Here is a 72,089-nt window from a genome sequence, read left to right on the forward strand (position 1 = left end):
ATGTGGCCTTTGTGCTACAACGTGTATAAGACAGCCGCCTGTTACCAAAGGAGCTCGATTGGACAGAGCTATGTTACAGCAACATCTAGATGGTCTGATGAATATCGAGTATGATTCCGACTAGTGCTTGCCTACATGAGGGCAAAAGGAGCGTCTGAGGTTCCGTGACAATTGTAAGTGGTGTTTTCGACTTGCACGAATATGGTCGAGTCTGGTATCTATGAACCGCAAATGACAAGTTTAGTGGGTGTATGCAGTTTCGCTGTGTTAACCTAAACCGTTCGTCTGTTACGTGGGTTTTTCTATCTGTACCCACGGGTTCCATCTTAGATATGGCATCCATTTTGTCGCTTGCCCTCAAGTAGCCAGCGAACGGACGTTGTCCGCTTCGCGACCCTGGGATTCCCAAGATATCTGCGGAAGACACATGTTCTTTGAAAATGTCTTTATGACGAGGGGGATGATACTGTAAGGCAGATGGCCCCGCTCGAGGCTCATCTTGCCGTGCCGGTTTATTGTCTCAGCCGTGCATCTCATTAGGCACGTCCCTTTGATGCCTGTAGCTCGTGTTTCCCGATACCTCCTCTTTCACGCCCTTTCCAATTCCCCACTGTCTCCATCTTCCTCTGCACCTGTCCTTGTTCCTTCTTCGATCTGTTTTATTGTTGATTGGAATGTACTAATGGTGGAAAGATGGTTTTTTTTTTATTTTTTTTAGTCGGGAACCGCCAAATGTTTCCGCACTTATGTCTCGGACCTTGAATGTATCAAAGTGACCAAAGCGACCCCTCTCAGGGATAATTATGGGAACCGAGTTGTAAACCTTTGTGTACCATGTAAACCTATGGAAGAAACGTGTATAAAAGGAGCGACCCACTTGCAGCAATTTGAAGCAGTCTCCCCAAGTTGCACGTGTTGTACTTGCTGTGACTTCTGTGTTCCCTGCAGTAAATAAAGCTCGAATCTTTGACGCCGAAGGAAGTGTCCCGTGTCTCTGTCATTCGTACGCCGGAGCAGGTTACCCACGAAGGTTTCAGGTGTTGTCCCCTGGCACCGCTGGGTCTTAAATAACCCAGTCCTTCACTCCGTCTTAAGCAATTAGGTATTGGCGTATTAAATAGCCCGTCAAACACAAACGGCCGGTCCGAATTGACAGTACCTGTGGGAATAGTCAAAGTCAAGGGGAGTGGCCCGTCCCGTCCCTGGTCGTCCACGGATGGCCACAGATGGCCCGCCCTCTGCCCAGGCTCAGCCCGGCGCTGCCCGCGCGCGTCCCGCGCGCTTCCCATGGGGCGGGAGGTGTTTCCTGAAGTTATGGTGCCTCCGGGCGCGTCGCTGTCGTCACTGCCGCTGCGCCAGACCCCCGGGGCAGCTGGGTGTTGTAGTGACCCAGCTGCGTGTGGCTCCGGTGTGGGTCCAGCGAGGATTGTGGAGCTGTTTCCCTCACGGCGTTACAGGCTGCCAGGTGAGCGCGGGTGATGGCCGTTTCCCTCGCGGCTTAGATGCTGCCCCCGAGAGCGCCCGGCGCTCCCTGAAGTTATGGCGCCTACGGGCGCGTTGCTTTCGTCACTGCTGCTGCGCCAGACCCCCGGGGCAGCTGGGTGTTGTAGTGACCCAGCTGCGTGTGGCTCCGGTCTGGGTCCGGCGAGGATTGTGGAGCCGTTTCCCTCACGGCGTTACAGGCTGCCAGGTGAGCGCGGGTGATGGCCGTTTCCCTCACGGCTTAGATGCTGTTTATATAAGTGCATGTTTCTAGAGTAGGACACACAGCCCATGCCTACTTCTCTTGCCAGAAGCTTTTATTCCATTTTTGTATTGTATTGTATTGTATGTTGCTCTTATATAGCGCAACTGCCACCCTACGAGTATCCTGGCACTTTTTGGAAAAAAATCAACAACAAAAAAACCTAATCAGATGGAAACGGCATATAGAAAGCTGGGTAGTAGCGTCAAGGTCTCAGACTTTAGCAAAGAGCCAGGTCTTAAGGCTCTTTCTAAAACCTATCAGAGAGTTGGCTTGCCTGATGTTCTGAGGCAGCTCATTCCACAGCCGGGACGCTACTGTACAGAAAGCCCTGCCTCCCATCCTAGATCTCTTGAATCTGGTGGTTGTTGCCAGGCTTAGACTGGAAGAGCGAAGAGACCTGGTGGGCTTATACCATGTGAATCTTTCCTGCATAGGCAGGGGTCCCATGCTGTGTAGTGCTCTATAGACGATGCACAGAGATTTGAATGTGACTCTGTCTCTTACTGGCAACCAGTGAAGGTCTCTCAAAGCCATCGTAGTAGAGAAGCTGTGTGGTCTATTGAGTGCCAGCTTGGCCGCTAATGACTGGACTCTCTGCAGTCCCTGAAAAATGCATAAAGGGGCACCTGGATATAGGGAGTTACAGTAATCCAGTCTGGACAGGATTGTACTCCTTACCACCAGAGGTCTGGTCTCATCGGGTAGGAGAGGAAGAATCTGTCTAAGTGCTTTTAGCAAGCCAAAGAAGACACTAATTGTTTTGTTTGTTTGTGATACCATTTGCAGGTTTTCATCAAACAGAACTCCCAGATTGTGCACGGTCTTAACTGGAACGCAGAGATCGGCCCCCGTGGAGAACCTAAGCTCGCACGGTAGTTGCTGATTTTGCCCCATGCTCTATGGCAAGTTGCTCTGAGTCTCTAATGAGTTTCTTGAGCTTCTATTTATGGGATGTTCTGCTTTGAAATCATATCCGTGGAGCTGGTTCATTGCTGTAGCTTTACGCTTTCCCTGGCCACGGCGGGTAGTAGGTGCATTTGGTGATGCAGTGCACACAACGAAATTCGTTTTATTTATTTATATGTTTACTTACCTGTTAATGTCCGTAATCCATACATTACAACCTCCCACCCTGCCCCTCCCTACGTCACCGCCCTGCAGTTACACCTACCACTGGCCGTGGCTGGCTTTCTCTCACTCTCTCAATTTAGAACTCTTTATAGGCTCTGACTGGCTCCTTTCTCCCATAACCTTAGACTAGGAATTATTTCACTAATGGAGCGCGCTAAATGCATTTATTAATATTTGAATACTATTTGATTTTAACAAGATTCTAAAAATTAATTATTTATAAATGTGTTTGATGACTTAATAAAGATGATCTGCTAAAAGATTCCTAGTAATAAAAGTCTTCAAACATACCCCTAACTCTCTTTATTCACTCAATCTAACATTGATGCTTGTGATGATAATTTACTGGATGTATTGGTCTTCTTTTTTCTCTCAAAACAATGGCAAGGATCCACTTCGACCTGACAGAGCAGGAATTAGCCCAGATGATGGTAAACCAGAAACTTTCAAATAAGACTCATTCTTGCTCCAGCAGTTCCAATTCCTTATTTTAGGCAAAGAGGTGGGCACCTCAGGCCTCTGGGATGGCCTGTACATGTTCCCCCTGCAGTTGCACCAGTGAGGCCCAGTGCCACAAAGAACAGTATATCAGTTCACCTGGCAAACAAGCATTGAGTTAGACGTCCTGTATACTGTACCTTGTATATATAAACTCTCTCTTTTTCAATAAAAATCATTGGAATTAAACTTCTGTGCATTTTATGTGTTGCTCCTCAGTGATGAGCAACGCCCAAATGTCTTAGAGTGTTATCTGCTTATGGAGATGTGCTGTGTTCTCTATTACCTGTTGAGTTGCTTTGGTTTATACCTTCATGCTTTATATCTTCTGCTGCTCTCTCTCTGCCTCACCGTCTCTCATGTCCAAACTCCCCTCTCTCTAACCTTCCTCTCCATCTCACCTTCCTTGATCCTTACTGTCTGTCCTCTCTTTGCTTCATCCTCCTATGTCTGACCTTCCTCAGACAACCTCTTTACCTAAACCTCCTTCCTCTTTCCACCTCCCTCTCGTTTCTCTCTCCCTTTCTCCGCCTCACCTTTCTTCCTTTAACCCAGAACATTCCGTTTCTCCCATGACCTTCCCGCAAGAGGGTTTTTCTTGTTAAACAAAAGCAATGCTCTAACTAGTTTCGATTTCACTACCGAATCTTTATGAGGAACTCTACTTTTTGCATTGCCTCTTTTGTGATTATGAGCACCAGAGAATGAATAATTGCAATTAGAGTTCTTGCAGTGCTTTGTGTATTTAATTCAGGGCTCCTTTTGCTGATATTTTTCGACCCCTTTGGCTCACTGGTAGAATATGGCTTTGGCTGTGGCAGACTCATGCTTTGGTACCCTCCCCACTCCTGCTGCCATGATGTCCATGGCCCTCCAAGAGGCAGATATCTCACAGCAGAGCCTTAAGTCGGATGTCTCTGATGCTGCAGAAGGTTGCCAACAGCAGGCGTTAAAATGGTACGAGAGGCCCCTAAAATCGGTACTTACCTAATGTTAGCTTTGTTCCCATGGTTGAAGCTCGCCATATGATGTACCGCGATCTATTCTAAGTAAAGATCTTTCATGTTCACCTGCGAGCAGACATTGGACAGCTTCTGCCTCTATTTGACGTTATCGTCTGTGATATCTCCATGTTTGAAACATCATTGTCTGGTTTACTTTTTGCCACTAACTTGAATAGCAATAAATAAACATATGCATTCACTTAGCCTATGTTTTCAAAATAAAATCACGATTTCCTACTTGCAGTGCGGAAAAAATATCACTTTTCATTCGATTATAAATCGTCTAACTAGTGTAACATAGAGTTTATTCATTAGACCATAGGAGTGTTGTAAGCGAAGTGTGTTCTGTCTATACTGAAAACATTACATCACGGAAAACTGCTAAGCGCTACATTGTGCAGCTATTCGGAACTCACAGCCGCCAAGTATGGCACCCTCGGCCATGCAAGTCTTTTTTAGCAAAGCACTTTGCATCCTGGGACTTGTAGTGCTGTTTTTAGGATCTGGCGTATAGGTTCCAAACTCCTACCTTGCATGAGCTGTCGGCGAAAATTCAGTACTAGGCTGACGTGTCTCACGTGACATGGCGCCTCTTGGCAGCTGTGAGAACTGCACCCCCATTAAGGAGACGAACGTTCCACAATGATCCGTGTCAAGCGTTTTTCACATTAAGCACGTCCCTTCCTCCGTAAACGGAAAATTGGGGGAAGTGTAACTCCAGGGAGTCGTTTGTGCCACGCTTGTAAAACCAACGCATCATTAATTTCACGCTGCCTGGAGGTTAATGTTAAACATAAACTAAAAGTGGCTTTTCGGGCAGCTGTGTTTCAACAGACACTGTTATCCGTGGGGTCATAAGTTCAAATCCTGCCAAGGTTCATTGAACCGCTCAGCCTTCTAAGTGAGATAATATTAGCGCTAATTGCATTTGGGTAATAAATAACACGTGTAAATTGTTGCAGCAGTTTATCAACCTACCACCCATGTAATAATGAGTAAGTAAGTAAGTAGAGATGAGCAAAACAGCGTTGCAATGAATGAAAACTTTCCGCACCGTGTTGTAAAAGGTAAATTTTACATTCAGCCCAGATTCATCAGTCCTATGCAAATAATATACACATTAAAAAACCTAAAATAAAAATTGCAGTTTTATCCGTGCCTTTCTCTCCTGGAAACTGAATCTATAAAGTTGCACTATTTTGCTTGAAATACTTTTTCGGTGTGTGGCTTACTTAGCTGGAGGTTTTGGAAGTTTACTGAGTTTACTGCTTGTTGCACGAGGAGATGCTGACACAGACAGCAAGGAGCACACCAGAGTGCACATCTGGATTGCTTTTTAATCTTTCGACAACAGGTAGACCTTCAAGAAGCAAAACACATAGTTAATTATAGAGTTCCTTCAGAAACTTTGTAAATCGACTATGTCACATTAAAAAGAGAGACACCTAACCAAAGAAGAATGTTTAACAGTGGATTTAAAATACAGTGTTTAGGCGGTGTGAAATTCCTACACTGATGTCATCCAGAAAACTAGGGGAAGGTTAGCACCTTTGAACCTATGATGTAATGAGAGCACTGGCATATCTGATGAGACAGGTCTCTGCCACCATTAGGGGCTGAGTGGTGTCTTATACAATTGAAGAGATGAGGAAGTGTTTTTTTTTTCATCACTTTCAACAGTGGTAGAAGGTTGTTTGTCTCTGAAACTTTAAAAGACTGTACTGCTTTTGACTGGAAATGCATCAGCTTTTGTTGACATTTCTAAAATAATTGCTGAGTACAAGACAACACAGTAATACAACCAGAAGAAAATAAGAAAAAGAAAAACACAGCACAACAACCAAGTAACACAATTCAATAACACAATATAATAATGCAGCACAAAGCACAACAAATAACACAACACATCATCACTACCACGAAATTCAATACAGCAAATGTGCATGAACATTCTGCTTTCACAACACAGTGGAACTTCTTTAGGAATTTCACAATATCCTCCTATGTGCTTAAACAAATGAAAATTATAAAACATTAATATGTTTAAAATCTAACATTAAAAGAAATTATAAAATGTTTTGAAAAGTAAAGCACCAAACCGAATGTTCACTCCTAGTCATGCATTTGTGAGCAGACATAGACATGTCGGAAGGACCGGAGTACGTTTGACAATGGTTTGGAACTGGAACGATGGCCTCCTGTCGAAGGTTCCAGCCCAGGACTTAGGACAATCCTATTCTTCACCATGAGTGCATGCATTCCGAATGCATGCTCTCATGGTAAAGAGCAGAGGTGCAGTTCAACCCTGCACCCTGTGGCAGGCACCTCTAGGTGCCTGCCGCCAGCTGCAGGGATCAACAAGGGGCATCATGGGTGTCCCCATACCGCGATTCGGATGCCTTGCATCCATGGGGGCCCTGTTGGGGGCCCCCAAAGACAGTAACCAATGCCTTTTTGTGTTGGATAGACCGGTATAGAAAGGCAGTGGGAAGCCTCTATCGTAAACCCTTGGCCGGAAAGAGCCGGCCAAGGGATTACTGAAGGCCTTACGAATGGTGGACGGGCTCTCCGGGCCTGTCATATGCCATTCGGAACTTCTGTTTGGAACAATTTCTGATCGACGCCATCAAAATGGGTCGGTCGGATATTTTTCCAAACAGGAGATTACTTCTTTTTAATTAGCCGTTTTACTCACAGGAAATGATCTGTGTTTGAAAAGAAAAGTTTACTTTTGGTCAGTTGTTCAGTTCAGTTCTTAAACTTTATTACAGATCATAAAAGTATTAATTCATCAAATGGATCATAAAAACAGTCATTATAAGGAGAACTGCTTAGAAACCATAATCTAAAACATTTAAAAGATCCTTTCAGAGGGGGTAATCTCATAGGTAAATTCTGCCAGTACAAATATTAGTTGTTGACGAGTTGGCAGTGAGGCCCTGTCAAAAGTTTGACAGTTATGCCAATAAAATCAGATGCTGCCTGTTAGAAATGTGGTCTTTAGTTGGCAGAGGTTTTCACCCTGTTCAAGTATGGACCACCACCCCAGTCAGGGTGAGTCAAATACACACCCTACATAATCCTGTGCTCACTCTCTGGTAGCGTGGCACAGGGCAGTGAGGCACTATTTAAGAGACAATGTGTAAATTATTTGTGTAACACTTTAATGACAGTAACTCAATGAAAACACCACAAAAAGGCCCAACATAGGTTTAGAAGAGCAGAAAATGTTTATCTGATTAATACAAGATCAAAACAACAAAAATCTAAAAAGTAAAAGTCGAGATATTAATTTTTTAAGATTAAATGTGAAAACAGCGCTTAGGAGTCACTGGTGGTCGAAATGTTACTTGAGGTCGTGAGGGACCGGTGAAACTTCAAAATTCGGGCTGACAGCGATGGAGGGCAGACTGGCTAAAGTACCCATGCAGGGTCTGCTGAAAGAAGTACCTTGGATGGACAAAAGCATTAATGTTGAGGGCACGATGCAGCGGTCTTTTCCATGCAGTCGGGTGTCGGGTCACTACGTCTTCGTCAAGCTCCGCTGAAGTGAATGTAATGTATCATTGTTGAGCCGCGCAGAGTGTGGATTTGCTGTTTTTGGGTAGCCGTTGCGTCAGCGGCGAAGGGTGATGCATTGGTTCTGACCAGCGCAGTGATGACAATCTGTCAGTTTTTGAAGAAATCAGCTGCAGAACCCACTTCTGAGGCCCAACACCGGAGGGTGCACCTCAGGAAAGGTTAGGACTCACAGATGACAGAGTCCAGCAGCACCAGCAGGATTGCAGGAAGTCTTTCATGTCCCTGAGACTTCAGAAAACATAAGGCAAGCCAGCTAGCCATTGTTGTCACTCTGGGTTCAAGTGCGAGGGCCCAGTCCTGTCCTCAGCATGGCAGAGATCAGCAGGCAGCAGAGCAGCTCAGCAAAGCAGAGACGCAGTTCCTCAGAGCAGTCATTAATTGCAATGTGGCTGTCCTTACAGCACAGCAGTCTTTACTCCAGCAGCGTTCTTCCCAGGTCCAGTCATGCTCTCATTTGGTAGGGTCAGAGCCATAGTGCTTACACCCAAAAGTACCTCTGACGCAGGGTGTGACTTTAGAGGAATTCTCTGAAACACATAAGGATCCTTTTTAGCCCAGCCCATGCTCCAGACTACCAGTAGAAGGCACATCAGCCATTTGTGTGAAGGCAGGACACAACCTATTCAGATGCAAGTGTGAGCCACCTCTCCCTCTTCCTGCCCAGAAAGGCTATCAGTATTCAGATGAATCTCATATCACACCAAGCCCTTCATGTGATGTGGCTGTCTACATGGAATGCACAAATGGTAATGTTGAATCCAACTTTACCATAAAGGGGATTTATTACCACCATTCCAAAGATATGAAACATGAATGAGCTATTCCTTTCCAATCAGGAATTACAGCTTAAAAGGGGTTTTAAGGAATCCCCAATGCTAATCTATGGAATGAATAGGCCTTACAGCAGTGAAAAAAGAATTTAGCCGATAGTCACTACCAGGCCATGTAAAACATAAAAGTACATGTCCTGGCTTTTAGTTGCACAGCACCCTGACCTTAGGGCAGAGGTCTTCAAAGTTTAGGATGCCGAGACCCCCCTGTCAACATTTTCAGGAATAAGGACTCCTCCTGACAAAAATTTCTAAGCCTGTAGGCAGGGCTACTGGAATATGAGGCAGGTGTGGACCAAATTACCCGACAGGCTTGACCAAATTGTGTGGGAAGAAAATGTAAATAATGTATGTGATGCCCCATTTTTTGGATTAGCATTGCTTTGTTATTTTTACACACAGTAACACTGACAAACAATTTCACCCCATCAGCAGCCCCGGCCCGTGGAGGGAGTTTCCGTGGGGCGGAGAGGCGGGGCGGGGGGTGCTAAAAACTGGAGTATGGATAATTGAAGGTAAGTAAACAATTTATTAAATAAAACGAATTTCGTAGCGCACCCTGCATCACATTTTGCAATGCAGGGCGGGCTATGAAATTCGTTTTATTAATTACATTGTTTACACACCTTCAATTATCCATACTCCAGTTTTTAGCACCCCCCACCCTGGCCCTCCCCCGCCCCGCCTCTCCGCCCCACTGAAACTGCCTCCACGGGCCGTGGCTGCCTATCAGTACTAGTTTATAACCAAAATACAGCAATTAACATCAGAAAGATGTCTATGTAACCTTTGTGATGGGCCTTCCACCCCACAGGAATATGTGCTGCCACATTAGAAGCTCACCTGGCCCTGGCAGGGACCAGCAGGGGTCCCTTAAAACCCTGGCAGTCTTGTGCAGAGTTAAGCAGTTAACTATACCGCTCTCCTCTCACCTCTACTCCTCTCCTAATCCCGGATCCCTCTCTCAATTTGCAGGCCACTTCTATCACCCCATTTTTACAATTTCTGAACTCATCCCATTCAACCTCTCACTTCACTTTTAACCACCTTCTTCCATTCTGTCTTTTCACTACCCTCATCTCTAACAGTCTCACGCATTTATCTCATGGCCTCTCTGGCCCCGTCATCTCCTGTGCCCCTCAGCATTTCTCATTCATTTCAAGTCTTTCCTTTCAAATCTTTGTCTATTTGTATCTTACACCTTTTCAGTCCCCCCATTCAACTTCCACACCTTTGTTCTTCTACACCTTCTTGAACCAATGTCCCTCTCCCCTGTTACCTCAGCACCAGTGCCTAATTTGAGCAGGTGGTTTCCGGTGCTCGGCACTGGCGCCTAATTATGCAAACTAGTACTATGAGAGTCTACGACATGGTGGCTCTGTCTAATATGTGTAATTTAGATGTTAGAAGGCGACCTCAGGGGAGGGCAGGAAGTGTACCTGACCACCCCGGGACCCACCTCCCTAGGTACGAAGACGAGCACTGGAGGGAGACTTCTCAGGGGGAGAGTCTCGAATCTAGGATCGTACACACTACACAAGCACTACACGACAAAGAGACACCACACTGTAGCTTCTTAAGAACGTTTCTTTATCTCGTGATTCAAGGGATCTTTATGATCAGAGAAAGCTGGTAGTTACAAGTGGAGCAAGAGCTCAAAGAGTCTCAGTCAGGGTAGGGGTAGCGGGACAGTCTTGTAGGATCAATGTCAATATCGTTGCGTATCCGGCGCACAGCTCTCAATCCTCGAGCCGGGGGATACGGGGAGATATTTCAGGGTCCAGCCGGACCAGAAGAGTCAGGGAGCCGCGAGTCACTCAGCAGGGCTCAAGCAAGAGGTCGGAGGTCTTACGATCTTCAGGGGAGCCGCGAGTCACTCAGCAGGGCTCAGATGTTCCAAAGTTGCAGGGGAGCCGCGAGTCACTCAGCAGGGCTCAAGCACGATGTTGGAGGTCTTACGATCTTCAGGGGAGCCGTGAGTCACTCAGCAGGGCTCAGATGTTCCAAGGTTGCAGGGGAGCCGCGAGTCACTCAGCAGGGCTCAGGTGGTTCAAAGTTGCAAGGGAGCCGCGAGTTACTTAGCAGGGCTCAGGTGGTTCCAGCAGAAGTCCTTCTCTGCCAAACGAGCCACGACCACGTCAGCAGGGCTCTCGTTGTTCCAGAATCGAATCTGTCGATAGTCCCGGAGCAACCCCAGTTATAGGACTGCTCCTCTTTGATCTCCGGAGTCTGGTCGGCAGGGTACTTGGCACCTGGGGGCCACTTGTTGGGGTTTCCTGCCACGCGGCCCTTTGATCCATTCAGGTCGGGTTCGGGAGGAGTCCCAGACACATAGCAGGCGTGGAGCCCGCCCTCCGGGCGGCCGGAGGGGCGATCGAAACCCACTTCTCGAGGAGAGGTCGGAGGTGTGAAGGATACTGCTCCTCCCTTTCTCACTGGCGGGGAGCGCTCTGTCTTCCCACCAGGGTGGCGCCTCTCGGCCTAGGCTGCGCTGGCTCGGGCGGCCATCTTAGGTGCTGAAAAGTGGGCACACAGGGCCTACAGGCCGGGAAGATGGAGGCCCGGGCTGGGAAGTCCGGGAAGGGTCAGGACTAGCATGGAGGGAAGGGTTGGCTAGGACGGGGGACTCAGGGGTCTGTTGTGGTGTAAGGTCGGAAGGGTGTTGCTACGGGTCAGGGAGGACCACGCCACAAGGCCGGGTCTAATATGCGTCCCCCCCGGCTGAAAGTCGGGGAGAACTGCCCATCCTCTTGGGGGTTCTCTTCACTGAGGCGGAAGAACCTGGAGAGGCCGTCAGCGTTGGCGTGGTTGGTACCAGGGCGATGCTCTACAGTGAAATCCATTCCCTGGAGGGAGATCGACCATCGCAGCAGTTTGGGGTTTTCGCCCCACATCTGCATCAGCCACCGCAATGGTCGATGATCCGTCTGGACTCGGAAATGGGTTCCGAACAAGTAGGGCCGTAACTTCTTTAGGGCCCAGACTACGGCGAACGCTTCTCGCTCGATGGTGCTCCACCTCTGCTCTCTGGGGAGTAGCCTCCGGCTAATGAAGGCTACGGGCTGGTCTAGACCTTCCTCATTCAGTTGGGATAGTACGGCCCCAATGCCGTGCTCCGAGGCATCAGTCTGTACCACAAACTCCTTGGAGTAGTCAGGGGCTTGTAGCACAGGGGCAGTACACATGGCTCTCTTGAGGGCGTCCAACGCCTCTTGGCAGGCCGGGGTCCACTGCACTTTCTGGGGCTGCTTTTTGGACGTTAACTCTGTGAGGGGACCTACGCGGCTGCGATACCCTCAGATGAACCTCCGATAGTAACCAGTGAGGCCCAGGAAGGCCCAAACCTCTGTTTGGGTGGTGGGGGGTTCCCAGGCTTGGATGGCGTCGATTTTTGGCTGCAGAGCGGCGACATGCCCACTTCCGACCTGGTGCCCCAGGTAGATCACCGATACTTGCCTGATTTGGCATTTGCTGGCTTTCACTGTGAGGCCTGCCTGGCGCAGGGCCATCAACACTCTCCGGAGGTGCCGGAGGTGTTCGCTCCATTCTGAACTGAAAACCGCGATATCGTCCAGATATGTGGCACTGAACTCTTCCATCCCGGCCAAGACTTTGTTTACTAGTCTTTGAAAAGTGGCCGGGGCATTTTTCATCCCGAAGGGCATCACGCGAAGGCGATAATGCCCGTCCGGGGTGCAGAAGGAGTACCGCTCCTTGGCTCCCTCTGTGAGCGCAATTTGCCAGTATCCGCAGGTCAAGTCAAAGGTGCTGAGGAAATGAGCAGACCCGAGACGGTCAATGAGCTCATCTGCGCGGGGAATGGGGTGGGCGTCGGCTCGGGTGACTGCATTGAGCCCCCGGTAGTCCACGCAGAACCTCAGTTCAGGGGCGACACCAGGGGCAGCGGCTTTCGGGACCAGCACCACTGGGCTGGCCCAGTGGCTATCTGAGGGTTTGACCACCTCCAGGGACAACATCTTCGAGACCTCGGCCTGAATGCAGGACCGGACTCGATCGGGGACTCGGTAGGCTCTGTGTCGCACCGGCGGGCTGTCTCCGGTGTCCACGTCGTGAACACACCAGTCGGTGACCTTGGGGACGAGAGAGAACAGGTCTGAGAACTTCCCCAGGAGCTGACTGTAGTCTTCGCGTTGCTGGGGAGTGAGGGAGGGAGAGAGGTTCACTCCTTCCACAGAGCCATCTTTCTCTTTGGCGCACAGGAGGTCAGAGAGAGGCTCCGTTTCCTCTTCCGCCCCATCATCTGTGGCCAGTAGCAGGCTCAACTCCGTCCGCACGAAGTGAGGCTTGAGGCGGTTCACGTGCAGGACCCGCAGGGGATTCCTGGGGGACTGGACCTCCACCAAGTATGTGACTTGGCTTTTCCGCTCGATCACCTTGAAGGGCCCTGTCCACTTATCTTGAAGGGCGAACGGTTTTACTGGGGCCATGACCCATACCTGCTGACCCGGCTGGAACTCGACCAGAGTGGCATTCTGGTCGTACCAGCGCTTCATTTCTTCCTGGCTCGTCTCCAGGTTAGCTTCGGCGAGTTCTCGGAACTTCCTAGTCTGATTTCGGAGGGTCAGAATGTACCGGAACACCTCCTGAGGAGGGTCGCGGGGGCCGTCTCACAACCCTCTCGGACCAGGCTGAGGGGCCCCGGACAGGGTATCCGTACAGTAATTCGAACGGGCTGAACCCCAAGGATTTCTGGGGAACTTCCCGGTAGGCGTACAAGAGGCAGGGGAGCAGGATGTCCCACTTACGCTGGAGGGGCTCCTCTAGGCCCATGATCATCCCCTTTAGAGTCCGGATGAACCGCTCTACAAGGCCATTTCCTTGGGGGTGGTACGGAGTGGTGAACCGATAGGACACTCCACATTGCTGCCAAAGGGATGTCATGTACCGGGAGATAAAGTTTGTCCCGCGGTCGCTCATAACTTCTCAGGGAAATCCTACATGGGAAAAGATTCCCATCAGCGCCCTGCCCACCACGGGGGCCGTGACGGTGCGTAGGGGTATGGCTTCCGTGTATCGAGTGGCATGATCCACTAGGATTAGGATGAAGCGGTGACCTTGAGATGTTTTGGGGTCTAAAGGCCCCACAATGTCAATTCCGACCCGTTCAAAGGGGGTTCTGACGACGGGGAATGGTTGGAGGGGAGCCTTGCGCTTTCCTCCGCTTTTTCCACTAGCCTGGCACGTGGGACAGGACTTGCAGTGGGCCTCTACGTCCGTCTTCATCTTGGGCCAATAGAAGTGCGTAACCAGGCGGCTATATGTTTTGTCTTGGCCCAAGTGGCCTGCTAGGGGGACATCGTGGGCTAAACCCAGGAGGAAGTTGCGGAAGCATAGGGGTACCACCAGCACCCGGGCTGACCCTAGCTCAGCTGACTTTTGCTCGCTGTAGGGGAGGTCGTTCTCCCAGTACAGCCAGTGCGTACCCGATTGGTCGCCCGCCGCCTGGGCTTCGGCCTGTCGCCGGGGCCCGTCCAGGGAAGGACAGGTAGCTTGTTCTCGGCAGAACTCCTCTTGGGAGGGGCCCCCCTCGTGGCGCCACTGCGCCAATTCGGGCAGATCACCCTGCCCGGCGATCTGTGCGGGGTCTGGGTGTATGGCTTCGTCGTTAGTGTCCTCCTCTCCTTGGGGGACGAGGTCGGAGGCCTCGGCTGGATCGTCCCGGTCGCCATCCACAGGGGGAAGGCTGGGCGGGTCGTCCTCGATTTCTCTGTCGGGGGGCAGTCGGGCTGCATAGATCGGGTGGAGGCGCACACCCACTCGGGAAGACCCATCATCCCGAGGTGGGTGCGGCGCTCGACCTGCTTCCATGGAGAACTTTCCAGGTCATTCCCCATGAGGCAGTCAACAGGCTGGAAGGTCCGTACTGCTACTTTTAATTTTCCTGGTACTCCTTCCCATTCAAATGGTATCAGGGCTACCTTACACAAGCTCTCCGTGTTATCTGCTGAAATTACAGGGCACAAGACATTGGGGAGGATCTGGTCTTCTCATGCTAAATGGCTAAGGACACCTGTGATGCTGGCGCCGGTGTCACCGAGGGCCTCCACACGGTGGCCATTCACGATGACGGACTGGCGGTACTTCTCAGTGTTGGGGGGCAAGGTGTTCCCGGGGACCATCTCCTATCTCCCAGGGATACTAAGGCCATGGCAGCAGGTTCCCATTCCTCGGTGTCCTCAAACTCTTCCCCTAGGGCTACATTCGCTATCTGCCTAGCTGGGGGAGTGGTGGTAGGGATAAGTGGGGCCATGGGGCACAGGGGATCACTGGCGTAGTGACCGGGCTTTTGACACCTATAACATGTGATGGTTACCTTGTGTGGCCTACCCGGGGGACCGGTAGTGGCGGGTGGAGGTGTGGGGAAATTAGGTGGTGTGTTTCTCGAGGGGCTACGCTGGGGACCAGACTGGATGTCCCTGGGTACTCCTTGGTTTCCCCCTCCTCTCTGGCGGGGTGGTCCTTGATTGGTGCGGGGAGAATCCCCTATGGGGCCCCTGGAAACCCGGGTGTTCACCCAGCGATCCGCCTCGGCGGCCAGCTTCCTCGGATCTGCGAGCTTGCTGTCGAGCAGATGCTGGCGGAGTTCCACAAAACAATTTGTGGACAAATGTTCCCATAGCATGAGGTCAGTTAGTTCTTCCATGGTGGTCACTTTGCTGCCCTTGACCCACCCGTCGAAGGCTCTGCTAAAAAAGTTCACGTACTCTACCCAGGTGGTGCCAGGAATCTTTTTGCAGTCCCGGAACCGCTGGCGGTACATTTCTGGGGTGAGGCCATACCTCGTCAGGAGGGCCTCCTTCATGTGGCTATAGGAAGTCTGCTCGGAGGACGGTAGATCGAGCAGGGTGTCTCTCCCCTCGCTCAGAATCGACCCCACAATCCGGCACCCCAATCCTTCCGCGGGACTCGCTGGGAGGTCATGGCAACTTCGTAGGCCTTGAACCATTGCTGGATGTCGTCATTTTTGTAATACTCTTTGACCACATCCTTGGGGATGTGGACCTTCGGCTCGGCCGGGGGGACGGTCTCTCGGTTCCCCAGGGGCCAGTTTTCTTCGGTCCTCTCCTTGAGTTCGAGCTCCTTCAAGCTTCTCTCGTGTTCCAGCTGAAGTTTCCTCCCTTCATGCTCCCGCTGGAGTTTCTTCTCTTCTAGTTCTCCTTGTACCTTCATTTGCTCGACCGCAAGTTTCTTTTCTGCTAATTTTATTTCGCCTTCGATCTTTAGTTTTGCCAGCTCGAGCTCATGGTGGCGACTTCGTTCTCGTTCTGTGAGCGCTTCTGGGGATAGGCCCCCGTCTGGTACAGTGCTTCGTACCTGGCTGCTGCCATTTTCTGTCTGGGGGATTCCTGGTCTGTCGGGCTGCGCCGCCGCTCCTTCTGTGCAGGGGGCTCCGGACTCCACCCAAGCATTTAATGCTTTCTGCATGTCTTCTTTTGTGTTGAGGCCAGTGGTAGCGATTCCTAGTTCTTTGTAGACTTCTTTTAGTTCTTTGTGCGTGTAGTCCTCTAGTTGTTCTACACGGAATGCCGTACTTGCGTCAGCTTCAATGACACTCATGGTGGTTTCTTCTGTTGTCTTTACTTGGTAGTGCGTTGGTCGTGTACTGTACGATCTCTAGATTGCGGCTGGTATCCCGTCGCTTGCCACCAATGTTAGAAGGCGACCTCAGGGGAGGGCGGAAGTGTACCTGACCACATGGGACCCACCTCCCTAGGTATGAAGAAGAGCACTGGAGGGAGACTTCTCAGGGGGAGAGTCTCGAATCTAGGATCGTAAACACTACACAAGCACTACACGACAAAGAGACACCACACCGTAGCTTCTTAAGAACGTTTCTTTATCTCGTGATTCAAGGGATCTTTATGATCAGAGAAAGCTGGTAGTTACAAGTGGAGCAAGAGCTCAAAGAGTCTCGGTCAGGGTAGGGGTAGCGGGACAGTCTTATAGGATCAGTGTCAATATCGTTGCGTATCCGGCGCACAGCTCTCAATCCTCGAGCCGGGGGATACGGGGTGATCTTTCAGGGTCCAGCCGGACCAGAAGAGTCAGGGAGCCACGAGTCACTCAGCAGGGCTCAAGCAAAAGGTCAGAGGTCTTACGATCTTCTGGGGAGCCGCGAGTCACTCAGCAGGGCTCAGATGTTCCAAAGTTGCAGGGGAGCCGCGAGTCACTCAGCAGGGCTCAAGCACGATGTCGAAGGTCTTACGATCTTCAGGGGAGCTGCGAGTCACTCAGCAGGGCTCAGGTGGTTTAAAGTTGCAAGGGAGCCGCGAATCACTCAGCAGGGCTCAGGTGGTTCCAGCAGAAGTCCTTCTCTGCCAAACAAGCCGCAACCACGTCAGCAGGGCTCTCGTTGTTCCAGAATCGAATCTGTCGATAGTCCCGGAGCAACCCCAGTTATAGGACTGCTCCTCTTTGATCTCCGGAGTCTGGTCGGCAAGGGACTTGGCACCTGGGGGCCGCTTGTTGGGGTTTCCTGCCACGCGGCCCTTTGATCCATTCAGGTCGGGTTCGGGAGGAGTCCCAGACACACAGCAGGCGTGGAGCCAGCCCTCCGGGTGGCCGGAGGGGTGATCGAAACCCACTTCTCGAGGAGAGGTCGGAGGTGTGAAGGATACTGCTCCTCCCTTTCTCACTCGCGGGGAGCGCTCTGTCCTCCCGCCAGGGTGGCGCCTCTCGGCCTAGGCTGTACTGGCTCGGGCGGCCATCTTAGGTGCCGAAAAGTGGGCACACAGGGCCTACCGGCCAGGAAGTTGGAGGCACGGGCTTCGAAGTGGACTAACATGGAGGGAAGGGTTGGCTAGGACGGGGGACTCAGGGGTCTGTTGTGGTGTAAGCTCGGAAGGGTGTTGCTACGGGTCAGGGAGGACCACGCCACGAGGCCGGGTCTAACATTAGAGATGAGCAGAACAGCTATTTATTAATTCAATATACATTAGAAATTATAAACTCCTGCCACCCATGCCATTCTTATAGCTTTGGAGGCATGAAATAGTCAGGATAGTCACACCTGTACAAGTGTTATGGTTCGCAGATGCATAGGTATTGTCATCGGCCGGGCAAGCAAGGCAATGGGCGGGTGGTTAAAGTTGCAGTGGTCTACTGGTGAGGGCCCTGACACATGTTTTATTACACATTAATCACTGCTCAGCACCCACCCCAGGACTCCCTCTCTTCCCCTATCACTGCTGTCCCGCACCCAGTCCTATGATTAGGTTTTCCAGCTCATTATTTTTGATGTCTCAGATGGTACAAAAATAGGCAGTCACCTAAAGCTGTATTTTCAGCACTTATCTGTGCATACTTAGAACATCAAATATTGATAGAAAGCACTTTTAATTGTGTTCTAGAGCTGCCTCAATGATCCATGACTGATAATTAAAGGGAACAAAGACAGAAATGTCACATAACAAATGAATACATATTTATGTATTTATAACTCTATTTAGTGTCAAGAAGACATCTTTGCAGGCTCTTTAAACAACACAGGGCTGGCATTTTCTTTAGGCAACCCTACTTTATATTCCTTTTCATGAAATGCATTCTCACACTACCCCAGTAAATGTAAAATGCAAATGTAAGGAATAGGCAGAGTGGGGCCCAGGGGGTACTGGAACTAAAAAAAAAATGAAGCCTCTGTAACCAGTTTACAAAAGGTATGTAAATATGCTAATGGTCTTTAGTGAACTGTGAAAAACTCAGGCGTGCCAGAGATAAGACTCCAGACACTGCCCAACCAGGCCCCCAGCAGCTCGAGTTGCACTGCAGCAGCCCGGGCTGAGACACAGGACGGAGGAAGAGGGGGGATGAAGCTATGGGCCTGGACAGAAGTGTGACTGGGCGTGCGTGACCCCCTTTGAGTCGCTCCACGGCCCCCCTGGGGATCACCCCCCACAGCTTGAATACCTCTACCTTAGGGTCACTTAGGACGTACCTTAAGGTTGCCTTATGTATAATAAAAGGGGCGTTTAAGGCTTAGCAAGGGGTTTTAAATGGCAAGTTGAAGTGGCAGTAAACGGCACAAATAGGCCCTGAAATGTCAGGTTTGAGGCAGGTTTGAAAGGCTACATGTGTGGGTGTCAAAACCAGTGCTGCAGGCTCACCTGTAGTATTTAGATTACAGGCCCTGGGTACATGGTGTACGACTTTACAAGGGACCTAAAGGTAAATTAAATATGCCAATCAGGTATACACCAATGTCAACATATTTAGGGGAGAAACACGTGCACTTTAGCACTGATTACCAGTTTTAAAGTGCTCAGAGTCCTAAGGCCAACAAAAACATACAGCAAAACGTGGAGCTAAGCAGGCAAATAGTTGGAGGAAGATCAGCCTAAGGATGACAGGTCCAACATTGTCCCATTAAAATCAACTCATTTGAAATCCTCTTGATTCTTCAAATATAACAAGCCCCATTTCAAAACTACAGATGCAAGTGGCGAAACAAATACCCAACAAAACATGTGCACACGGTGTGGTGCTCAGGAGGGTGTATGAGTACTGTACAACTTCCCTGTCTGTAGAGAGTAATCGATCCCGAATGCAGAATTAATCATGCAAAAATAAGCATTGGCAAAGCCAATAGGTTTTTCCTTCACAAGACAAATATCTATTTTTGTACTTATTTATTTTTCTCAAACGTATGCAGCGGGCATTAAAAGTTTAAAAGTAATGAAAAGTAAAATGTTGTGTCTACATGTGCTGTGCATATGTTTTCAAAGTTATAGTAAAATAAACAGAAAAATAATTTGAAACGTGGAATGTAAGTTGAAAAATGAGCAGAGATGGTTCTACCAGCTCTGGAACTAAAGGGAAGTTCTATTTAGATGGCTGTGCTCTTGTGCACAAGCAAAATGTGATCACTTACAGCGAAGTTAATCAATTTCTTTATTTAATTCACTTATAGGGTGCATGGTTACACCGCCGGTGTGTCCCCGCGCTAAGAGATAGCTCTGTGAGATTAGGTTACAAAGTGCCAGACCTGCAGTGAGGTGTGTACATATCAGGTCCTATCCTTGAATAGGTTGTACAAGCAGCCATGTCTTTAGCTGTCTACGAAAACTGCTTTTGCATGGTTCTATTCTTAGGTCCATCGGGAGGCTGTTCGAATTTCTTGCTGCACAGTACCTGAATGAGCGTTCCCCCATTCTCGCTCTGAAAATTCTCGGTACAGTCACCGGAGCCTTTTCTGATGATCTTAAACTACGTTCTAGTGTATATTTGGTGCTTAGCAGTTGCAGATATCATGGTCCTTTCTTTCGTAAAATGCGGTGGCAGTGGCACATTGCCTTAAATACTGGCAGCCAATGGAGGGCTTTCAAGGCTTTCTTCGTGTTAGATCTTCTCGGAAGGCCAAGTACCAGACGCGCCACCGCATTTTATACCCTCTGTAATTTGGACAGACCCTTTTTTGTGGCTCCAAGGTATAGAATATTCCCATAGTCCAATTGGGATGTTATTACCGAATGTACAATGGTTTTCCTGGCATTAGATGGTAAGAGATCTAGGACTTTCCGCAGAGTTTTCATGGTCCCAAAGCATTTTCCAGCTACCTTCTGTATTTGGTTCTCAAATGTCAGCTCTGAGTCAAACCAGACTCTGATGTTTTTCACTTCTGTTTTAGGGGTGGGTAGTTTGCTCATGCATCAGGCCACCATGCAGTTGACCATAAGGATGGTGATTTGCCTACTATCAGTACCTCCATTTTATTCCCATTTAACTTGAGGCAATGATTTGACATCCAGTATGCTGCTTCTTTTAAACATTCTGAGAAACGTATAGCTGCTTGGTCCTTATTCTGTGATAGCAGCACAATAAACTGTGTGTCGTCAGCATAGGAGACAATTGACACATTATGTTTCTCCACTCTTTCTGCCAGTGGTCCCACATAAAAGTTAAATAAAATAGGGCACATGATAGAGCCCTGTGGTACCGCCCGGGACAAGGGAATGCTTTCAGATAAAAAGGTTTGTTGTGCGACTTGGGAGCTCTGTGCTGAGAGGAACGAGGTCAACCAGCTTAGAGCCCTCTGCTTGACACCACACGCCTCTAACCCATGGAGGAGCAGTTTGTGGGAGACTGTATCAAACGCTGCACTAAGATCAGTGCAGCTGTTTGTCCTTCGTCTGCATATTTTCTCAGCGTTTCCGAGGCCATAAGTAGCGCTGACTCTGTAGAGTGAACCCTCCTAAATCCTGATTGGGATGGGTGCAGAAGGTCATTCCTGCTTATATGGTCTACTAGCCGTTGTTTTGCTACCTTCTCTGCCATTTTAGCCACAAACGGTAACAGTGAGATCGGGCGTAGATTTTCTAATACTGGTTGAGCTAACAGAATTTTTTTTAAGTGGCTTGACAATGGCCTGTTTCCATTTGGTGGGCACAATGCCAGTTTGGAAGGAGCGTAGATTGAGCTCTGAGACATATGGCATGATTGCAATAGCTCCCTCCATCATTATTTTTGGTCGAGCTGGATCCAACGGGGAGCCAGATTTGATCCCTTTTGCTATGGGTGTTAGTTCTTCTATTTCCAGGATCTCGAATTCATCCAGTGTCACCCCTGCAAACTTGGTCTGGCTACCGCAGGATAAGCCTGTTCCTTTTTGCGCTTATAAAAGTGTCATATATATTAGTGACTTTATTTGCAAAGAATTCTGCCACCTTATTACAACACTCTGTAGAGGTAATGGCTGAAGGGTGTTGTCATTTTGCCCCATATTGTAATCTGAGGTGGGTGGAATCAAAATATGAAAGACACTTGAAGAGACTAGCAGATGAAGAGTTCTGTCTGAAAGCCCCTGAATATTTATATGCATGTATATGTTATTGTGGTTTCTTCAATAAACATAAAGCTGTTGACAGAGGTGAAATCCTACCTTGCAACTGAATGTGCCCCTGCAGCGTTGTCACATAAGCTGCATAAAAATAAAAACATATTAGGGATCAGTACTCTGGTCATTACTAAAACTGTACATGTAAATCCCATTACTTGACATCAAAAGGTAATGCTGCTTAACAGGAACTGAAACGAGCAACTGCAGAACTTATCAGCACAACTTAAAGACCTTTTCTCTGTTGGTTTTGTACTTTAAGTTAATAAGTAGTCAGTCTTAGTTAAAGCCTTGTCTCGATTGATTGGACTAGGTCTTAGTAAGTGTGTGCAGCCACTAACATACATGTCTCCCTTCTCTATGCAGACGACGCAGTACTTATGGCCCGCACGCAGCTTGGTCTGCAGAGAGCCCTAGTTGTCTATACTAGTTTCATGGAAGACCTAGGACTAAAACTGAATGCTAAAAAAACCTTTATAATGACTTGCAGTTGGGGGAAACAAAAATGTAGAATTCTCCCACTAGGAGAAAGTAGGGTAGTTTCTACTGACTCCTTTACATACCTAGGTGTCTTGTTTGAACGATCAGGTTCCTCTGGACCAGCGGTTAAGAGCAGGAGTCTACTCTTTATGAGGTCAACCGCAGCTCTTGTAAGCTTTTCGAAGGAAATGGGCAAAAAACCTCCGGGTATTCTTCTAAAGATATACCAAGCGAAATGCATGAGCATTGCGATCTATGACACAGGACTGTGGGTTTTTTATGACGCTTCCCCTATACAACGTGTGTAAAATGCATTCTTGAGATTTGTTTTGGCAGTGCCTGCCAGTTCCCCAGTATTTAATTGTCATAGTGAGTTTGGAATCCCTTTCATTTATTACTAAAGTTCACCCGGTGTTACTTTGGCACATAATTTGTTCTACTTCTATAGGATTAAACAGGGAAATTATTAGGGATTCAATGAATCTGGACTAAGCAAGTAGGATTCCTTGGTTGAAATATGTCAAGGACTTTAAAACTGATCTAGGTCACCAAGATTATTATACTTCTCCAGATTCTATGAACTCCATCTCCTTAAAGGAGATTAAAGTGATTTGTATGATCCATCTCGAATCACTTAGGGCTGCCTCGGATATGAATAAGAGCACGGTTCTCCAACACCAATTGACTTTAATAACTTATAATATTCAACCCTATCTCATATGCTGTCCTGGGGGATATGATAGGTATCTCCTAACACGTTTCAGGTTTGGTGCTTTCCACCGTTTAACTAGCCATCCACAGATGAATGCTTGGTCTAGGGAACTCTGCCATTGCCCATGTGACAACTTGTCACAACAATCTACCATCCACTTGATCTTATTTTGTAAATTTCATGATAAAGAAAGGTTAAGATTGATTATCCCTCTATGAAAGAGGGAGGGATGGAGGCAATGTCGACCTGCCCTCCTATACCTGCAGCTTTTGGACAGTACCTCCTGTATTGCTGTAATGGCTGCCTTTTTAAAAAATATATTGAAAGTTAGAATAAGTTTAAATTACCAAAAGTTCCCAGTATGTAGAATTGACTGTATCAATTCCCGCGGCCTGTCCAGTTTTAAAAGTATATCCCCAAATTTTAATATGCTTGTATTAATTGTTTTTTATCTGTGTAATAATTGTATATTTATTCTAACATTTGTATAACACAAATCGTTTTATCTGTCTGCCTTTGCATTTTAAATGACTAAATACGAATAAAGCATATTTTGATTGATTTCATTGACTGATATGTTTTTTCTGAATATTTTAATGTAACTCATGAACTGTATACAACAGCGGCCAAAACTGTACACCAGGAGACTTTGAGCAGATGCACTCTGTTGAGGCTCTCCCGGCCACAGTGTTTAATTGAACCAACTTGTTCCTGTTTTCCAAATACCTCTTGTCGTTTCATTTATTTAAGGTAAATACATATATGAGCAACACAAAGTTGCAATGAGGAAAATAAGGTGAAGGAGAAGGGTGTGAGACACGCATATGGCACAATTATGCTGCCAAAAAATTAGTTGAGTACATGACAGGAGAAATCGACCCACAAACCTGGCCCTGAAGGGAAGGGAACAACTGTGTGAGTGGATGTGCTCTTGTGAAAGGGCAGAAAGCTGTCAGTCAGAGTTACGTTAGCTAATGGTTGAGGAGTACTGAGTCTTTGTCCCATGGAGTATGCTGCAGTGGGCCGAAGTAAATGTGAATGACACAAGCATTGGAAATGCAATAGGTCTCGCATTAGGAAAGTTTCAGCTATTGGTATTGTAAATGACACTTTTTTTATTTATGTGTTGGTTTTGAAAGTAGCAAAATTAATAGCTTTGCAGTTACAATGTCAATAGTTTTAACTTTTGCAAATGTGACACCTATAGCATTTGTAATGCAATGTGTGTTGTATTTACGTGACTTAGATGTATTGATATTACAAATAACAATGGATTTTAATTTTGTAAATAATACTTAAATAAAAGTTATTGTAATTTATAATGGCAATAGCTTAAACATTTGTAAATACCTTTTGTGAAGATTATGTTCAGTGTATTTTATTGTGACGAAAATCCAAGAACATTGCATTTGCACCTACACACACACAGAGTCACACACATATAGATGTGGTGGTGGTGGATCTGGGGGATATGGTGGTGGTGGATGTGGTGGTGGTGGTGGTGATGGTGGATGTGGTGGTGATGGTGGTGGATGTGGGGGTGGATGTGGTGGTGGATGTGGTGGTGGTGGAGGTGGTGGATGTGGTGGTGATGTGGTGGATGTGGTGGTGGTGGATGTGGTGGATGTGGTGAAAGTGGTGGTGGATGTGGTGGTGGAAGTGATGGTGGTGGGTATGGTGGATGTGGTGGTGGTGGATGCGGTGGTGGATGAGGTGGTGGATGAGCTGGCGGATGTGGTGGTGGATGTGGTGGTGGTGGTGGATGTGGTGGTGATGGTGGATGTGGTGGTGGTGGATGCGGTGGAAGTGGTGGTGGTGGATGCGGTGGAAGTGGTGTATGAGGTGGAAGTGGTGGATGCGGTGGTGGATGCGGTGGTGGTGGATGTGGTGGTGGTGGATGCGGTCGTGGTGGAAGTGGTGGTGGATGTGGTGGTGGTGGAGGATGTGGCGGTGGTGGGTGTGGTGGTGGTGGATATGGTGGTGGATGTGGCGGTGGATGTCATGGTGGTGGTGGATGTGGTGGTGGATGTGGTGGTGGATGTGGAGGTGGATGTGATGGTGGATGTGGAGGTGATGGTGGATGTGGTGGTGGATGTGGTGGTGGTGGTGGATGTGATGGTGGATGTGGTGGTGGATGTGGTGGTGGTGGATGCGGTGGATGTGGTGGATGCGGAGGTGGTGGTGGATGCAGTGTTGGTGGTAGTGGTGGATGGGGTGGTGGTTGTAGTGGATGTGGTGGTGGATGTAGTGGTTGTGGATGTGGTAGATGTGGTGGTGGTGGATGTCATGGTGGATGTGGAGGTGATGGTGGATGTGGTGGTGGTGGTGGAGGTGATGGTGGATGTGGTGGTGGTGGTGGATGTGATGGTGGATGTGGTGGTGATGGTGGATGTGGTGGTGGATGCGGTCATGGTGGATGCAGTGGTGGATGCGGTGGTGGTGGATGCGGTGGATGTGGTGGATGCGGTGGTGGTGGTGGTGGTGGTAAACATTTGTAAGTAACTTTTGTGAAGATTATGTTCAGTGTATTTTATTGTGATAAAAATCCAAGAACATTGCATTTGCACCTATACACACACAGAGCCACACACATAGAGATGTGGTTGTGGTGGATCGGGGGGATATGGTGGTGGTGGATGTGGTGGTGGATGTGGTGGTGGTGGTGATGGTGGATGTGGTGGTGATGGTGGTGGATGTGGGAGTGGATGTAGTGGTGGATGTGGTGGTGGTGGAGGTGGTGGATGTGGTGGTGATGTGGTGGATGTGGTGGTGGTGGAAGTGGTGGATGTGGTGAAAGTGGTGGTGGATGTGGTAGTGGAAGTGATGGTGGTGGGTATGGTGGATGTGGTGGTGGTGGATGCGGTGGTGGATGAGGTGGTGGATGAGGAGGCGGATGTGGTGGTGGATGTGGTGGTGGTGGTGGATGTGGTGGTGGTGGTGGATGTGGTGGTGGTGGTGAATGTGGTGGTGGTGGTGGATGTGGTGGTGGTGGTGGTGGATGTGGTGGTGGTGGTGGATGTGGTGGTGGTGGATGCGGTGGAAGTGGTGGATGTGGTGGTGGTGGATGCGGTGGAAGTGGTGTATGCGGTGGAAGTGGTGGATGTGGATGCGGTGGTGGATGCGGTGGTGGATGTGGTGGTGGAAGTGGTGGTGGATGTGGTGGTGGTGGATGCGGTGGTGGTGGAAGTGGTGGTAGATATGGGGGTGGTGGATGTGGTGGTGGTGGTGGATGTGGTGTTGGTGGATGTGGTGGTGGATGTGGCAATGGATGTCATGGTGGATGTGGAGGTGATGGTGGATGTGGTGGTGGATGTGGTGGTGGTGGTGGATGTGGTGGTGGATGTGGTGGTGGTGGTGGATGCGGTGGTGGTGGTAAACGTTTGTAAATAACTTTTGTGAAGATTATGTTCAGTGTATTTTATTGTGACGAAAATCCAAGAACATTGCATTTGCACCTACACACACACAAAGCCACACACATATAGATGTGGTGGTGGTAGATCTGGGGGATATGGTGGTGGTGGATGTGGTGGTAGATGTGGTGGTGGTGGTGGTGGTGGATGTGGTGGTGATGGTGGTGGATGTGGTTGTGGATGTGGTGGTGGATGTGGTGGTGGTGGAGGTGGTGGATGTGGTGGTGATGTGGTGGATGTGGATGTGGTCGATGTGGTGAAAGTGGTGGTGTATGAGGTGGTGGAAGTGATGGTGGTGGGTATGGTGGATGTGGTGGTGGTGGATGCGGTGGTGGTGGTGGATGCGGTGGTGGTGGTGGATGGGGTGGTGGATGTAGTGGTGGTGGATGTGGAGGTGGTGGATGCGGTGGTGGTGGATGCGGTGGATGTGGTGATGGTGGATGTGTTGATGGTGGATGCGGTGGTGGTGGTGGTGGTGGATGTGGTGGTGGATGTGGTGGTGGTGGTGGATGTGATGGTGGATGTGGTGGTGATGGTGGATGTGGTGGTGGATGCGGTGGAAGTGGTGGATGTGGATGCGGTGCTGGATGCGGTGGTGGATGTTGTGGTGGAAGTGGTGGTGGATGTGGTGGTGGTGGATGCGGTGGTGGTGGAAGTGGTGGTGGATATGGTGGTGGTGGATGTGGTGGTGGTGGTGGATGTGGTGTTGGTGGATGTGGTGGTGGATGTGGCAGTGGATGTCATGGTGGATGTGGAGGTGATGGTGGAGGTGGTGGTGGATGTGGTGGTGGTGGTGGATGTGGTGGTGGATGTGGTGGTGGTGGTGGATGCGGTGGTGGTGGTAAACGTTTGTAAATAACTTTTGTGAAGATTATGTTCAATGTATTTTATTGTGACGAAAATCCAAGAACATTGCATTTGCACCTACACACACACAGAGCCACACACATATAGATGTGGTGGTGGTGGATCTGGGGGATATGGTGGTGGTGGATGTGGTGGTGGATGTGGTGGTGGTGGTGGTGGTGGATGTGGTGGTGATGGTGGTGGATGTGGTGGTGGATGTGGTGGTGGATGTGGTGGTGGTGGAGGTGGTGGATGTGGTGGTGATGTGGTGGATGTGGTGGTGGTGGATGTGGTGGATGTGGTGAAAGTGGTGGTGGATGTGGTGGTGGAAGTGATGGTGGTGGGTATGGTGGATGTGGTGGTGGTGGATGTGGTGGTGGTGGTGGATGCGGTGGTGGTGGTGGATGGGGTGGTGGATGTAGTGGTGGTGGATGTGGAGGTGGTGGTGGATGCGGTGGATGTTGTGATGGTGGATGTGTTGATGGTGGATGCGGTGGTGGTGGTGGATGTGGTGGTGGATGTGATGGTGGATGTGGTGGTGATTGTGGATGTGGTGGTGGATGCGGTGGATGTGGTGGATGCGGTGGTGGTAGTGGTGGATGGGGTGCTGGTTGTAGTGGATGTGGTGGTGGATGTAGTGGTGGTGGGTGTGGTGGTGGATACGGTGGTGGTGGATGTGGCGGTGGTGGATGTGGTGGTGGCGGTTAATGTGGTGGTGGTGGATGTGGCGGTGGATGTGGTGGTGGATGTGGAGGTGATGGTGGATGTGGTGGTGGATGTGGTGGTGGTGGTGGATGTGATGGTGGATGTGGTGGTGGATGCGGTGGTGGATGCGGTGGTGGTGGTGGATGCAGTGGTGGTGGTGGTATTGGTAAACGTTTGTAAATAACTTTTGTGAAGATTATGTTCAGTGTATTTTATTATGACAAAAATCCAAGAACAATGCATTTGCACCTACACACACACAGAGCCACACACATATAGATGTGGTGGTGGTGGATCTGGGGGATATGGTGGTGGTGGATGTGGGGGTGGTGGTGATGGTGGATGTGGTGGTGATGGTGGTGGATGTAGGGGTGGATGTGGTGGTGGATGTGGTGGTGGTGGATGTGGTGGTGATGTGGTGGATGTGGTGGTGGTGGATGTGGTGAAAGTGGTGGTGGATGTGGTGGTGGAAGTGATGGTGGTGGGTATGGTGGATGTGGTGGTGGTGGATGCGGTGATGAATGAGGTGGTGGATGAGGTGGCGGATGTGGTGGTGGTGGTGGTGGATGTGGTTGTGGTGGTGGTGGTGGATGTGGTGGTGGTGGATGCGGTGGAAGTGGTGGATGTGGTGGATGCGGTGGAAGTGGTGTATGCGGTGGAAGTGGTGGATGTAGATGCGGTGGTGGAAGTGGTGGTGGATGTGGTGGTGGATGCGGTGGTGGTGGAAGTGGTGGTGGATGTGGTGGTGGTGGATGTGGTGGTGGTGGATGTGGTGATGGTGGTGGATGTGGCGGTGGTGGATGTGGTGGTGGTGGATGTGGTGGTGGATGTGGTGGTGGATGTCATGGTGGATGTGGAGGTGATGGTGGATGTGGTGGTGGATGTGGTGGTGGATGCGGTGGATGTGGTGGTGGATGCGGTGGATGTGGTGGATTCAGAGGTGGTGGTGGATGCGGCGGCGGTGGATGTGGTAGATGTGGTGGTGGTGGATGTCATGGTGGATGTGGAGGTGATGGTGGATGTGGTGGTGGTGGTGGAGGTGATGGTGGATGTGGTGGTGGTGGTGGATGTGATGGTTGATGTGGTGGTGGTGGATGTGATGGTGGATGTGGTGGTGATGGCGGATGTGGTGGTGGATGCGGTGGTGGTGGATGCGGTGGATGTGGTGGTGGATGCAATGGTGGGGTGGATGCGGTGGTGGTGGTGGATGCGGTGGTGGTGGTGGTGGATGTGGTGGATGTGGTGGTGGATGTGGTGGTGGATCATGGTGGATGTGGAGGTGATGGTGGATGTGGTGGTGGATGTGGTGGTGGTGGTGGATGGGTTGGTGGTGGATGTGGTGGTGGATGTAGTGGTGGTGGGTGCGGTGGTGGTGGTGGTGGATGCGGTGGTGGTGGATGCGGTGGTGTTGGATGTGGTGTTGGTGGATGTGGCAGTGGATGTCATGGTGGATGTAGAGGTGATGGTGGATGTGGTGGTGGTGGTGGATGTGGATGTGGTGGTGGATGCAGTGGTGGTGGTGGATGCGGTGGTGGTGGTGGATGCGGTGGATGTGGTGATGGTGGATGCAGTGGTGGTGGTGGATGCGGTGGTGGTGGTGGATGCGGTGGATGGGGTGGTGGATGTAGTGGTGGTGGTGGATGTTGTGGTGGTGGTGGTGAATGCGGTGGTGGTGGATGCGGTGGATGTGGTGATGGTGGATGCAGTGGTGGTGGTGGATGCAGTGGTGGTGGTGGATGTGGTGGTGGATGTGGTGGTGGTGGTGGATGTGGTGGTGGTGGATGTGGTGGATGTGGTGGTGGATGTGGCAGTGGATGACATGGTGGATGTGGAGGTGATGGTGGATGTGGTGGTGGATGTGATGGTGGATGTGGTGGTGGATGCGGTGGATGTGGTGGTGGTGGATGCGGTGGATGTGGTGGATGGGGAGGTGGTGGTGGATCGATGGTGGTGTTAGTGGTGGATGGGGTGGTGGTTGTAGTGGATGTGGTGGTGGATGTAGTGGTGGTGTGTGTGGTGGTGGTGGTGAATGCGGTGGTGGTGGATGTGGTGGATGTGGTGGTGTTGGATGTCATGGTGGATGTGGAGGTGATGGTGGATGTGGTGGTGGTGGTGGAGGTGATGATGGATGTGGTGGTGGTGGTGGTGGATGTGATGGTGGATGTGGTGGTGGTGGTGGTGGTGAATGTGGTGGTGGTGGATGCGGTGGAAGTGGTGGATGTGGTGGATGCGGTGGAAGTGGTGTATGCGGGTCTGCAGTGGAAGTGGTGGATGTGGATGCGGTGGTGGAAGTGGTGGTGGATGTGGTGGTGGATGCGGTGGTGGTGGAAGTGGTGGTGGATGTGGTGGTGGTGGATGTGGTGGTGGTGGATGTGGTGATGGTGGTGGATGTGGCGGTGGTGGATGTGGTGGTAGTGGATGTGGTGGTGGATGTGGCGGTGGATGTCATGGTGGATGTGGAGGTGATGGTGGATGTGGTGGTGGATGTGGTGGTGGATGCGGTGGATGTGGTGGTGGATGCAGTGGTGGTGGATGTGGTGGTGGTGGATGTCATGGTGGATGTGGAGTTGATGGTGGATGTGGTGGTGGAGGTGATGGTGGATGTGGTGGTGGTGGTGGATGTGATGGTTGATGTGGTGGTGGATGTGATGGTGGATGTGGTGGTGATGGTGGATGTGGTGGTGGATGCGGTGGTGGTGGATGCGGTGGATGTGGTGGTGGATGCAATGGTGGGGTGAATGCGGTATTGGTGGTGGATGCGGTGGTGGTGGTGGATGTGGTGGATGTGGTGGTGGATGTGGTGGTGGATGTGGCGGTGGATGTCATGGTGGATGTAGAGGTGATGGTGGATGTGGTGGTGGATGTGGTGGTGGTGGTGGATGGGTTGGTGGTTGTGGTTGATGTGGTGGTGGATGTAGTGGTGGTGGGTGTGGTGGTGGTGGATGCGGTGGTGGTGGATGCGGTGGTGTTGGATGTGGTGGTGGTGGATGTGGCGGTGGATGTCATGGTGGATGTGGAGGTGATGGTGGATGTGGTGGTGGTGGTGGATGTGGATGTGGTGGTGGATGCAGTGGTGGTGGATGCAGTGGATGTGGTGATGGTGGATGCAGTGGTGGTGGTGGATGCGGTGGTGGTGGTGGTGGTGGATGGGGTGGTGGATGTAGTGGTGGTGGTGGATGTTGTGGTGGTGGTGGTGGATGCGGTGGTGGTGGATGCGGTGGATGTGGTGATGGTGGATGCGGTGGTGGTGGTGGATGCAGTGGTGGTGGTGGATGTGGTGGTGGATGTGGTGGTGGTGGTGGATGTGGCGGTGGTGGATGTGGTGGTGGTGGATGTGGTGGTGGATGTGGCAGTGGATGTCATGGTGGATGTGGAGGTGATGGTGGATGTGGTGGTGGATGTGGTGGTGGATGTGATGGTGGATGTGGTGGTGGATGTGGTGGTGGATGCCGTGGATGTGGTGGTGGTGGATGTGGTGGATGCGGAGGTGGTGGTGGATCGGTGGTGGTGTTAGTGGTGGATGGGGTGGTGGTTGTAGTGGATGTGGTGGTGGATGTAGTGGTGGTGTGTGTGGTGGTGGTGGTGGATGCGGTGGTGGTGGATGTGTTGGTGTTGGATGTCATGGTGGATGTGGAGGTGATGGTGGATGTGGTGGTGGTGGTGGAGGTGATGATGGATGTGGTGGTGGATGTGATGGTGGATGTGGTGGTGGTGGTGGATGTGATGGTGGATGTGGTGGTGATGGTGGATGTGGGGGTGGATGCGGTGGTGGTGGATGCGGTGGATGTGGTGCTGGATGCAATGGTGGTGGTGGATGCTGTGGTGGTGGTGGATGCGGTGGTGGTGGATGTGGTGGTGGATGTGGCGGTGGATGTGGCGGTGGATGTCATGGTGGATGTGGATGTGATGGTGAATGTGGTGGTGGATGTGGTGGTGGTGGTGGATGGGTTGGTGGTTGTAGTGGTGGTGGGTGTGGTGGTGGTGGTGGATTTTGTGGTGGTGGTGGATGCGGTGGTGTTGGATGTGGTGGTGGTGGATGTGGCGGTGGATGTCATGGTGGATGTGGAGGTGATGGTGGATGTGGTGGTGGTGGTGGATGTGGTGGTGGTGGTGGATGTGGTGGTGGATGCGGTGGTGGTGGATGTGGTGGATGTGGTGATGGTGGATGCAGTGGTGGTGGTGGATGCGGTGGTGGTGGTGGATGCGGTGGTGGTGGATGCGGTGGATGTGGTGATGGTGGATGCGGTGGTGGTGGTGGATGCGGTGGTGGTGGTGGATGTGGTGGTGGATGTGGTGGTGGTGGTGGATGTGATGGTGGATGTGGTGGTGATGGTGGATGTGGTGGTGGATGCGGTGGATGTGGTGGTGGATGCGGTGGATCTGGTGGATGCGGTGGTGGATACGGTGGTGGTGGTAGTGGTGGATAGGGTGGTGGTTGTAGTGGATGTGGTGGTGGATGTAGTGGTGGTGGATGCGGTGGAGGTGGTGGATGCGGTGGTGTTGGATGTGGTGGTGGTGGATGTGGCAGTGGATGTCATGGTGGATGTGGAGGTGATGGTGGATGTGGTGGTGGTGGTGGATGTGGTGGTGGTGGTGGATATGGTGGTGGATGCCGTGGTGGTGGATGCGGTGGATGTGGTGATGGTGGATGCAGTGGTGGTGGTGGATGCGGTGGTAGATGTAGTGGTGGTGGTGGTGGATGTGGTGGTGGTGGTGGATGCGGTGGTGGTGGATGCGGTGGTGGTGGATGCGGTGGATGTGGTGATGGCCTTGGTGGTGGTGGATGTGGTGGTGGATGTGGTGGTGGTGGTGGATGTGACGGTGGATGTGGTGGTGATGGTGGATGTGGTGGTGGATGCGGTAGATGTGGTGGTGGATGCAGTGGATGTGGTGGATGCGGTGGTGGATGCGGTGGTGGTGGTAGTGGTGGATGGGGTGGTGGTTGTAGTGGATGTGGTGGTGGATGTAGTGGTGGTGGGTGTGGTGGTGGTGGTGGATGCGGTGGTGGTGGATGTGGTGGTGGTGGATGTCATGGTGGATGTGGAGGTGATGGTGGATGTGGTGGTGGTGGATGTGATGGTGGATGCGGTGGTGGTGGTGGATGCGGTGGTGGTGGTGAATGGGGTGGTTGTGTATATTGTCTAGAAGCCTTGTATCAGCAGAGCTGTGCATTATTGAAATAACAGCAGTGGCACACAGGTGGGTAACGCACACGTGACCTGGTGACCCTGGAGGCGTGAGTGGTAGGACATTGTTACACCCCTACAGTGTGCGTCTGTGTGGTGTGTCCTGGTGAATGTCTGTCCGTTTTCATGTGCATTTATTCTGGGAAGGTCTGTGTGTCTGTCAGTCTTTGTTAGAAAATGGTTAAAGGGACATCTGTTGTAGAAGTGTTTGTGTGTTTGCGACTGTTTCCGTGTGAATGCGTGGCTGCAGTGAACCCCGAGGCGTTCACATTTAAAGCACACTTTAGCAAAGCATTCGAAGGCCAGTTCACTTTGCGAAAAGGCAGTGTGTTATGTAATTTTACCACCCTCGATTTATAAATCCCCGATACCTGCCAGAGCAAACACACAAACCGGACCTCGCATCATGTGTGCGTCTTGTTTAATTGTACAGTCTGCAGACGTCTCCCAACAATAGCCCCTTTGCTTTAAAAGAAGACGATGACAGACGCAGGGCTCCCGGACACTTGAGGGCATTGCTGTGGGGAGGGGGGAGGAGAAATGTGACACGGCGGGCAGGGGAGGGGGCGGAGTGGGGAGAGGGTGTGAAGCAGCAGGGGCCTTTGAAGTGAAGCTAAGCTTCACTTCAAAGGTGTGGGAGGAGTGCGGCTGAGGGAACAGACGGCGATTTGATGATGTGCACGCTCATTTTAGGTCAATGCGCTTGCGCATTGACCTAAAAGCCACGGGCACAGCACCAAAACGCCCTGTTAGGTAAAGTCTGTTTAAGTCGCTTTAGTCTCGCTTCTCTCAATGCGCATGCGCATTGATAGGTCACAAGACCTAACAACAGCATAATGGATAAAGAGTGCTGACTGGCGAGCACCTATAAATATATTATATATGTATATATTTTAGTAAAATAAAAAGGTTTTGGCTTACACTAGTCTTAAAAAGATAGACTTTTGCAACTCCGTAGGATGTCGGCAGCTTACCCTGCACGAGCAGTCATGCTGATAACTACACTACTGCATTACCTGCTGTGGCTAGAAGAGTTTGCAATGCTTCTGGTCACAGTGCCAGTGTCTGTGAACCTCAAAAGGTCCAGACCACAACAACCTTTCTTTGTCAAGAGGCAGTAAGGGCGTCAGCCTATAGATGAAGTCATCTCTCCCACTTAAAGTGTGAATGAAGCTTGTGTTTTATATGGGTATATCTATTCCTAACTCTGCAACACACCAGAACCACATTCCAAGTACTAGTTGATTACAGAAGACAAATATAAGTCAGTTTCCATATATAATTTTGTAAATATTTTTTTTAAAAGACTAGGTTAAAAATAAATGCTTCAACTAGCGCATTAATTCTTTAGTCAAGCACTTAAAAGTGATTTTTCCATGAGAGGTAATTAAAGCCACACTGTGAACAGTTGATTATGTTCTACAGTAGTTGATTAAATATTTCAAGAAAAAAGAAAATGCACAAGAAAAGGGCATACGTGTCATCTGTAAGAGATGCAAGAAGGGTCGGCCATCAAAATGTAACCATTTTCTTTAGAGAGCCCCATTAGCATATCAAATCAATAAATGTTAAGTTTATGTTGTGTTTTCCTGAGTTACAATATATTGAAATAGTAGTAGACGAAGAGTGTGAGAGCAGCACTCCAGTATGCTGATGACTTCATTGAAAGTCAGTGGGAAAGAGAGCAGGTCACAGGATCTTTCACTTTTTGCGGGGGACAAATACGAGGATGTAGGCAAAGCAAAAAAAACTTTCACAAATACAAAAAAGAGTAACAAATGAATGCTCACAGTTTCTGTTGCTTACACTATTTTATACATCCCTCACATGGCCCAACACATATTAGACTACTCTTAGGCGTGGCCTAACAGTTGTGCCACCAAAAAGGATTCTTCTCAGGATGTCTAAAAAACCTAGGAATCTCTGGGCTCCAATTCGAATGTAGATTTTGCACACCTGCCATCTGTGGGGGCCCTAAGGATAGTACAGTCCTTGACAACTTCAACCCCACTTGTCAGAATAGGGTCAGGGTCCACTTACCGCACAGTCACACTGAAGTGTCCGGTACTCCTTCGCAAGACTGTCCTGGTGAACACAAGTATTATGTGTTCCAAGCCAGTATCAACCTACTCACTTTCTCCGCTCAGCCATTGCATAATATAGCACAATTAATACCTACTTCTTAACTGTATTATTATTGTGTTACATCTCAATGCAAAATGTTTGTACTTACTAATGCAGTTGTTCCCTCAGGATGCATACATTTCAATTCCAGTGCAAACCTTAGTTTGTGCAGGAAACCTGAGAGTTGTTGTAAAAAACAGTTCTCCACAATGTTCCCCCGATAAATCTGAGAAGGTCCAACCTGCCGACATTTACCAGGAAATGCATGCATTAAATTCCAATACATGTGGAATTTGGTGGAGAAAGCATCACATTAATCATATTTTAGAGCAAAACTCACAACAGGAGGTAAATTACCGCACTCAGTAAATACCGCACCCTGCAGAATCTATATTTACTGAGTATTGTAAATACCTCAAAATTCCTGACCCACCTACTTGCAAGTAGAACCATTGATTCTTTTCCCATCCAAACCATTTTAGCAAAATACTAATGAAACAGATCTGGTTCCATACCTACCAATTCCTCCATGAAGAATGAATTATGATGGCATGTATGGCTCTCATAGAGAGGCTCTATAGTCTACTTCAGTCCAAAGCTGATAACTCACTACTATGATGCAGCAAAAGTTGATAACAAAACTCATTACCTACTGTTGCTATGTCATGAAGGCCTATCAGGCCAAGCTGACAGGGCTGTGTGAGAGCCTGTTAGTGCAGCGCTGGTTGTCTGCTTTGATTTAAAGCAGAAAGATCACCAGCAAGAGGGGGAACTATGCATTTAAGGAGGTGGGGGTTGGTTAAAGATGACAGGTAATGTATTTCTTTTTAAAATATGGGTCAGGGAGGAAGTTATGTATTGCTCCGTCATTACTCTTCTGCCACTGTGCAGCATTTGAAAGCAGGTGACAATGATTTTAGGGGCATACCTAAGATACCATTATAGATGGGTAAAAAGTTAATTGCAGGGATGTTTTTCAGCTTGGGGTTCAGAGTGCCATCATAGACAACTCGAACTTCGCTCTCGGTGTCTATTTGATGTCACTCAGAGCCCACAGTGGAAAACATCCCCGTAATTCACTGTTACCCATCTATATTTCTAAATGTTTCTCCATTGATACATTTTCTACATTGGTGGGTAATGCCACCATGCACCTTAACATATCCATGTGCAATACGATTGTTGCTCTACCTTTTTGGATGAGAAAGCTGTGCCTTACGTACCTAATATTACAATGGAATCGATTACTCTTGTTTACCTAATACCTGGAAATTAAATCATTCAGTTTTCTTCTTTTACAACACCTCACGACATCTCTATAAATGGCCTTTAAACAATGAGATATGCTACTAAAGCACAGTATCTGCAACTTAAATTTGATCCAGCACACAGTGTTACATATCAATTTACCTCATAAAACAAGTTGTTCGTCACTCTTTTCACAGGGTTACAGTATTAATTGGTACAGTTTTACCTCTGGTTAGGTCTTACAGAGTGCTATGAACCCAACTATGGTCAGCAGCACTAAGATGGAAACTGTTATCATCAGCCTCATTAACATAAACTGATTTGGAGTTTTCAGGGCTGGCTTGACAGAACAGCTGTCTGCCAGAGCTCATCTGATTGCAAACAAACATTTGTAATCAATATAGAGAGTGGTGTTTTGGCTGAGCCATTTGGTTGATATTCTTCTTCACAGCATTGGGATTAGGCAGCAATTGTTTATGTCTGGCAAAGAAGGGGTTATACATTGTATCCTCTGTGACAACCATCAGAGGAGAGGGATTTACATTGTTTAATACTGAAATACATTCTCCATTCAATAATTCTGTTCAGGGATCCACTGTGAGTCCTCAGTATCTTCCCACAGGAGTTCAGTGCCTTGAGAGATTTGGTGGGGGGACATACTGAGTGGGACCCTTGCTGTCCAGCAGTGACCCAATGGTGTGTAGCAGTTCTAACCTGAGGCTGCCACTGATGAAGCTCATGCTGCACACAGTCAAGTTCCAGATTTCACAAGACTTAGGGAAGACCACAAGCCACAGTGGAGCAACTGGACTGAACACTGTTTGTACCATATTTAGTGACCGAGCCAAAAAGCAGAAGTCATGTCTACCTAGTTCATGTCCTTCAATATCATATACCATTTGGTTTATTTTCATAAAGACTGAACTTATAAGTGAATTGTTTTTCCACCTTATATGAGACAGAGGTCTTACCTCAAGAACTCCAAAAGTCCAAATGTTGAGCTATAAAACAAATACATGTGAACTCACAGTTCTAGTTTGCCCTGGAGATCTGCACAAGTAAAGAGGTTTCACTGTGATAGGGATGAAGTTAACCCATCCTTAGGTGAATCATGTGTGAAGAAAATTCATAAATGAAAAAGAAGGAAGAAAAGCAGAGTTAAGAAAATGTTAGTTCAATAAGATTCAAGATAAGCCTGTTGATGCTCACCCAGTAGTTGGCTATCATTGTTTTTTCGTTTTATATCTATAAGCTATAACAGCAAAATAGAGAGCATCAATAGGCAACAAGGAGATTAATCCAGATGGATTGGACATTAACAGAAGGTTGAAGACAGGAAACTGATGAAGAGGACACTAGTTCAAGTAGTACTAATAATAACCAGTTCTTCTACCGGTGTTGCTTAGAAAGCAACCAAGTCTGAAGTACAGAACAATCCAGTACAACCAAAATTCCAGCTGCATCACTTGCTTGTCTGCCTCTGTTCCTCTTGTCTCCCATTTCTCATCCCCTGCATCTCTCTTGTCTTGAGGGCTGTGGGAGTGAGATGTTAATCAATCAAGCAATCAATAGATCAATCAGGGTTGGTAAAACACAACTACTCACCTTTGAGGGTCTCAAGGCACTGAGGGGGGTAGGAGGGCGGCTCAGTTGAGTGCTGGGGTCATCCGAAGTGTGAAGAAGCTTCAGACGTATAGTGCCCCTGCAATGGAGGGAGAGGTAAGCTGATTTATAATAGGAAGCAATTGCAATTTTTTATTGTGAACATTCAAACAAATTCAATATAAGGGTTTTTACATTTTGAATTCTCTGACACACACCATAGGAGTGAGATTTGCATCATTAGCAGTGAGAGAACATCTTAGATTATCTCTATGACAGGAGTGGCTACAGATCTCTGTTTTTAATTGTGTTTATTTGTATGTTTAGTTTTTAGCTGTGTGTGAAATAAAGAACTTTTCTTTATGAAAGCAAACGCATCAGCTTTCATTCACTAAGTGTTATTATTTGATGTGCCTAGTTCTGACTTCTAACCCCACCTAACCCCTAATAAAGCTTTTGCCGCTTTGCTTCACTATTCTGAAAATCAGGGGTTAAAGGGGTCTCTTGGTGCAGAGTTGGGACCCAATTGGAAGATGGCCACAGGGCTTGCGCCCACCCCTTTATTTATCTGCTTTATTACTGTCATTTGACTGGGCAACAGTTTTAATAGTAGGTTAATACAGACCCAGTGTCAAAAACAATGGGAAGTGGATTTCCAATGTGAACTATCAGATAAAAGTAAAAAGATTGGTTTTATATTGTGAATCATCTGTGTTTATTTATTAAGTGTAAATATTAAGTGGGATTGCATGTTTCATAGAGATCTGAGTTTTTAACCCACACCACTTGCATAAGAAGACCGTCGACTGTTCTGCTTGCTACCTTAATGGTCAGGAGAACCTGATAGCAGCTGCTACACAACTGAGTGTGGCAGGAGGTAGAGTCCCTGAGCAGAGGGTGAGGTTCTGCAGTCTTTACAGAGTTTGGAAAAGAGGGCAGTGACTCAGTTCCCTGGTGTAACTGGAACAGTAGTGGTAAAGGGCTCAGTTGCTACAGCTGTAGCAACCCCTGACTACCCTTAGATCACCCAAACCAGTTTCTACTTTCTCACATAAACTGCCATGGAGGTGCATTGTTACAGCCCCATGCCCCAGAAGTCAGCCTTGTTACTGTCCGTCTCCCCCATCACCCACTGCTGTGGCACAGCAAGCTCTAACTGCTCCAGTGCTGGTAGTAGGTGAAAAGCAAAAGTAACACACCATGCCACATGTGCCAGCTTCAGCAGAGCATGAAGGGCACTTAAGGTGGCGGCGTGTTTGGTGCACTGGTATTGTCATCAGCCAGAGAGAGCAGTGGCTAGAAACTTCAGAGACAGAGTTCAATGACTACAGGGAGAATGTCTGCAAGCTTGTGGGCTTCAGGTGAAAGGGGTTCATGTTCTGCCTACTGGTAGTATTGATGCTTGGCAATACCAAAAATCACAACCTGTTGAATTAAAACATGAAGGGAACAGTAAAGCCCTTATGATGGGAATACAAATATTCTAGAAACCAACAGCACTCTCACACCCCTCACATTCACACACAAATGGAAGCACTCAGAGTCCCATCATAGAGCACCAATCCCAGACTACCAGAAGCAATCTTACACTGATAACGTACCAGCAGTCTTCTTTTACCAACTGTGCTACTACACTCATACAAGTAGCAGTCACATACTTCCAAAGCGACTATTCTCTTGCCAGACCTAAACATGCTGAATGGAAATAACGGCACGCAGGCCTAGGAGGTTCTCCTAGTCACATGCAAGAGTCTCAGTCCGCAGCAGAAACCCATTAGCAAAGCCAAAAGTATGGCTTATATTTTTAGTTCTAAATCAGATCTATTGGCATTGCAAATGCTTGAATTTAATATTTTGCTTTGTTTAGTCCAAGATGCATCTCAATTTTCCACACACAACCATGTTTTATGCCAACATCAGCCATCTAAGTTCCTTTGCACAGTGCTCCATGTGTCTCATGCAGGTAAATTTAATAGACAGTGGTATAGTTTGTATTTGTATTTATATTTTGTATGTGACATTTGTATAGCGCAACTATCGCTCCGAAAGGAGCATCCTGGCGCTACAGAACTATAGTATACATTGGTGGAATTATATGGCAGCCATGACAAAGGAATCTGATAGACTGAAGATCCAAGTTTTCAGTTGTTTTCTGAAAGCTGACTCTTGCTCTACGAGTCTGAGATCCTTGGGCATTACATTCCAGGCCTTGGAGGCCAGGACAGTCAAAGTTATAGGTTATACGGTGCCTTAGGAACAATTGCACATATATCAGTTCAGGATAGCATTGAGTTACAGTGCTGTAAAGTGAGGAGAACCACTAACCTCCACCAAAGTTGTAGCCAAAGCCAACATAGAAATTCACAAAATCCTCAGCACACATCTGTAGAGTAATAATAAATACCAATGCAAGTATACACACATTATAAACACAGTTTCAGAAATCTTCTCTTTCTTTTATTCTTTTCTTTCTGATCAGCCAACACATGTTTAGTCGCACAGACTGAGAAATTGTCTCGCGACTTTCTGAAAGCTGAGTAAACAAATGGCCATTGTGACTCCATACATAAAACTGGTGTGCACAAGCTCAATTCAGATATAAACGTAACATAATGTGCAAGTGTAAAAGCAGGCACATGTTGGACCTATAGGCAATGATAGTGACTTTGTAAGCATCAATTTGTGAATACAAAACAAACATCGTGCAAGAATATTTCATATTTTTGTGGAGGAACATGGCAGCTGGGTAAACGCAACTGCTGCCTCTCACCTCTCCATTTGTACCGCAGAACACTTCTAGCCTGGACCCAGGACAGCACCTTCAGCGGAGCAGCCATGAATCATCCATACAGCTCGCGCAGTCCATTTGTAGCCGCCAAAGTCCGCAGAAGAGAGAGCAATAAGTCCTGGAATCCCTCTGCGCCATTGCACCCTCCCAGCAGCCCTTCTGCCAGGGCGACTGGTGGTTGCTGGTGGCTCTGCAGCTCTGTTGGGATCGGCAAGCCTCAGCCCAGCACCACTTCCAGGTCACCAGGGGCAGCTTCAGAACAAGTCCCCAGGCGCGTGTACCATTACTGGAGTGCCAGGCACCCCAGCCTATGTGCCCTAAAAGTACCCCCCATACGGCTACAAGGGGCAAAGGACAAAAAACAACAAAGGCTGACAAGATAGAACAGATCTCAGATGCGCCGCTGAAGCCTCCAGGTACCACTAGATATACTCTGAGGAATTCAAGGGTAGATTTCTCCCTAGGTTTACCCAGGGAGGAGGAATTAGCAATATCCCCCCCCAAAAAAAATTTACCCCATTAATGTACACGCACATACTGGCATAAAATCTCCCTGCCTACCTCCTCACAAGTTAACTTCAGCACCTAAAGGGACACTTTTTGAACATAAGCAGAAAAAAAAGTGGGAAAACACAGGCAGCCCCACACGAACCACCTATCAGGAAAATAAAAATGACTTCCTCATTAAGATATTACTTCAAGTTTCAGGAAAGGGAGAAAAGGGAAGGACTGCTTTTACCACCTTCTACTCACAACACTCCTCTCCAAGCAATCCCCTGCAAGGAAATGGCAAACTCACTTAAAGAACAGAGCAAACGCACGGGGCAAGGGGGACTCCCTCTCTCTAATAAATTCCAAGTGCTTGGGGAGAATTTATTAGATTCTGAGATCAAACTAGGAGAGGACTCCGAGGCTCCAGCTTCGGAGATAACAGTTGCAACCACAGAAGTAGTGAGTATATCGCAAGATACAGGGGGTCTCTTGCGTGCCCTTTACGAAGACAAAGAAAAATAGGTTCATGCTTTCGGAAGCGAATCAAGCAAAAATTTGCGATGTCTGTGAGAGCTTGCAGAGTAAACTTACAAACCTCTCAGAAAGAATAGGAAGTTTAGAAGTGGCCTTAGAGACAGTACAAGAGGAAACAGCAGGTAATTCAAAACAAATAGCAGAGTTAAAAGCGAGCGAGAGACTACTACAGGAGAAAGTTAGAAAACCATTCTAGGAGGAACAACTTAAGGATCCTAAATATTCCTGAAGGGAAAGAAGGGGGAGACCTAAAAGAATTTGTTATAACTCTCATAAAAGAGTTAATACCGTCTGCTAAGACTCTTGACTTGCACCAAGATATACAGCGGGTGCATAGGTATCCGTCAGGGAGAATCCCAATATATCTAAGCCAAGGAACATTTTAGTAAATTTTAACACCTACATGATAACAGAGAAGCTGCTTGCCGAAGGCTTAAAAGTAGGGACTTTCACAAAAGACGATTGGTCTTTAAGAATCCGATCAGATCTAGCCAGAGAGACTCAGAATCGGCAGTGGGAATTAGGGAAACACATTAAGGAGTTGAAATCTCTAGGTGCTACAGCCCAACTAAAGTTCCCTGTCACATTAAAAATAATGTGGAACAACAAGAGGTTCAATATAAAGGATCCAGGTGAAGTTGTAAACCTAATAGAAAGAAAATGAAAAGTTAAAGGGCTAATAGTAGAGGATAAAATGAATTAATTATGATTAATACGGAGAGGTGAGGGCAAAGGGTGGGTCAGAATGCCCTATATGGTTAAAGGGAGGGTTCCTCGGGGGGGGGGGGAAAGAGTCAATGCACACGCACTAATGTATATAATTCACAGGTGGGGAGCAGTGGGAAAAAAGAAAAAAAAATGAGGTCCTTATATGCAGTAAAAAATATATTGTGATCAAAGCATGCCAAGGATTTGTGCCCCTGTTAAATAAATTAAAATTATTAATATTAATACTACCCTCAGTCTTTTTTTTTTTTTTTTTTTTTTAAACCTTTATTTGGAGACAACCAGGTTCAAGGGAATTGTACATACAAACCAGACAGTTACATATGGCCATTACAATGGTACGTGAAAGCCAAGAGAAATAATAAAAAATAAAAAGGAAATTCAATGAGATACAAGGAAGTACAGGGCAGGGCACAGGTCAATACAGGGAGCAATAGCGAAATGTACAGTAGTGGCTAGAATACAATGATCCAGCATGGGCAGGCGAGCCAATAAGACAATGCAGTATGAACACAGTACCGTAGCTGAGAGCACATGAGACAGGGGGGACTCAAATAGGAGGAACACAGGAAACAAAGGTGCTGCACCGGGATACACTCCGAATTATCAGTAATACACCAGTCGCAAGGGAGACTACACCCCCCAAATAGTGCACAGGAAAAGGAGACAGTCAGCCCCTCTCCCGACGCTGGAAGAAAAGTAGGCGTTGTGTAAAGTCCCAGCCTATTGTGTTGACATCAACCTATCCCCTCTCGGTCCCCAGGTTCAGAGTCGGAGTCCCGCACAGCCCTGGTTAGGAGATACACTTGGAGCGGACTCCAAAAGTCCTTTGGTCTGCATCGAACAGGCATCAAGTCAGAATAGATATTATATTGATCCTGACAATATATGAGGTCAGTCACCCAGTCCTGAAAGCGCGGCACCCTACCACGACCCCAGCAGCAAGCAACCCTACGCCTAGCCAGCAGCAGGGCCACATCAACAAATCTACGGTGAGGGGCAGGTACGTCCTTAGAGAAGCCAAGTAACATCACCAAGGGGTCGAACGCCACCCCATCCTCCGCCATAACCTGCAGAGCTTCATGCACCTGAGTCCAATAATCCAATACCCCCGCACAGCTCCAGGCCAAATGCAAAAAGTCAGCGCCTTCCGCCCGACACCTAGCGCACCTGTCATCCTCCGCTAGATGGAACCGTAGTTTCCTCGCCGGAGTGTAGTAGAACCTCTGAACAAACTTGTAATGGATGATTTTAAGGCGACAACTAGAAGAAACATTGGCCGTGAGCCCGCAGCAATATTTCCACTGCTCGTCTGTAATAGGAGCACCCAATTCAGCAACCCACTGCTCGCGCACCCGATTGGCCGGGACCGATCGCTGTCGGCGGATAGCCCCGTATAATTTCGACACCAGGTGTCGCCCATCTGAAACCAGCAGCACGTGGAGGGGGAGGGTAACCCCAGGCTCCGAAGGGTAGTCTGGTAGCAGAGCACGCATGCCCTGCCGCAGGCGGACAAAGTAGAACAGGTCTAGAGGGGAGCAAGCAGCCGCACCGAAGAAATGAGCCTGCGTACGGAAGACACCGTCATGAAACAAGTCGCCCCACGTGAGGACACCTAGCCGCTTGCACATTCGCTGAAACCCCGTTTCCAACAACAGCGACAAATCCGGATGATACGACAGAGGCAAGGCTGGCGAGTAGAGAAAGGAAATGCCTAGCAAATGAGCCACTCGCCTCCAAGCATCCACCGTGCACGTTACCGTCGTGCGAGGAGTTTCCACATCTGACACCTTGCCCAAAACCATCCCTTCAAGTGGGAGCGGGTGGGCGACCCAATGCTCAGTAGCGATCTGGGGCATGAACGGCGTGGGGCGCATCCAGTGATAAGCATAATGCGCCTGAGCGCTGAGATAATAAAGTTCAAAATCAGGGACGTCGAAACCGCCATCAGCATAAGGCAACGTTAGGGTGGCCCAGGCCACCCGTGGCTGCTTGCCCCCCCAGAACAACCGCAAGAGCTCGGAGCGAAGTCTCCGAAAGAAATAAGCCCCAGGATGATATGGGAGATTTTGAAAGAGATAAAGAAAGCGGGGCAGAACTACCATCTTGATAAGAGACGCCCTACCGGCCATGGAGAGAGGCAAAGACATCCACCTGGTGACATCGTCCGCCAATTTAGTAATGGCCACACCATAGTTAAGCCGAACCACCTCTTCCCTATTCAAGGATATGACAACACCAAGGTATCGCAACTCCGAGTCACACCACTCCAGAGGGTAGTCAAGGGGAAACCTGGCCACCGCAGCAGTGAGGGGGAAAAATTGAGATTTCCGCCAGTTGATGTGAACCCCGGAAACACCTCCAAAAGCGACCAGCTCCCGCAGGAGCGAGTTAAGGTTGTTCTCAGGGTCCTTAACATAGAGTGTGACATCGTCGGCGTATAAAGAAATGCCGACCTGTCGCTGAAGACAATTAAAGGCACTCTGCTGATGAAACTGACGAATCCTGCAGGCCAGCGGCTCAATGGCGATAGCAAACAAGAGGGGTGAGAGGGGGCAACCCTGTCGGGTCCCTCTCGTGAGAGGGAACGAGGGGGATAGCACTCCATTCACTACTACCCTCGCCATCGGGTCAGTATATAAAAGCTTAACCCAAGAGATGAAGATCCTGGGGAAACCCATCCGACACAGAACATCGATAAGGTAGCCCCATTCAACAGAGTCAAACGCCTTGGTGGCATCAAGAAAGATGGCGGCAACCGGGACCGTGGGATCAATGGTCGACACAAGCGAAAACAAAGTGCGAAGATTGTGAGATGTTGCACGGCCGGGCACAAATCCCGACTGGTCAGGCAACACGATAACGGGCATGAGTTCGGCTAGTCTCATCGCCAGGACCTTCGCGAGAATTTTAACATTGCAGTTAAGCAATGAGAGGGGCCTGTAGGAGCCCACATCCAACGGATCCTTACCCGGCTTGAGCAGCGACGTGATGGCGACCTCCCGCATGGAGCCCGGTAGACGTCCCTCCTCCAGAGACTCCTCAAACACCTCACGGAGCACAGGGGCCATGGTCTCCACATAACACTTATAAAATTCAGCAGGAAGGCCATCCAGCCCGGCGGCCTTCCCATTAGAGAGAGACATGATGGCATTCCTGACCTCCTCCACCTCTAGGGGCCTGCCTAAGAACTCACGATGACCATCCGACAACCAACAAAGCGCCAACTCATCGAGGAAGCCGCCGTAGCGAGTCTCTCCCGTCTGCTGTGTCGTGTAAAGGTGTGCATAGTGATCAATAAAAGTGCGCTGAATCTCCGAAGTGTCTCGACAGCGAGTGCCGTCCGGAGACACCAATTCCAACACGTCCGACCCATGCCTAGGATGCCTAGTAAGGGCCGCGAGGACCTTACCGGGTCGCTCCCCCTCGCAGTATCGCCTCGACGTCCAATATTTCCCCCTATGCTTAGCCTCACGAGCAGCCTCCTCCTCATACTCGGAAAGTTTAGCGCGGAACTGTGCCAGAAGCGCAGGGTCCGAGTCAACCTGCATCCTGCGCTCCAAGTCTCGCAAATCAGCCTCCAAGCTCTCAAGGGCCCGAACAATCAAACGGAGTACTCCACAACTTTTAGAAATAGTGACACCCCGGATCGTAACCTTGAATGCCTCCCAAATGACCTCAATGCTGTCCACAGAGCCCTTGTTTCTAGGGAAGAACGCCTCCACCTCCACACCGAGTTCCTCCTTGAACACTGGGTCAAGCAAAGCAGTCGGAAACAAACGCCAAGGGGGGCGCGGCCTATGCAGCCCGGGGACGGATAAAACAACCTTCACCGGACAGTGATCCGAATACGTCCGAGCCAGATGTGTAGCCTCCCGTAGGCCAGCCATCAACCCTCTGGAGAGGAACACATAGTCCAGTCACGCCCATGAGCGAGCATGTGTGGTGTAATGAGTGCCCTCCTTGGTAGCAGGGTGGGTGTACCTCCAACTATCAACCATCCCAGCCTCTTCCACTATCCCCCGCAACACTTCTCTAGCTTGTACATTGTACTGAGGACTGCCCTCCGATCTGTCCAACTGGGCCTGAAACGCAAGATTAAAGTCACCCCCCCACACAATGTGAGTAGCATCCACAGCAAGTACATGACCCCACAGGGTGACAAAGAAGATTGGCGTATCGACATTAGGAGCATAGCAATTAACAAACAGTACAGTGTTCTGCCCAAGTCGTCCCCACAGCAGCACATAGCGCCCCTCAGGGTCCCCCACAGATCCAAGTTCCTGAAATGCAAGCGATCTTTTTACAAGGATGACAACCCCACGAGCATAAGAAGAATAGGAAGCAAACCCCCTGGCCGCAGCCCACCTCCCACCAAAAGTGGGGGAGGGAGCGGGGCGCAGATGCGTCTCCTGGAGAAAAGCAACATGAATAGCATGCCTATCCAGATACTGGATCACACTACGACACTTCCTGGCATCATTAAGGCCCCGTACATTCCAGGACAAAATCGAGATGTGGTCTACAACAGCAGTCGACATCACACAGATTCAGGGCCCCATAGGACCCAACAGACAAATACAGGGCTTCCAACTACCAGTAACAGCCAGCGATAGATCCACGCCTCAGGGCACGGCCAGACCCCCACATACACTCCACACATTTCCCAGTCATCTCCAAACCATCCAAACAAAAACACAACAACTCCCCCCCAACCAAACCATCCATGCATCAAGCACTCAGGACATAATGCGCGCCGCACGCGGCCCACAACTCGCACACGTGCTACGCTAGCAGAGCGTGCCCCGTCACGTGGCAGCCCAAAATGGCGGCCGCTGCACTCGAGCCCAAAATGGACGGGAGCACGGACCCCAGGGCCAATCCCGCCGGATAGAAAAGTGGAGCAGCCTGGATAGCGGGCGCCACAACATTTCCGTGCACTCAAACAACAGCAACGGTTCCGATAGCGAACCAGAAGTCCCGACATGGACAGCTTCATTCCCACCCCATCCACCCACCTGACACCACCCCAACCATCAGGCCACGCATACCCCCCCCCCCCGTCCCCCAGCTCACAACCATTCAACCAACAGAGGACTAGAATCCAAAACAAAGGTAACCATGGGGCACACCCTCCGGGGAACCTTCCAGAGGTGCACGACGCCACTCCCTCACGCCACGCCAGTGTCCGCACCAACAAGTATCAGGCGGCCCCAGGCACAGCGCGGGGGGGTGGGTGCCCAGAGCGCAACACAAAATATCACCATCCTGCGGTGTCACACCGACCCCACAAAAATAAATAACAAGAACGCACTCATTCAGCACAATACAGAAATGACCTACGCATCAGCAACCAACCCAACAACGGACGGTAGCTAGGCCGTAAATACGGAGAAGGAAGGCAGCAGTCCTCAATACAAAAGATACACGTCCAAAGTGCTCCAGAAAAACAGGCAAAAGATAGACAATGTCCAAAGTCACCAGTATCAGGCGACCTCCTCCTCAGCCGCCGACTGTTCACCCTCCGGCTCTCGATCGTCACCCCGATCCGCCGCAGCTCGCTCGCGCTGGAGGCGCTTCGCAAAGTCCTCAGCATGCTGTGGGTTGGTAAAGAAATGTTGTTTAGCCTGATGCGTCACTCTAAGTTTAGCCGGATAAAGCAAGGCGTAGTCCACTTGCAGGTCCCGCAGCTTCCTTTTCACCCCCAAGAACTTCCGACGCTGGTCCTGCACCATTGGCGTAAAGTCGGGGTACATGGTAAAAGACACCCCTTCGAAGGAGAGAGCCCTGTTAGTGCGGGCCGCCTGAAGAGCAGCGTCTCTATCACGATAATTCAAAAGGCGCGCAATGATGGGACGCGGTGCAGCCCCAGGGGCCGGGCGAGGCCCTAACGTCCGATGCGCTCTCTCAACGATGAACTGGGTCGAGAAAACTTCCGTCCCAATGGCGCCCAACAGTAGCCTCTCCACATAAGTCTCCATTTTGCCCACATTCGTGGACTCCGGGACACCTACAATTCGCACGTTGTTGCGCCTACTCCTCGCTTCCAACTCTTCGTTTTTAGCAGCAATGACACGCAAGATGTTGTCCATTCTCGCCAGTTGGGTGGTATGGGTGGCCGCCGTGTCATCATGGTCCGAAATGCGCTGTTCCGCCGCCGTCAAGCGCTCCTCATGCACGTCCAATTTCTGGACGACCGCATCCATGCGCGACGATATTTTGTCCACTTTGTCCACTATAGTGGCGAACCCCTGCCTCATCTCCTGCATCATTTGGGCAAAGTCCGGTGGTGGTGGGTGCGGGACACTCTCAGCGACAGTCGGGGGGGGGGGACCGCGAAGTCCCAGCTTCCTGGAGCAAACGCGTCCCACGCCTAGCCCCTCCAGAGTCAAAGGACAATTTGGACTGTTTAGTGTCAGGCTTCCCCATAGCGGTGGTGTAGCGGGGGACCGGTGCAAATAGGCGTCAGGATAGAGGTCGGACAAGGGACCCGGCCAGATAGAAAGCAGCTCGAATCGTGGGGGCACGGGCAGGCCAACACGCCCCGCCACTCCCAACGACGAGAAATGGCCGTCTTCGCTTCCAGCCCAAGTGACAACACCCTCAGAATCCAGAAAGAAGATCCGTTGCGCCTCCGTAAGCAATGGTATCTGGGCAGGCAGATGGGATTTCCGAGAGATAAGTCCGACAACAAGGATGAGCCAAGCGTCTGGCCCGACCAGCGATCGGGCCTGGCGGAAAAGGGCGGAGCTAGGCCTACACCCCACGTGCAGAGCCCCGGACTGGCATGAGCAGTGATGCCGGGCAAGAGGGCATCAGACTTCCAGAGCGCGAGTCGGAGAAACTTGGGATCCTCGTAACTTCGGCCAGCAACCTTCGAGTGACTCAGGAGTTGGACCACAGGTGGACAGTCGATATCCCAACCGATCCGTGGGGTCAGTTCAGGGCGCAGAGATGGTAATCAGGATACCTGGTCGGATAATAGCTCCGGGCAGCGGGAGCCTCACGACAGTGCGGCCATTCCGCAGTGCGCCCTCTAGCGCCCCTACTACCCTCAGTCTTAACCCGTTTATCACGGCCGTTATTTTGGCGCAGTGCAGGCGTTCTGAGGAGTGGGCGGGCCGCGTTGGCCGTTGGCCGTTCGCAGCACCAGCCAGGTAGTGCTTACGACGGCCAACTGTGAGGAGACTCACCTTCGTAAAATAGAGTGGGAAGAGATAGTCAAAGGCCAGAGCTGGATAAATCAGTATGCATGCACAAATCAAAATTGTAATGTAAAAGGGGTGGCAATCTTAATAAAGAATTCAGCACAAGCCAAAATACTAGAAGTTATTGCAGACCCTAGGGGGAGATGGTTGATAGTGATCGTGAACATCAATTAAATAAAATTCTCGATGATCACATATTATGGACCAAATGTTGATGACCCCTCCCCATTAAATGATTTAATTCAAGTACTGTTAGAAAATGTAAATACTATTATAAGGGCTGGCGATTTTAATGCATTACTGGACCCTGTCTTAGACAAATCCTCCACACGTCCCACGGTAAATACACCGAAAAGGACTCAGACCATAAAAAATCTAATGAAGACTATTGGTTTGAAAGAACCGTGGAGGAGCAAGGCGGGCAACAATAAGGGTTTTACCTTCCATAACAAAAAACATGGGCATACACCCCGCATTGATCATTTCTTAATCCACATCAGGTTGGGAAATAAGGTTGTGATAGTCACACACCAACATGACCATCTGTCGGATCACTCTGCAGTGAGACTTGTTTTAACTTTAGATAGCCCCACTTCAAGTATGAGATGAACTCTAGATAGATCTATCTTAGAGGATCAGAATATAATTAGGAGCTTGAAAAAGGACACTCTAGAGTTTTTCTCTATAAACAAAAACTCTGCACAGCCAGGTATAATTTGGGACACTTACAAGGCCTATCTGCGAGGGAAACTAATTTGTTATGCCACACATAAGAGAAGGGAAACCAACATAAAAATAACAGAGCAAAAAACGGATTGCATTATTTTTTCTAGACGTATGGCGAAGGGGGTGGAGGGTTGGAAGACAGGAGATGTTGATTGATGATGATGTAATTTTAATATTGTTCCTGGAAAAAATGCAAATAAAAATATAAAAAAATAAAAAATAATTAACAGAGCAAGAGAAGTTAATGGCTGCTGGACTCATTAACCTGAATAATGCAGCTATTGAAGAAGAGGTCACCAAAATTCAAAAGCAGATCGATGAAGCAAAAAAAGCTCTATCAGAACATCTAGATGAGATTTTACTTGCGTAGAAGGCAAGACAGGAACTAAACAGAAACAACATCAAAGAAATCACAGTGGAAGAAACAGGGGAAGTTACTTAAAGTGATCAAGACATAGGGAAAGCATTCACTGATTTCTTTGAAAACCTCTATAAGGAGGACTGCCCGGCGACAAAATCTCAGATGGAGACGTGGTTAAGCTTAGATTCTGACCCTAAACTTTCAACAAACAGACAACAATACCTTAATAGTGAAATAACCCCAGACGAAGTTCTTAAAGCCGTTAAAGACTCTAAGGGGGGGTAAGCCCCAGGCCCAGACGACATTCCATCAGAGATTTATAAAGTTTTAGCAGAAGAGATAGCTCCAGAGTTAACCGCGCTGTTTAATTACATCTATATCGGCAGCAACACTATTCTTGCGACGTGGAATGATGCCATAATCACTTTGATTTTAAAACCAAATAAAACCTCCAAAGTATTAAACAATGACTATAAGCTATTCACAAACATCCTGGCCAAAAGATTGGGGGGGAGTTATAGGTGAAGTAATCAACGTTTCTCAAAAAGGGTTCATGACAGGAAGATATTTACATGAGCTGGTCCATGACTTGGTCTGCACGATTGATTTAGCTACTGTACAACAACACCCACTATCTATAATGATGGTGGATGCCGCTAAGGCATTCGACCGGGTAAGCTGGCCTTACCTATATGAAGTCCTAAAGTTTAACGGCGTGAGGGAAAATGTCTTGCATGTCATTCAAAATATATATATTTCCCCAAAAGCAAGAATCCTGGTCAATGGTAAATTAACTCCTGTAATGGAGATAGGTAGAGGCACCAGGCAGGACTGCCCCCTTTCACCATTATTGTTTAACTTATACATTGAACCATTGTCCAGGAGAATTAGACGGGAACAACACATCACTCAATTTCAGTATCAAGACTGGGTCAAGAAAGAGGCTCTGTATGCCAATGACCTCATGATATTTGCACAAGACCTTGTGGGCGCTTTTCCCATCATTATGGATATGCTAATAGATTTTGGGAAAGTGTCTGGATATTTAATTAATGAGGATAAATCTGAGATAATGGCATGGAACACCCCCTTAGACACAAAATTGAAAAAGCTAGAGAAGACTGAAATTTGGTACTTAGGTATACAAATCACCAAATATATAGATATTATGGCAAAGACTAACTGGACAAAAATCGCGACAGAAACTAGCAAACTTCTAAAACTCTGGTCCCATCTTCCTCGATTATAGGTAGAACTAATTTAACAAAGATGAAATTGCTTCTGAAATATATAATGATTAAAAAGCTTCCAAAGCCCGAAACTGTATAAGGACATCTAGACCAAGCCACAAATACACAAGACCGAAACCACAAAGAAACACCTGGGCCGTGTATATCAAACCCTTTTCTCATTGCCGTCAGTACATAAATAAAGCCCTCAAAGGCCAAAAGGGGTGACTACTATCTCACCCATCTAGCCAAATACATGAATCACCATTGTGATATTTCTTCTAAAGGGGGTACCTTCAATGACATTAGCAGCAACCTATGCGAAAGTAAACAAGAAAGTAGAGTTAAAATCCTCTTGATCAAATATGTTCCCGAAATAGCTTTATGTATCAAATCACGACCTACTTTACATGTGGTGATGATTCCTGATTCCATCCCACACGCTTTAGACTGCGAGTGGGTCTAGTATCCTTGCTTCAAAGTGAGAAAATCAGTAATTTTGAGTAAAAGCACTCCTGTAATTAGAAGAAAAAAGCTCTGAAGTGACCGGCTTCCCTGACCAAAGGTGCTCTCTTTGATACACTTCCCAAAATCATTAGAAACTGTATGGCAATCGAACAAGACCCACAAGTAATAGATCCCTTAATTCAAAACAAATTCCTGCACTGTTTAAACTCTGGTTGCAAGCCCAGAAACTTAACGCTCCGCGCTGTAGTACAGCCGCAACTAGATCAGTCTGTCAGGTCCTCGAGTTGCCTAAACATTGCAGCCATCTTGTAGTGTGAATCTATCAATTCCATATACACAATAAGTCATTTCAGGCTAAAAACAATGGTGCGTAATCTAATCACGTCCTGCGTGAGAATAACAGAACCCGGGTAATTTGTTGTTATAATGCTATTTCATTGTATACAAATGCTGTATGCAAACAACTGTCTTAGTTTTTTATGTTAAAATTCATAGCATTTCCCAACATACTCTTACTTTACAACTTCTCAATTTTGATGTGCAGGAAACTCATCTGTAGGTACTTTTTGAAATACGGAGAGGGTTATGTAATACATGCTATTGTCTCATTTTTGGATGACATTCGAGCTTTTTTTAGTCATTGATAATTTGATAGTTTTATTTATTGGTGTGAGAGTGATTTATGGTATGCTGAGTTTTTGTATATTTTTAAAGACATTAAACTGCACAGTATGCTGTATTACTTTTTGATATGACTGTAGTTCTATATTGGTAAGCCCCTCATGCTACTACATGAAAATATGGTTTTGGGGACACATATTTGACCCTTTTTTTGATTACATGGCTCATCAATTAATAATAATACAGGATGGAACCATATTAGCTGTGACGCATGAAGCTGTCGTGGAAAAAAGTAACTTGTTTGAATATAAATATGTTGTGATCTATTGACTCTTTTTTAGGTCAAGCCTAGGCAGCACATGAGCTGCTCTGCGAGGCATGCTGCAGTCAGGTATGGACTTGAAGCTCCGCCCATTTTCTGCTCATCTTTTCAATTGGCTGCTCTTACTGCCCATTCTAAATGGTTGCTTCTGATTCATAAATAGGCTTAGTAGTCATCCTTAGTACCACCTTGTCTACATTAGTAACCTCCCATGAGAACTGGCCCTTTTACTTGTGTTGTTACTCAGTATGGCTTATTTAGGTTGTGACCACTATTTTCTTGAATGATTTCTCCTATTCAACCAATGATATGCTTTCCTACAACATAGCACAGTGCCCACTTTTATATTTTTATTAGTAATGTAACGACCGGATTCTCGGACCAGATAGAATCAGCTCACCAGAGCACCACTAACCCAGCCAAAACGTAACCACCTCCCTCCTTAGGACCTATTTACAACAGGTATCTATGTTTCCTACCCAAGGATGGGGAATTAGCAATATACATGCTTAGATCTTCTACAATACCACACTCATACAATATAGTCTCGCGACCGAATGGGCCCAGACTAATCTACCCTGGGGCAGTTCTGATTACTTACCATTACACACTGGTTGCAACCAGTGCTCTCTCAAGCCACACTCTTGTGGGTATACCCATCGACCTTAGTCAATGCTCTCATTAACGCCTCTTTCTCTAGAGACGATCTCATTACACATCGGTATCCCTCCCGATGCTCTCATTAACGCCTCTTTCTCTAGAGACGATCTCATTACACATCGGTATCCCTCCCGATGCTCTCATTAACGCCGCCTTACAACGACGATCACTTTCCTATGAATACCTTTAGCTCTTCATGTTTGGAAATCTCTCACTATCCACTAGAGGTACAAGACTACAATATTATGGATCACACAAGAATGGCCAAATTACATGGTGTACAACTTATTCTCTATTTCAAGGGCTCCTCTCTCCCTAATTATTCAGTTACCATTTATACCTGATCGGGGGTAGCATCCGTTCCTGCAACAGCACCTGACTAGAAGAAAGGCTAACTTTACTGTATAAGAATAAGAGGTTTACACACTGGTTCACTAAGAACTGGGGTATCTTTTTTTAAATATTAACAATAACAATATAATACTATACTATAACATATAGCCTGAAAAGGAAAATGAAAGCTTAGAATGTGTGCACGCTAATAAGAAAGGGTCGACGTCACCTTATTAATATGAAGTCTGGACTCAGCAGTCATCTGGGTTCCCTTCTCGTCTGTGCCTTGGCTCGTCTTAGGATCACACCTCTGCAGTCACGGATACACGTCCGCACCGCTATGCTCTGTCTCCTCCGTTTCCCTCCAAGTCACTGGAACCTTTCTCTTATCAGCTGTTTTCTCTCTGGCTGTTCTGCACTACTCCTCTCTCCTCTCAATCACGTATTGTCTCCACTTCTCAGCTTCAATCTTATAACTCAGTTTCTATCACTCTGGTATTCGTTCCCTCAACTTAACTGCTTCACTCTGTATGCTCCGATCTTAATGTCAAAGCTCGCCAGCTGCTCCAACTAAGATAACTTCAATCTTTCTAATAGAGTATCAGCTTCTCGGTCTTTCTCGGACTTCAAGATGGCGACTGTCTGCCTTGAAATAATTAATTGCATTGATGCTAACGACTAGCTGCCGCCTACAGACTGACTGACTCACTACCTCATGCCTTCGCTAATATGGGAGCTTGTCCCTTCATGGAAAGTTACGGCCAGTAACCTGCCGCCCACCAAATTCTTGTACCTCCCCGTACCAAGGACACGTTCTCAGCCGGCCGGCCTGATGTTATGTCCTCGGCATGGAGAAAAATACAGTCTTTTGATAAGGGCCGGCCTGAGCCGGTTCTTTCCAAGCGAACAACACCTCGTAACTAAAACATTACATTTGACCTAGAAGCATCTCAAGAAAGAAAGATGGAGTCTCTCCCGTTTGAGGCCTACAAGGCCTGAGATCAGCATAACTCCAGGAAAAGTATACTAACACTCTTACAAAAGGACGGATTATCACTAATACTCATGAATCTATCCCTTAACATAGGTTTATAAGCCCTGATCTAAGGAAAAGGGTACGGGATTGTGTCAACACGCCTTGTGAATAGGCTCTATTTACGGTTCTAATCCTTCTATTAGAATGATAGTAGACTAAAGTCACCTCCAATCATCTTCCCTCAAGAAAGGGCCCAAAAAGTTGGTCAGAACATTTCACCCTTGAATTTAGGCTACTATTCATTCGCTAAATGGAACTAACATCCGTAGAGGAATAATATGAAACAAAATTAACTGATCTATTTCTTGTACCACATCTACAGAACTGGAGTATGGAAGGAATGCACTGAATAGAGCAGCAAATAGCTACTAAAATGCTAATAGTAATCATGATACCCCCTAATATCTGTCGTAAAGAATGTAAGTCAGGTAACCAATTAAAGAGCCAGTCAAACAAGCCCTGGTCAATGTGTTTTCTAACCTCTTCTGTCAAGTCATGAAGTTTGTCAATATGAGCCTGAATGGATCTGGAATGATCCGATAAATTGAAGCAACAAAGACCCTCAAAGTCGGAACAGTCATGTCCATGTTTGAGCAAGAGATAGTCGATGGCAGCCCGGTTCTGCAAAATAGCTCTGTGTTCACCCTGGGCGTCTAGTAACATGTCAGATAAAATTGTAGAAGTATGATTAATGGATTTAACCATCCAACAGGCCATCTTCCCAATGGATTTCGCGTTATCGACTGCTAAAGCGGGAACACCTATAATTGAAAAAGCTAAACTAAGATATTCAGATTTGGAATATAAATGTAGTGTAGAGTCACAATCGTCATGTAACATCACAGCATCGCGAACAACACGGGAATGTGTATTAGGATGTGAAGAAAACATCAATAAGCTCAGTCTAGTGATGGCACAAGGTCCTCCAGAAATATTTTCGGGAATGTAGGGCCAGGATGTATTACCACAAGAGAAAAGCCATCCAGAAGGTAAAAGCATTGTACGATAATGACTAGGGGTAACTACTAAACTCTTACAGGTCATATTATTTTTAACAGAAGTACATGATTTTGGGGATCTTCGGGAACACAAAGTTCGTTCATGAGCTGAAAAAGAAGTTGCTGCTTTCAATTTTAAACGCACACATTCAGTAATTGCATTGGGATCGCAGGTAAGGAAAAATCATAAATCACCCTGGGTGATATTATATGTAATTATCTGGGAATGAATCGGTGGTGTTGGATCAGAAAGCACAGAACACAAAGGACAGTACTCGTGGGTGGCAAAGTCTCCAAGGATAACATTGGGACGGGCATTTGATATATTAAAGATATGGGCTAAAGTTTCCAATGAAGCAGGAACAGCAACCAAACAGGTCGCGAGTATGTCCGTCACCGAACGCATCGGTGTTAAACAGAAATGTGGAGAGTTAGTCACCCTTCGTGCTAGGGTGGTCCAAAAGTTAGATGATGAATCCCACGCAGCAAAGGAACGCGGTACTCGGGTTATCGAATCAACCAAAGTCTGTGGGTTCCCTCCTTTCCCGACGTAGCAGGCCAAAAGGAGTCCAACGCCGGCACATCCTGCAACAGCAGTCCAGAGAGTGATCTGAAAGAAGGTCAAACACAGGCATTATTCATTCTCGTAAATAACATTTGTCAGCCGGGACAGCTTCCCAGCTCTCTTTCCCTGGTCTCATCACAAGAATTGTATTATCATGACCGGTTGCAATAACTTCAGCTTGTTCAGGGGGATTTTTAGGTGATTGCACCCACTCTCTCGCTCCTGGATTATCTGTGGAGCCAAAACCTTTTTGTCCTCGTACAGTTAGCAAAGTTGGGGCAGTGCCTTTCTGAATCTCACCACTGAAAACAGGCATGATTAGCAACTGAGCAATTCGGTCAGTTTTATGAATCAGTAAATCAACCTCACTGCTATTCAACAGGAGCACCTTAATCTCTCCCTGATAATTACTGTCAATGACTCCTCCGAGTACTTGCCTTTTAAGGCCAGGCCCGATCTAGGGGCAATCAGTGCAAAATTTCCAGTTGGTATACAAACACCAACGCCAGTTTCAATGATAACTCGATCTCTGCTTTTAATTAAGATATCATTCATGGCATGCAGGTCTAAGCCTGCGGAACCTGGGGTTGCTCTACATGGAGCTAATTCTCCAGGGGAAATTTCCCAATACATTACAGTATTGCCAATGGTGTTTGGCTTTGCATCAATAACTGGAGGAAATAAACGCATTAATGGAGATTCAGCATTCAAAAAGGGACGATTATTCAAAATTAACAGTGCCTGAAACAAATAATCTCTCCAATTTGTGTATTTATTGTCAGTTAATTTTCGTAATTGATCTTTTAGCAAACCATTCATTCTCTCAATAAGACCTGATGCCTGTGGATAATATGGTATATGAAACACCCATTCAATGTTATTTTCCATACAAAATTCCTGCACCAATCTTCCCTTGAAATGGGATGCATTATCAGATTGAATTTGAAACGGAACACCATAATAGAGCATAATCAATTCCAATGTTTTAATGGTATTCACTTGAGTAGCTCGATTACAGGGAAAGGCCACTAAAAGGCCACTGTATGTATCAACAATGGTGCAAATATATTGGAAATTTTTACTCATAGGGAGTGGACCAATATAATCAATCTGCCAAATTTGAGCGGGTAACTTTCCTCTGTGTAAATGTCCTTTAACAATATGGGGCACCTTTCGCTGTCTAGGATGTTGACAGATAGGACAATGCAGTATTGTGTCTTTAATCAAATTTAAAGGAATATAAATTCCTCGATCAGCAGCCCACCTGCTAGTGGCTCTCTCTCCAAAATGTCCTGCTTTTTGTTGGGCCCATTTCGCCAATCTCGCCAAATCAGAATCTTGCGTGTCCACCAGTGCCTCAGCAATTTTAGATTTCTCATCTGCAATGTTATGAAAGAATTTGTCAAGGGAGTCTATTGGTGTATGAGCATCCACATGAAAGATTGTAACAGTACTTTGTGGGAGCATTTCCCAAATTTCTTGCCATAATTCTTTACCCCAAAGTTCTTTAGAATGCAATTCTCAATTATGAGAATGCCAGGTTGGTAACCAAACCGCCAGTCCATTAGCAGTGGACCAGGAATCAGTAAAAATGTGGCACGTACCAGGTAACTCTTGTTTTAGAACTTGGTAAACAGCATACAATTCAGCAAATTGACTACTCTTTCCTTCACCAGTTGTACTCAGCAATTTTTGTATGATGGGATTATAGGACACTGTTTTCCAATGTCTTTTCTCTCCTATGTACCTCGCTGAACCATCCGTAAACCACACATGGTTTCTGTCCTCCGCGGACAGATCATCAAATGGCTTACCCCACTTAACAGGGGATTCCTGTACTACAGGTATGGAGCAATCACTCCCAGTCTCAAGCGATGGCGCCTGCGCCACTTGCTCATGTAATGATGCCAAACCTTTCGGTCCCACACGTGCCCTGTCTTGTATGTACCATTTCCACTTAATCACACTTGAGCATGTCCAATACGATGAGTTTTTGGCAAACTCAGAACCCACTGCATTATAGGAATCTCAGGTCTCAAATTCAAATAATGCTCCAAAGTCAATTGCTCGGTATCCACCAGAGCCCAATAACATGCAAGTAGTTGTTTCTCAAAAGGTGTATAACGCTCACCAGCATCGGGTAACTTTTTGGTCCAAAAACCTAGTGGTACTTTATTTTTGCCTTGTTTTTGCCACAAACTCCAATTTGCATAAAGACCTTGCACGGACACATTCAAGTCCACATCACCGTCACGTACAGACCACAAATCCAAAGCATACTGAATCGCTTCTTTCGCCAAATCAAACGCATCCTGCTGCAGTTTACCCCATTCAAACGCATTCTTTTTACGAGTAACCCTGTATAAAGGGGCTAATATCTGACTCAGATGTGGGATTTGTTGACGCCAAAAGCCAAATAAGCCAATAAAGCTTTAAACTTCTTTTCTGTTTCTTGGAACTGCGAAATCGAGAATTTTCTGTTTTACCTGTGGAATCACTTCTCTATGACCTTCATGCCAATAAATGCCTAAAAATTTCACATTTTGGGATGGACCTTGCAATTTATCGGGATTGATTTCCCAACCTTTCTCACGTAAGTGATCAATAATCTGATCTAACTGGGTTTGAACTTGATTTTGTGTTTCACCTTGAATCAAAATGTCATCAATATAATGACTTATCTGAATTTGCGAATGTATGGGTACTTCAGACAAATGTTCCGCCACCAGCCGGTGACAAATCGTAGGACTATGTACATAGCTTGGGGAAGACTTCTAAACGTCATTTGACGTCCATTCCATGTAAAACTAAATTATTCCTGACACTCAGGGGCAATCGGGATTGAAAAGAAAGCATTGGCAATATCAATAGACGCATACCATGTTCCTGGATGCTTCTGAATTCTCTCAATTAAAGTAATTATGTCTGGTACTGCAACAGCCAAAGGGGGTGTATGTTTATTCAATTCGCGGTAATCAACAGTCATACGCCAAGAATTATCACTCTTGCATACGGGCCAAACGGGATTATTCCAAGCAGAAGTAACAGGAGTTATAACTCCTGCATCCACCAAATCTTGACTTGTAGCACTAATTTCTTCATGGCCACCTGGGATACGATATTGTTTTTGGGAAACAACCTGTGTAGCCTGGGGAATTTTTATAGGGGGCATTCTTAAGCGACCTACTCATACAGGTCTGGATGATATGTAACTTTTACTTCCAAATTGATAACAGCCGTCATCTAAATGCAATGTCATTCCTTTCAAAATGTCAATTCCGATTATGTATTCCAAAAGTGGCACAACTAAAACAGAATATTCTTTTCGGGGAATTCTACCTATTTTCATTTCAAGTGTAGTTTGCACTGCGGGAGTTTCCTTTCCACCTAAACCAGTAATTGTGAAAAATTGACCTTTAAATTTCTTTGATTTTCCATGAATAAGAGTGGCCTCCGCTCCTGTATCTACCAAAGCTCGGGCCCTTTGGATATTACGATCTTTCCAAAAAATGTCAATATCTACATAGGGTCTATTATCTCTGTGAGCCCACCTGCGTACTGGAGCTTGACCTATTTCCTAGGCATTTTTATTACGTTCTGATAACCAAGACAAGTCAGGGTAAATGCTCTCATATTTCTTGGACAAGAAAATATCATGTTCATATCCATCCCCATTACGAAATGGATTATTGTCATCTGCATGGTACTGTGAATTACAATCAGAAAATCTGTGTCCATCCTCCCTTCTCCTCATCTCGGGGGACTGATCCCTTTCATTCCTATATCTGCTGTTAACACGGTCATCTCTCCCCCTTTCTCTTTCCCCCTCTCGCCCTCTCTCTTTTTCACGTCGAGGGTACACATCACGTTCATGCCGTCGTCCATCACGCCGATCAGAATCATCACGACGTCTATCATCTCCACTGTCATCAGAATATTCCCGATCACAATCATTCTTTCGCACACGTCGGGCACCCTCCTTCCGATCCAAACCACGCTTGCGAAACATGTCCCACAAGCGATTATTAGGTTCACCATCAATGTCCTCGCACTTCACACCATCAGCCAGTAAAGCAAGATACATATCACGTCGAGTGAACTTATAACCTCCAGCAGTACGACCCTCAGGTCTGGACTGTCTCTCAGGTTTAAGCCATTCGCCCAGTTCACCAAGCTGACGCACAGATTCAAGTACCATAGACAACGCATTACCAGTCTGATTAATCAACAAAGTCATCATAACTTGCTTATAAGCAACAGGGGAAGAACGGATAATGCGATTACGCACAGAAGATGTCAACAAACCATCCAACAATCTGTCAGACGTACATAGAAAAATTGCAGTCTTCATCACCTCCTCTTTCAATCGTTGTGCTGCATCACGCAATGTGTACCATGGCTTGTCATTCAGAGGCCAATCAGATTCAGTAGGATATTTGTGATTACAACCATCAGTCGCTAACTGAAGCAGACTAATTTGACCAGCAGCATTGTAATTACCAAAATGGTCTTGGATAGTAGAATCAGAACTTAAAGAACAAAATTTCAAAGCATCTCCCCCATCCAACATGATGCCAGCAGCACCTAGCTCATAAAGACGCACCATCCACGTGAGCAAGGCCTCACCGGGCCGTTGCCGAAACCGTTGCAAAATGTCCCTAACTTCCTGTTGTGTAAAATCTTCCAAGCTGTCCAAAGGAACACCATTCGGATTACCAGGAGCCTGCTGTAACTTTCGTCGGAAAACAGGATGTGCAGAAACCTCAGGACGAGCCTCAGAAGAGGCTCGATCAATAGATTTAGAGGGACAATCAGAGCGAGAAACATCATCAGAATGGAAAGAGTGACTGCGGTCGCCGGATTCACCATATTTGTCATAAGAAGTAGATTTACAATCACGTCCGGAGCGAGAAGACTCGCACTTGTCAGACTCCTCAGCCGAGGAACCAGAATCATTCGAGTCCCAGATATTACCATCCCATTCATCAGGATTCCAGTCCAGTACGGCTTTCGCCACCACCAGACGTACCTTCCGCTTACAAACATGACCACGACGATTCTTATATTTGTATTTTGCAATTCGAACAGCAGCCCTTTCGGCTATTGTCTGATAAGTCTCAAGTTTGTCGGCACGCAATTTATTTTGACATCGCAAAAGAGTATGAGCATTTTGCACTTCAACAAACTTCTCCTCCATATCGGCATACTGTCTCTGCAATTTCAAGAATTTCTCATGTACAATCCTGTACGCAGTTAAAACAATCCAACCTCTGCGTCCCAAAATAGGAAGCTCATCACCCTTCACTACTGGTGCTTTCTGCAAACAAGAAATACCATTAGCCGGCTCCGCCAGCTCCAAACAAGAACTCCAATTTTCACTCAAACCAGTAGAATCGGCCCACTCACGGGCCAAAGCCTCGTAAGGCGTTGATTCACAGCTGGGAATTTCAATAGGTAATTTGAAAGTAGATTTCGATTTATGCAAAAACATTTTGATAAACAAAAAGATACATACAACTATAAACAAATAATATACAAAGTAAACTCCGTACGTGCCGAGTGCAAACCAACAAGATAAAAACAATGCAACGCACACAGGCTTCATAAACAGTTTGTGACGCCAGATGTAATGACCGGATTCTCGGACCAGATAGAATCAGCTCACCAGAGCACCACTAACCCAGCCGAAACGTAACCACCTCCCTCCTTAGGACCTATTTACAACAGGTATCTATGTTTCCTACCCAAGGATGGGGAATTAGCAATATACATGCTTAGATCTTCTACAATACCACACTTATACAATATAGTCTCGCGACTGTATAGGCCCAGACTAATCTACCCTGGGGCAGTTCTGATTACTTACCATTACACACTGGCTGCAACCAGTGCTCTCTCAAGCCACAATCTTGTGGGTATACACATCGACCTTAGTCAATGCTCTCATTAACGCCTCTTTCTCTAGAGACGATCTCATTACACATCGGTATCCCTCCCGATGCTCTCATTAACGCCTCTTTCTCTAGAGACGATCTCATTACACATCGGTATCCCTCCCGATGCTCTCATTAACGCCGCCTTACAACGACGATCCCTTTCCTATGAATACCTTTAGCTCTTCATGTTGGGAAATATCTCACTATCCACTACAGGTACAAGACTACAATATTATGGATCACACAAGCATGGCCAAATTACATGGTGTAAAACTTATTCTCTATTTCAAGGGCTCCTCTCTCCCTAATTATTCAGTTACCATTTACCTGATCGGGGGTAGCATCCGTTCATGCAACAGCACCTGACTAGAAGAAAGGCTAACTGTACTGTATAAGAATAAGAGGTGTACACACTGGTTCACTAAGAACTGGGGTATCTTTATTTTAATAATAACAATAACAATATAATACTATACTATAACATATAGCCTGAAAAGGAAAATGAAAGGTTAGAATGTGTGCACGCTAATAAGAAACGGTCGACGTCACCTTATTAATATGAAGTCTGGACTCAGCAGTCATCTGGATTCCCTTCTCGTCTGTGCCTTGGCTCGTCTTAGGATCACACCTCTGCAGTCACGGATACACGTCAGCACCGCTATGCTCTGTCTCCTCCGTTTCCCTCCAAGTCACTGGAGCCTTTCTCTTATCAGCTACTTTCTCTCTGGCTGTTCTGCACTACTCCTCTCTCCTCTCAATCACGTACTGTCTCCAATTCTCAGTTTCTATCACTCTGGTATTCGTTCCCTCTACTTAACTGCTTCACTCTGTATGCTCTGATCTTAATGTCAAAGCTCGCCAGCTGCTCCAACTAAGATAACTTCAATCTTTCTAATAGAGTATCAGCTTCTCGGTCTTTCTCGGACTTCAAGATGGCGACTGTCTGCCTTGAAATAATTAATTGCATTGATGCTAACGACTAGCTGCCGCCTATAGACTGACTGACTCACTACCTCATGCCTTCGCTAATATGGGAGCTTGTCCCTTCATGGAAAGTTACGGCCAGTAACCTGCCGCCCACCAAATTCTTGTACCTCCCCGTACCAAGGACTCGTTCTCAGCTGGCCAGCCTGATGTTATGTCCTCGGCATGGAGAAAAATACAGTCTTTCGATAAGGGCCAGCCTGAGCCGGTTCTTTCCAAGCGAACAACACCTCGTAACTAAAACATTACATTTGACCTAGAAGCATCTCAAGCTGCCGGGGCAGAAAGAAAGATGGAGTCTCTCCCGTTTGAGGCCTACAAGGCCAGAGATCAGCATAACTCCAGGAAAAGTATACTAACACTCTTACAAAAGGACGGATTATCACTAATACTCATGAATCTATCCCTTAACATAGGTTTATAAGCCCTGATCTAAGGAAAAGGGTACAGGATTGTGTCAACACGCCTTGTGAATAGGCTCTATTTATGGTTCTATTCCTTCTATTAGAATGATAGTAGACTAAAGTCACCTCCAATCATCTTCCCTCAAGAAATGGCCCCAAAATTCGGTCAGAACATAATGGTGGCTGCGTCATAGTTACAACATACGCAGCTCACCCAACTTGCACCTTTTCATTGACAGTATTTTGTTTTCTTTACCAGCGGGGTCTGCTTTAACCATGGCGGCTGCGCTCCTTTCTTTCAATTTCTTTGCCAGCGTGGTCCGCTTTAACTATAGCAGGTGCGTTCCATTCCTTCCTGCACAAAAACAATCCATAGAGACATCTCCTCTTTCTATGTAGGCTTCAGATTGCAGCACACATTGAAAGAGGAAGTAACAATGCGAAAAGAAGATACTTCTCTTCATTATATCTCTCTCAGCTATGTGCTCCATTTTGGTGCAAACAAAGGTGTACAAGTTTTTCTAAATCTTAGTTTGCATCAAAATACATGGGTGGATGCACGGGAACACCCATGCTCCACTCATGTAATGCCTACCCTTGCCTTACATTGCATTTACTAAACCCACAAAGACATGTAAATTGACTTTGCGTGGCTTACTAAATACCAAAATTGATTTTGAGTCGGGCTGCTCCACAAACGTACTGCAACCCTGATGCAAAATGTTAGTAAGTCTGAGCTTAGATGTTCACAGATCAAATGAAGGAAAACAACAGAAATTAGCTTTTTAACCCTTAAAAACAAGCTACAGCAACATAGTATATATACATCATGAAACATGCTCTATTCATGATAGTTACACACCCCATTTGTCAAAATACCCAACGATGAAGAATAAAAAGAAACAGCATGCCAGGAAATGTGGTGCTCTAATATTCATAAGTAAGAATATGCAGACCTCTCTTTAGCCTGTCATATTAGCTGGGCAAAGAGTAAAAAGGGAAAATGCGTTTCACCAACATTGACCCCTGGCCTAGCTAGAACTAGCCCGAGGAGGGAGTGTTTGAAAACACACAATTGACAAATTGCTGGGGTAATAGGGTTAATCCTTCATGACCTTGCCAACTGGCTGAGGAGAACTGTATTGGTCTTTCCCATATGCATTTTCCCACTCTGTACTATGATGGTGTTCTTTGGTATTCTGTGCACTCCCACCCATTTTTTGCCCAAAGGTGGAAATCATTTTTACAGCGGTTTTATTTCTTTATTTTTTTTTCACTGCGGTAGCTTTCTGCTTTAGTCTTATCTGCCCCTCTCAGTCTTACTCAAAGGTTGGAGAGGTTGTCTGTTTCACATTCCCATCCACTTTATCCAAAGGTGGGTTTTGTTCTGCTGTTTTAATTTTACTTTTACCGGAGAAGTGTAGGTCTGCTCTGGGTCATCTGCCCCCGTCTTGGGGTTGTCTACCCCTCTTGGTCATACCAAAGCAGCGGGATTACCTGAATCTCCAATCCTAAACCTTCCAAAAATGAACGGGGATTTTAAAAAAATGTTGAGGTTTTTGCTTTTTTTCTCCTGGAATGGCACTTCTCTGCTGGCCTGGTTTTGTTTTCATAACTGCATGGGAAACCACAGAGAAAAAGGCTGTTGCCTTCCTGTTAGGGACACGGGTGAGTGAAGCATCTGGCAGCTGCTGCTCTGTTGTCCTATTGAAAGCAGTTATCTTCTATCTGCCTCCCTGGTAGTAACAAAAGGGGAATTGTCACCATCCTGCGGAAACGTGGAGGGTGGACAGGGGTTTTAAGCAGCCCAAGAAAGAGGTTGATATTTCAACCAGAGTGGTCATAACATTGCCTGCAGGCATAGGTTTTCATAATTGAGACAGTAAGTAGCAGTAATCCCTGAGGTCAACTACTGCCTGGGCTCATTCATGCTTCTTAAATTCTTTACTGCCTGTGTACTTTAGTGGTCATTAATGCCTGCATCAATTAATGTTTATTAATGCTAGAAACACTGTTGTTGCTTATTGCTCAGTGGGGTCATTTATTATTTTTACTTCCATTCATGCTCCTTACTGTCTGGTCCTATTGATATACACTTCTCAATTGGGACATTGTTGATTTTTACAATATCATTACTGTTTGTTATCCAGTGTGGCATTAATTTTCATTACAGTTATTCAGGCTATTGAAATTATTTTTCTCTGCTTCTGAAGCCAGACTGGATCAGAGGTGAACACTGGATTAGATGTGGACACCATAGTGCATGAAATCCCACAAAAGTAATAATTCACTGCCTTGTAAATAAGGCATCAATGAGGAATCTTAGGCCTACTCCCAGTAGCTGTGGGACAACGCAACAGAATGTTCTCAGAGATAAGAGTGTTTTAATTATTTAAATCAGCCACCAAACACCATTAACACCTTGGCTGCTAGGCGTTTTCCCGCTGTGTGCTGGAAATTGCTGTTTTACTTTATTTATGACGAGCTCAGCTCGTCATCAGCACAGCTCAACTGTGCATCATGACGAGCTGAGCTCGTCATCAGCATCGAAAGGGTTAAAACAAACAAAAAACAAAAATAACATTTCCAAGTCAATATACTAGGAATGTGAAAATATAATAAGTAAAATAACACACAAATATGAAAAAATTATGAAGGGATCAGGAGTTACGAAATTTGAAGTTTAATGTAAAAAATAAATATGACAGATAAATTATCCATGGTATTAAATGCATTTATTGGTTATGGTACTTGTTATACAGGGGATTGGATCGCCACCACATTTTGACTGAGTAGCCCATCCTCCAAACTCTAAGTAAAGCCCTTCGCTCAATGTAGAAGTAGAAAAGTTCCAGTGGGGTAAATCAGGACAAACTGGTCAACAAGGACCTGATAAGGGCTCCATGAGATGGATATAATGAGTTTGAGGTCCCACTGGAGCCATCATTGTTTGCAGCAAATGCTATTGGCAGGATGTAAAGATGAGGCGGAGACAGATGATGGAAGTTGTAGGTTTATTGCAGAGAAGAGAGCCGTCCAGCTTGTAGGGGAGACACAGCAGCTGCAACTGCCACACAAGGAATACTAGGGTAGAATCCTCAGCAACCCCATAGGTGACATCACAGTGTTCAGAGATGGAATGACAACAGGCAGTATAAAGTACAGATTGCAGATCACCACACCCCCCCCTTTTTAAAAAAAAAAAACAACAAACAAAAACATTCCCAGAAAAAAAACCCACAGAATATAACAACTGGGATGAGCAAATTAGATATAATCACGAAATCTGTTAGGCCTAACAGTTACTCTAGAGCTTTTCCTGAAACCATTCCCAACATTAACAATTTTAGGTGAAGGAGCAGTTGCACGGGTAGAAGGATCTTTAGCAACACGAGATGTGCTCCACCAGTTGCCATTTGACAATTTAACAGCATTCTTGCGAACTTCCACAACTTGCTGAGAATCAAGAAATTTTGAAAGACCCTTCTTAACAGTGACAGGATTCTTAATTCTAACCCAATCACCCGCACGAATATTGTGTAGGGACTTCTTGCCTGATTTCACATTACTAGGCAATGAATTGGAAGACTTTTCATTAGCACATTCCCATACTTCTTCTAAATCACACCCCCGGTGGAAACTTTTAACCATCCAAAAAGGGAAAGCCTGGGAGCAAGCTTTTCTTCCTCTCATAAGTTCGAAGGGAGAGAAACCCGTGGCAACATGAGGGGAAATCCGATAAGACCATATAAGATCTTTTACAGCTTGAAAAATACAGCTATTGGACCTGAAAGCAGCGTGCACACATTCAACAACAACCCTATTGAACCTCTCGGTTTTGCCATTGCTCTGGGGATGGTATAAAGGAGTTCTGGTATGTTTAATGCAGCAGTTATTAAAAAAAACACTCATTTCCTTAGAAATAAACTGTACTCCGTTGTCAGTGAGAATTTCTTCCGGACAACCTTCCCTCAAGAAAATTTTACTTAAGCAATCAATGACACTTTTAGAGTTGGGAACATTAATAGGTTCAACCTCAACCCATCTAGAGAGTTGATCAACAAGGACCAGGAAGTATTTGGAAGTATTGGGAAGAACATGAAATGGACCTAGAAAGTCCAGGCCAATTTTCTGCCAAGCTCTAACAGGTGGGGGAACAATGGAATCACAAACACCTTCTAAGACAAGAACCTTGTCACTAGTGTTGCAACGTGTACAAAGTTTAATAGCCTCCACAATCTGATCGTCCATTTTAGGCCACCAAAAATTCGAACTAACATTTCTCTTGGTAATAGTGGCTCCTAGATGTCCAGAATGGGCATCAGCAACTATTTTCTCTCGATAAACAGAAGGAGGAATGAATTTGTCACCTCTAACAATTTTACCATTTTCTAAAGAAAGTTCTGAGTTAATTTTCCAATAGATCTGAAGTTCGGGAGAAAGAGATTTTTCCTTTGGCCACCCTTTTTGTATGAAGGAAATTACATCTTTAAGGACAACATCATTTTCAACTGCTTTAATCCAATCATTTTCAGCAAAAGAAATAGAATCTTGGGAAATATTAGCCACAAAGCATTCTTCAATCTCAGTTTCCCACTCATTTTCGTCAGGATCTTGTATAGGTAGCCTGGACAAACAGTCTGCCCGTTTGTTCTTACCGCCAGGAATATAAATGACTTTGAAGTTAAACTCCAATAATTTAGTGGAAAGTCTAGCCAACCGTGCGGTTGTACGTTTGATATTTCTGCCTGACAAAATATCGACCAGAGGTCGATGGTCGGTTTGAAGGATAAACGGTCTACCCCACAAGTAAGATTTGAATTTCTCAACGCTCCAAGCACAAGCTAGGAGCTCTTTTTCTATGACGGAATATTTTCTTTCAACAGGACAAAGGATCCTGGAGGCAAACCCCACTGTAAATTCCTTGCCATAAGCCAATTGTGAAAGAACAGCTCCTAAGCCATATTCGCAAGCGTCAACAGTGACCACAGTTTCTCTATTACCATTAAAAGGCTGAAGAGCAGGAGCTTTAGTGATATGCTCTTTAATGAGCTGAAAGCCCTTTTCACACTCATCAGACCAGCTGAAGGTGGCACCCTTTTTTAGTAAAAGTCTGAAACATTCAGTAGTCTTGGCATAGTCTTTCATGAATTTTGAGTAAAACTCACAAAGACCAAGAAAGGACAAAAGCTGTTCTTTGTTTGAGGGTGCAGGAGCTTCAATAATGCTTTTAACTAAACCTGGTCTAGGTTTGATGCCACTCTCAGAAATGATATGACCAAGATGCTCTACCTCTCTGGTTTTGAATACACACTTGCTCTTCTGTAAAGTTACACCTCTTTGTTCCAAAATGTTAAAGACTTGGTCAATGGCTTTCTCATGCTCGGCCTCAGTTTGAGTATAAATAAGAATATCATCTTGAAAGACGACTACATTAGAAAGTTCCTCAAACATTTCAGACATGATTCGCTGAAAGACAGCAGCGGCAGAAGCCAGGCCAAAAGGAAGGCGACGCAATTGGAATACGCCATCAGGTGTAACAAAGCAGTAAGGTGTCGCGAAAGGGGATGTAATTCAATCTGGTGATAAGCTGCCTTGAGATCAAGTTTTGAAAACCAAGTGGAAGAACCTACTTTTGCTATCAAATCTTCAATATGGGGAAGAGGAAAGCCATCGACCCAGATGGCCTCGTTAAGACTGCGCAAATCCACACACATCCTAAGGTCACCAGACCTCTTCCTGGCAAGCACAATGGGAGAAAGCCATAATGTGGATTCTACTTTTTCAATAATTCCTTGTTCACATAGTGACTTTAGGTGTTTAGACAAATCCTCTCTAATACTGAGTGGGACATTTCTGAGTTTGTGTTTGACAGGGATAATGTTATCTTTGACTTTAATAAAATGTGAAAATTGGTGATTTTACCAAGACGATCTTCAAAAATTTTCTCATACTTGCATTCCCACACTTTACCATCCAAAATGTTGCATACAGGAACAGAAAACGAAGAAGTAGAACAAGGGAGATTGCACCCTTCAATAAATACAGGATTGGGTAAACCAGGTTTGATAGTGATACCAAATTCAGCTTGATGTAGAAGACCAAGGACATTGATACCTCGCTTGGCAACATAAACCTTCCCCTTAATAGATTTTCCAAAATACAAATTTCAGCCCAAAAATAACCTAAAAGATTAATTCTGCTCCCTTCAAAAGCCACAGTGAGAACATCCGGGGGAAGTAAAAACTTATCTTGCCAAATACGAGTGTATTTTTCGTGAGAAACAATAGTGATACGAGCCCCAGTATCTACAAGTAATTGAACATGATGTTTTTCAATAATGGTGTCAACTTCGGGATCAGGGACATGAAATGTTTGATTGACATTGTTACTGTCTTTCACAACGACAACATACTCTTGACTAGTTACGTCACATTCTGAATATTCAGTTGAATTTTCTGGAGAATTTAAATCAGGGGAAGAATCACTCTCATTCATGACACACCGCACACTGCCTCTTCTAACTTTCATACAAACTCTTGAGAAATGACCATTTTTGCCACACTGGCTGCATTGTTGGTTGGCAGCAGGGCAATTTTTGAAATTGGAAACATGGTAAGAAGAGCCACATCTGAAACAAGAAGTACTTTGACTGAATTGTCTGTTAGGCATAAAATGTCTTCTAGTACCAGTAGTTCCCATTCTTCTAAAATAACCACGTGTGTCACGAGGAATAAAATTGGGTGTCTTGGTGGAAACAGGTGTTTTAGTAGAGACTGCACTTGAAATGGAGGTATTGGAGAGAGCAACTTCCAATTGTTTAGAATCCTCCAAAGATGTCTCTATACTTTTAGCTATGTCAATAGCCTTATACAGAGAAGGATCTTTGCAAGTTAGTAATTTCCCTTGAATTTGCTTACACGAACAACGTGCAACAAGTTGATCCCTAATAAGTTGTGAGGTGAAGTTATCAAATTCACATTTGGAAGCGAGTATTTTTAAAGCTGTGACAAAGGTATCAATGCTTTCTTCAGGTTTTTGAGCCCTGGTGAAGAATTTGTAACGATGGACAACCATGTTTTTAGTTTTAACGAAATACTTGTCCAATTTAGCTATAGCTATGTCGAATTCATCTGGATCTTCACCAGGAGGTGGAACAAAAGGGGGTAAATGGTCAAACACATTTTGGCCTTCAACACCAAGGTGATAGTACATAAGACTTTTTTTCCTTTCAGCACGATATCTCAGACCATCAATGGCACCTAAGTAAGCCATGAAAGATCTTAACCAGAGTTTCCATTTAAGAGGAGGATCACCAGGTGTCTGAAGGAACGGAGCTGGAGGAGTGACACTTTGCATTGTGGATTCTCCTTTTTTTGAATTGAAATAAGAAGAAAAAAAAATTGTAGAAGAAACTGTCTTTGAAAAGTGTACAACTGAAAACTAAAGAGGAAATAAAAATCAATACTGTAGTGAAATTTTAAAATAAGAGCTGCATCTATCAATGTATAAAGTAATTAAAATTGTGCACAACAGCACAAATGTGTAGATGTTCTTTGTTGTGCGCTAAACCTCTGCACACCAGCGTGTAAATGTTCTTTTTTGTGTGCAAAGGCTGTGCGCATCAGCGTGAAAAGGCTGTTTTCTCTGTGCTAAAGCTGTGCACATCAGCGTGAAAATGTCATTTTCTGCGTGCCAAAGCTGTGCACATCAGCGTGAAAATGCTCTTTTCAGCGTGAT

The sequence above is a fragment of the Lissotriton vulgaris genome, chromosome 10 (genome assembly GCF_964263255.1).
Source record: "Lissotriton vulgaris chromosome 10, aLisVul1.2, whole genome shotgun sequence".
NCBI classification, from domain to species: Eukaryota; Metazoa; Chordata; class Amphibia; order Caudata; family Salamandridae; genus Lissotriton; species Lissotriton vulgaris.